The sequence below is a fragment of the Arachis ipaensis genome, chromosome B3 (assembly GCF_059453495.1).
Source record: "Arachis ipaensis isolate K30076 ecotype BB chromosome B3, ASM5945349v1, whole genome shotgun sequence".
NCBI lineage: Eukaryota > Viridiplantae > Streptophyta > Magnoliopsida > Fabales > Fabaceae > Arachis > Arachis ipaensis.
In genome coordinates, this window is record NC_142438.1 from 58,449,611 (window position 1) to 58,521,699 (window position 72,089).

The following is a 72,089-nucleotide window of genomic DNA, read 5'->3' on the forward strand; positions in this document are numbered from 1 at the left end:
AGAAAAAAAATATTTTTATTTATTTATTTATATATTTATTTCAAAAACGAAATAAATTAAAATAAATAAAAATTGAGTGAAGATTTTCGAAAAACTGAGGAGAGAGAAAGTGGTTAGGAAGTTTTGAAAAGGATATGATGATTTTGAAAAAAAAAATTTTAATTTTGAAATAAAAATCTGAATTTTTAGAAATATATTTCGAAAAATTATTTTTTAAAATAGAGAGAAAAGATATTTTTGATTTTTAAGAGGAAAGAGAAAAACAATAAGATAGCATAAGATTTAAAATTTTTAGATCTAATGCTCCTTATTTTCGAAAATTTTGGAGGGAAAACACCAAGGAACACCAAACTTAAAAATTTTTTAGAAAACCAAAATAAATTTTCGAAAATTTTAAGAAAAATCAACAAGAAAACACCAAACTTAAAGTTTGGCATAGAATTTAGTAGAAAAATTATTTTATTTTATTTTTTTTTTGAAAAAAAAAATTTAAAAAGAAAATAAGGATTCTAAAATTTTAACACGACAATGATAAGAGACTCTAAACAAAAAAGGAGAAATTTTTCCTAATCTAAGCAACAAAATAAACCGTTAGTTGTCCAAACACGAACAATCCCCGGCAACGGCGCCAAAAACTTGGTGCACGAATTGTGAATCACAATTTTCACAACTCGTACCACTGACCAGCAAGTGCACTGGGTCGTCCAAGTAATACCTCACGTGAGTAAGGATCGAATCCCACGGAGATTGTTGGTTTGAAGCAATCTATGGTTATCTTGTAAATCTTAGTCAGGAAGTCAATTATGTTTATCAGTTGAATTGCAAATAAACAAGAGAGCATGGATTAAAGGTTACTTGTTATGCAGTAATGGAGAATATGTTGGAGTTTTGGAGATGCTTTGTCTTCTGAATCTCTGCTTTCCTCTGTCTTCTTGTTCACGCACGCACGTCCTCCTATGGCAAGCTGTGTGTTGGTGGATCACCATTGTCAATGGCTACCTTCCATCCTTCTAGTGAAAACTATGCTCACGCGCTCTGTCACAGCACGGCTAATCACCGGTTGGTTCTCGATCCGGTTGGAATAGAATCCCTTGATTCCTTTGCGTTTGTCACTAACGCCCAGCCTTCAGGAGTTTGAAGCTCGTCACAGTCATTCAATCCTTGAATCCTACTCGGAATACCACAGACAAGGTTTAGACTTTCCGGATTCTCATGAATGCCGCCATCAATTCTAGCTTATACCACGAAGATTCTATTTAAGAGATCTAAGAGATACTCATTCAATCTGATATAGAACGGAGGTGGTTGTCAAGCACACGTTCATAGGTTGAGAATGGTGATGAGTGTCACGGATCATCACCTTCATCACAGTTAAGCGCGAATGAACATCTTAGATAGGAACAAGCGTGTTTGAATAGAAAACAGAAATACTTGCATTAATTCATCGAGACACAGCAGAGCTCCTCACCCCCAACAATGGAGTTTAGAGACTCATGCCGTCAAAGGGTACAAAGTTCAGATCTAAAATGTCATGAGATACAAAATAAGTCTCTAAAAGTTGTTTAAATACTAAACTAGTAGCCTAGGTTTACAAAAAATGAGTAGACTATGATGGATGGTGCAGAGATCCACTTCTGGGGCCCACTTGGTGTGTGCTGGGGCTGAGGCTTAAGCAATTCACGTGCATAAGGCTATTTTGGGCGCTCAACGCCAGGTTTGGATCCATTTCTGGCGTTGAACTCCAACTTTTAATCCTTTTCTGGCGCTGGACGCCAGAATTGGGCAGAGAACTGGTGTTGAACGCCAGTTTACGTCGTTTATCCTTGAGCAAAGTATGAACTATTATATATTGCTGGAAAGCCCTGGATGTCTACTTTCCAACGCAATTGGAAGCACGCCATTTCAAGTTCTGCATCTCCAGAAAATCCACTTTGAGTGCAGGGAGGTCAGAATCCAACAGCATCAGCAGTCCTTTTTCAGCCTGAATCAGATTTTTGCTCAGCTCCCTCAATTTCAGCCAGAAAAATACCTGAAATTATAGAAAAACACACAACTCATAGTAAAGTCCAGAAATATGAATTTTTCCTAAAAAATAATGAAAATAAACTAAAAACTAACTAAAACATACTAAAAACTATATGAAATTAACCCCAAAAAGCGTATAAAATATCCGCTCATCAGTAGGCCAGTAAAAACCAGCTCGGAGTACCTCTTTGGAAAGAGCTCGCGCCCCGAGGTGGTTGCCGCACATGCCACTGTGGACTTCCTCAAGGACTCCCCTCGTAGCGGAGGTCGGGACGCATTTTAGGAGGGGTGTAGAGATTCCTCTCCTATATAGGATGTCATGCACTATGGTGTAGTACTGCGCTTCTCGTACTAGCTTTTTAGCCTCCGTTTTGTCTGCGGGAATTGTTTCAGACTTGAGATAACTGACTATGGGAGTCATTCAGCCTTGGTTCTGGTCTGATATGCTTAAGACCTGTTTTTCTTCCGAGGTTAACGGATTTTGTAGTGTTTCTTGGATGAGGCTTCTATTGTTGCCCCCAGGTTTGGTGCTGGCTAGTTTTGAAAGTGCATCAGCTCGAGCATTTTGTTCCCGAGGTATATGTCGGATCTTATATCCCATGAATTTTTTGAGCTATTCTCTGGCCTTGTCTAGGTATTTCTTCATGGTGGGATCCTTAGCCTGATAGCTCCCTTCTATTTGCGAGGTAACTACTTGTGATTCGTTGAAAATGGTAAGCTTTTGAGCACCGACCTCCCTAGCCAACTTCAAACCTGCCAATAGAGCTTCGTACTCGGCTTGGTTATTTGAGGTGGGAAACTCGAACTTTAAGGAGAGCTCAAGTTGAGTTCCTTGATTACTTTCTAGGATTACTCCGGCTCCACTTTCAGCTTTGTTTAATGAATGGTCAACGTAGAGGTTCCAGCCAGTGGGGGTGTCTGGGGTGTCGGTGTATTCTGCAACGAAGTCGGCCAGATATTGGGACTTGATGGCTGTCCGAGCTTCATACTTGAGATCGAACTCAGAAAACTTGGCTGCCCATTGTAGAATTCCTCCAGCTAAGTCTGTTTTCTGTAGAATACTTTTATAGGTTGATTGGTCCGTACTCTGATAGTGTGAGCTTGAAAGTATGGCTGGAGTTATCAAGAAGTGAGTATAAGGGCGTAGGCGAACTTTTCTATCTTTTGATAGTTTAGTTCATCCCCTTGTAGCGCCTTATTGATAAAGTAGATGGGTTGTTGCCCATTTTCGTCTTCTCTAACTAGTGTTGAAGCTATTGCCCGACTTCCTACGGCGAAGTATTGGATTAGTTCTTCACCTTCCCTGGGTCGGGTTAGGATGGGTGGTCGCCCCAGGAATGTCTTAAAGTCTTGGAAGGCTTGTTCGCATTCTGGGGTCCACTCAAACCTTTCCCTTCCTTAATCTTGCATAGAAGGGGAGAGATCTTAAGGCTGATCCAGCTAGAAACCTAGACAGAGCCGCTAGTCTTCCATTGAGATGCTGGACCTCTTTGACATAGGTCAGATTTTTCATGCGATGTGGCCTGGCACTTATCTGGGTTTGCTTCGATTCCTCTTTGGGTGAGCATGAAGCCCAAGAATTTGCTATCTTCTACTGCGAAGGTGCACTTTGTGGGGTTAAGTCTCATCCCATGTTTTCTTATGGTGTTGAACACTTCAGTGAGGTCGTGTAACAACGTTTCCTCTCTTTGTGTCTTTACCAGCATGTCATCTACATAAACCTCCATCAGCTTTCCGATGTGATTGGCAAACACTTTGTTCATCAATCTTTGATATGTAGCCCCTGTGTTCTTGAGTCTGAAGGGCATGACTACGTAGCAGTAGTTTGCTCTTGGGGTTAGGAATGAGGTTTTCTCCTGGTCCGGTTGATACATCGGGATTTGGTTGTATCCCAAGTAAGCGAACATGAAGGAGAGGTACTTGTATCCTGATGAAGCGTCGACTAGTGTGTCTATATTTGGGAGTGGGTAAGGATCTTTTGGGCAAGCTTTGTTGAGGTCGGTGTAATCAGTGCACATCCGCCATTTCCCATTTGATTTTTTAACCAATACTACATTGGCTAGCCACAATGTATATTTTACCTCCCTTATGAATCCTGCCTCCAGCAAGGCCTGTACCTGCTCCTCTACAGCTTGCGACCTCTCTGGACCAAGTTTCCTATATTTCTGCTGTACTGGCCGAGACCCTGGATATATAGCTAACTTATGGCACATTAGTCCGGGATCAATACCGGGTATGTCGGTGGCCTTCCATGCAAAGAGGTCGGAATTATCCTTTAGGAGCTTTATTAGCAGTTCCTTTAGGTCTTCTTTCAGATTCACCCCTATACTTGTTGTTTTGTCTTGAGTGTCTCCAATTTGAACTTCTTTGGTTTCACCTTCTGGCTGAGGGCGGAGTTCTTCGTGAGCTCGAATTCTCCCAAGTTCTATAGTATTGGTTTCCTTTCCTCTGGGGTCACCTTTAAGGTTTAGACTTTCGTTATAATAGTGTCGCACAAGTTTTTGGTCTCCCTTTATGGTAGCGATCCCTTCCGGAGTTGGGAACTTCATGCATAGGTGTGGAGTGGAGACCACAGTGGCGAGCTGGTTCAGTATTGTCCAAACTATTAGAGCGTTGTAGGCTGAGCTCACGTCGACTACAATGTAGTCTATGCTTAATGTCCTAGACCAAGTTCCTTTCCCAAAGGTTGTGTGAAGTGGGGAGGTCGACCGACCTGTCCCCTCCTCCAACATGGTACACCTCCTTAAGGTGTCTTTTGCGCGATGACTTAGAGATCTCTCCTCCTGCGAATCCTCCATTTATCATGTGAACATGCCTCTTAGGGGTGTGACGGGACGTTCAGCTCGTCCGATCTCTTCATCCCTTCTTCTCTTCTTTGGTTCATCTGTTTTGTTGGCCAGGAACCTATCTAGTCTTCCTTCCCGAGCTAGCTTTTCTATAACATTCTTTAGGTCGTAGCACTCGTTGGTAGGGTGTCCGTAGACTCGGTGGTATTCGTAATACTCTGTCCGACTTCCTCCTCTTTTATGTTTAATCAGACAAGGGGGCGGGATCTTCTCAGTGTTGCATATCTCTCTGTAGACATCCACAAGGGACACCCTGAGGGGAGTGTAGCTGTGGTATTTTCTAGGTTTTTCAGTATGCTGGTCTTTTTTTTTCCTGGACTCTTTATCCTTGTCCCGAGGTGTGTAGGAGAATCCGGATTTTAAGGTTTCTCCTAATCAAGAGTTTTCTTCCATATTAATGTACTTTTCTGCCCGCTCTTATACCTCGTTTAGAGATGTTGGGCGCTTTTTGGATATGGAGTGGCTAAAGGGTCCTTCTCACAGGCCATTGATGAGACCTATGATGGCTGCTTCTGTCGGCAGACTTTGTATGTTCAGACATGCTTTGTTGAATCTTTCCATATAGTTGCGGAGGCTTTCCCGATCTCCTTGCTTAATCCCTAGCAGGCTTGGGGCATTCTTGGCTTTGTCTTTTTGGATGGATAATCTAGCTAGGAATTTCTTGGCGAGGTCATCGAAGCTTGCTATTGACCTTGGCGGCAAACTGTCGAACCACTTTATTGCCGTCTTGGTCAAAGTGGTTGGGAAAGCTTTACAACGGATTGCATCTGAGGCATTCGTAAGATACATTCGACTTCTGAAATTGCTGACATGATGGCTTGGATCAGACGTACCGTCGTACAGGGTCATGTCGGGGGCTTTGAAGTCCTTCGGAACTTTAGCTTTCATGATCTCTTTTGTGAATGGGTCTTGGTCCTTGTGGGGGCTATCTGATGAGGGAAAAATGATTCCACACAAACTTACCGGCAAGTGCACCGGGTCGCATCAAGTAGTAATAACTCACAAGAGTGAGGTCAATCCCACAGGGATTGATGGATTGAGCAGCTTTAGTATGGTGATGAACTTAGTTAAGCGAATATTTGATGATTTGAGTGAAACTTGATTAACAAAAGTAAAATTGCAAGAAAATAAAAGGGAGAAGGTAAATTGACAAAATCTTAAAGTGCAGAAGAAGTAAATTGCAGAAACTTAAAGTGCAAGAAAGTAAACAAGCTGAAACTTAAAGTGCAAGAAAGGTATATAACTGAAACTTAAAGTGCAAGAAATTTAAATTGCTAAATTTAAATTGACATGAAACTTAAATTTCATCAAGAATAAAGGGATTTGGGTACTCGGATTCAAAATTGAGCTGGGGAATGTAAATTGAAGTAAATCAGAGAACTATGAGATGAAGAGATTCAGATCAGGATCTCAATAGCAAAACAGAAATAGCAAATTACAGATGAATTCGAAACAGCAAAGAAACTTAGATCAATTCTAAAATCCTAAAGAAAAATTAACAAATTCAGTGAAGTAACGAAAACAGAAAGAAAGCCTAGAGTTCAATTGCTCTCTTGTCAAAACCGAAAAGATTAGATTGAAGAAGAAAGAAAATGAAATTCCAAAGAAAAGGAAACCCAGATTTGATCTCAAGCTTTCAAATTCTAAAAAGAAAATTATAAGGAAAAAAAGTAAAAGAAAAGTGTGAAGTAAAAGGTCCTATTCAAATCAAATTTGATCCTATTTATACACTTTCTATTTTTAGTCATTGAGCAATTAGAATGGGCTTTTGGGTTGACCTTGAATGAAAGTGGGTGGGGTACATTGTAGCTCCTTCCAGTGGAGCGCTCCGTGCATGAAATGAGCACTACGCTCACTTCCTTAGCATGCCCCCCTCACATACGCATGTTTGCTTCTCTAGCGCTCCCTTAGTTAACGCTACGTTCACTCACCAAGTGCTGCACCATTTGGTGCACGAGTTTTCTTGCCCAGCGCTCTCCTAGTGAACGCTATGTTGGTTCCTTGAGCGCTACCTATGCGTACAGATAGCACGAGCTTCCTCCCCCAAGTTCGAAAATCACGAAAAAGGCGACAAAGTGAGCATGGTGCTCACTTTGGAAGTGAACGCTACTCCAAAATGTTGTTGAGCATGGCGTTCTCTTTGTGAACATAACGCTTCCCTGATTTGCCTCCTCCTTTCTTCATTTCTTCACCTACAAGCCCCCAAACAAGCAATCAAAGTCTCACCAAAATAACAAGTCCTTGCATTATTCATAAGATCAATTAATTCTAGCATAAACCTTATGATTTTGTGTAAAATAAATGATGTTTGATTGATTCAAAATGATCATGAAATTCCACTCCAATCACTTACTAATTGTTCAAGAAAATACATAAAACCTAATGAAACAAGTGAAAAATACTTGTAAAACTAGCATAAGATAACTTGTCATCACTATCTTCGTGGCTGGATCGAGTGGTCTTAGTTTTGAGATCAGCTTCGAGCTTTAGAAGCTTATCCTCCAACTCTCGACGCCGTCTTGTTTCTCTTCGAAGGTCTCGCTCGGCCTCTCACTGCCGGTCGGCTTCTTGTTCAAGCTGTTTAAGGCGATGCTATTGTTCATGGATAGCTTCCAAGATTTCTATGTTTGGGGGTTGTTTATCTCCCTTATTTTGACGCGTATCTTTTGGTGTGGTATCTGTATTCTTATACAGCATTCTGTCCTCCAAGCCAGAGTTGTGATCGTTGTTAAGGTTGTCCTCCATTATGATGGGATGACTTTCAGGTTCTCCGGCAACGGCGCCGATGTTCCGAGGGTTACCTGAAACTGAAGGTCGATCTCGGAGGAGATCTGCTATTGTGGTTGGAGCTATCGTGTCCGACTTGCTGAGCCTTGAGATGTTGTTGATCCTTGATCACCGAAGGGTGGTGTGTACCTGCAAGAGACTCCGATGCTTAAGTTAGCACGGGCTTTGAGCAGGTTTTTTGTGTAGAATCCGAGTATGAGTTATACCTGGGTGCTCCAGTATATTTATAGTAGTGTTGAGTGACCTCCCTTAAGATAAGTTAGTTATCTTATCTTATCTTTTGTGGGTGAGTCCCCTTATCTTTGGCCAGCCGCCTTTAGGTGGGCTGTGATCTTCTGCTTTGGGCCTTTGATGATTGGATTTCTGCTAGTAAAGAATTTTATAAAAATAATCACGTTGTAAGTATAGTTTCTAAACCAACAGAGAATCCTTTCGTACAAAAGTTTGGTTGTCACAAGTAACAACCCAATAAAATTTATAACCGTAGTATTTAAACCTCGGGTCGTCTCTCAAGGAATTGCAGGGAGGTATGATTTATTATTGGTTATGGAAAAGGTAAAATTTTGGGTTTTTGAAATAATGAACAAGTAATTTAAATGGCAGGAAAATTAATTAATAATTAGAAAACCTCTTGGCAAGATATGAGAACTGGACGTCCTATCCTAGTTATCCTTATCAATTGTGATGAGAATTGGATTTTTCTCCCACTTTGTTAACCTCTAACTATGAATGTAAGTTAAGTGGATAAATCAATTTGATCCCTCAGGTCCCAATCAATTCCTAAGAAAATACTAGATTTATTGGAATAGAAATCAACTAGCAAAGATAACAATCATCAATCACAAGGAGTTTTATAACTCAAGTGTCTCCAATTAATCAATTCAAGCTAAGAATGTAAAAAGATAAATAAAAATCATAAATCTGAAATACCTCAAATTACATTAATAAAAGAAATTAAATCTAACATGGAAATTCATAAATTAAATTGGGAAAATAAATAAAAGGGATATTGAACCTGGAAATTGAGAAGAAATCCTAAATCCTAACCTAAGAGAGAGGAGAGAGCCTCTCCCTCTAAAAACTACATCTAAAACCTAAAATTATGAATTATGAAAGTTGTACGAATGGTTGTGTTCATGAATGGATGCATTCCCCCCACTTTATAGCCTCTAATATGTGTTTTCTGGGCCGAGAACTGGCTCAGAAACAGCCCAGAATTCGCTGGTTGCAAATTCAAACACGCTGATTTTTGCAGATGCGACATGTCCGCGTGATGCACGCATTGGTGTCACTTATCATCAGAGCAACTATAAAAAATTATATATCATTTCGAAGCCCCGGACATTAGCTTTCCAACGCAACTGGAACTGCATCATTTGGACCTCTGTAGCTCAAGTTATGATCGATTTAGTGTGAGAGGGTCAGGCTGACAGCGTTGCAGTTCCTTCAACTTCTTGCATTCCTTCCACTTTTGCATGCTTCCTTTCCATCCTCTAAGCCATTCCTGCCCTATAAACTCTGAAATCACTTAACACACATATCAAGGCATCGAATGGTAATAAGAGAGGATTAAAATTAGCTAAATTAAGAACAAAGAAACATGTTTTTAATCATAGCACAAAATTAGGAAGGAAAATGTAAAACCATGCAATTAGTATGAATAAGTGGGCAAGGACTTGATAAAAACCACTCAATTGAGCACAAGATAAACCATAAAATAGTGGTTTATCAACCTCCCCACACTTAAACATTAGCATGTCCTCATGCTAAGCTCAAGAGAAGCTATAAAGGAGTGAAGATGAATGGTAGAATGTATGAAATGCACCCTATCTATATGAATGCAACTACATGCAAAATGTTTCTACCTACTTGGTTAAAAGTAAATAAATCTTCCAAGAACATACATGAACTGGATTTCACTAATTCAAATCATAAAATAAAGTACAAGTAAACTTGCAAGAGAAAATAGCTCGTGAAAGCCGGGAACAAAGAATCGAGCATCGAACCCTCACTGGAAGTGTATGCACTCTAATCGCTCAGGTGTTTAAGGTTCGATTCTCTCAATTCTCTACTAACCTTGCTTTCTAAGGCTTGTTCTTCTTCTACCAATCAACAAAAATTTAATGCATAAATACACATATCAAGAGGTCTTTTAAGGGTTGTAATGGGGTTAGGGTCAAGGTAGGATTGTATTTGGCCAAGTGGACTAAAATCTGAATCATTAATTAACTTAAACTTTCCACCTAACTTTAGACAATCCATGTAATCATAATACCACATCTAACTATCCATTAACCATGTTTTCCACATATTCATGCATTCTAATTTCAAGTACAGTTCATATGCATTGCTTTCACCACTTACTTTGGGGCATTTTGTCCCCTTTTATTTATTTGCTATTTTTCTTTTCTTTTTTTTCTCCTTTATTTTTCTCTTTTTTTTTTGTTTCTTTTTTTTCATAATTTTTATTTCTTTTGCTTTTCTCAAGGCATATGATTAAGGTATTGAATGCATGAACATATTCTCAACATTCTTTTACATTTTCAGAAAATTCTAACATACTCAATTCTCAAACCAAACGTTTCCAAACCCACTTTTCCCACACTTAATTCATGAGCACTCTCACTAGTCTAAGCTAACCAAGGTTTCAAATTAAGGATATTATTGTTTTTCGCTTAGAGTTAATGATGTGCTAAATTAAAGAACAAAGGGGTATAATAGGCTCAAATTGGTTTGCAAAGGATTATGAAAGGTTAAGGCCATATGGGTATGTAAGCTCAGTGAAACAAAGGCCTCAATCATATAAGTGTATGCATACATTAAACAATGGAAATATAGAATCAAGCAAGACAAATATTACAATTTTAGAGAGAAAAACACACACCAAAAATAAACTATTGGTTGATAAAATGCAACCAATCAAATAGGCTCAAAATCTTACTGGTTTTGTGTGTTCGAGCTCTAAACCATGTTCCAATATAATATTCCTTCAAACAAGTTTATAAAAAATTTTTATTCAAATTAGTGAAGTACTCTAAAAAGTTTCTTGAAAAAGAAAATATTACTTCAACCAAGTGGTGGTAAGATGTGCACAAATATACAATCAAACATGCAAATGCAACAATGAACAAACAAAGAAAATAAAACATTGGTGTTGAGAAGGAAATAACTAACCCATGGAGATCGGTATCGACCTCCCCAAACTTAAAGATTGCACCATCCTCGGTGCATGCTGAGATGTGCAAGTGGATGGGTGGCTCCAACTGACACTTTTCTCCAAGGATTGTGCAAATTGACTTGTCTGTTGCCCCATGTAAACATTTTCTGTTTTCCTTCCTCGGTGGTCATCCTGAAAGAAGAGGAAAAAGAAGAAAAGTAACCCAAAAATAAAGATAGAAAACAAATAAAATATGGTTGGGTTAATGCCAAATAATGAGGGTCTCAATTACATGGTAGCTACAACATGCAAGTGAGAAAACAATAGAAGCACATGGCATACCAGTGGTGCAAAAGTTGCAACAATGGGGGAGAGAGTGTGGGTAATGCAAGATAGTGTAAGTTCATGTCAATACAAGATAATATAAGTATCATGAAGGAGTAGCATTGACTTTTGAAGAATAATACCCAGTCAGATTAAAATAAGTCATGAAGCACCAGAATAATTCAAGAAAAGAAGCAACAGTTGAATAAGAAAATTTTAACACCAACATAAAAATAATAAATTTAGAAAAGAAAATAAAAATATGCAAAAAATTAAAATGCAATGAATGAAAATATGCAGATAAATTAAGTAAAATAGAATGAAAGAAAAGAAGGATGAGAAGTTAAAGAGATGAAGAAGAAGTAAGTTAGAAAGAAAGAAGAAAAAATAAGAAAAGATAGAAGAAAGAAGAAAGAATAATAATAGAAAGATAAGTAGGAAGGAGAAGAAAAGATAGGGATTCTGGCGCTGATATGGATAAGCTGTGCGGCGCAGGCGACGCGGACGCGTGGGGCACGCGGTCACGTGATGTGTGATATTTTCCAGGTGATGCAGACGCGAGGGTCAAACGATCGCGTGGAATGATTTGTGCTATTGGCGCGAGTGCAGCCGTGCGTTCGTGCAATTCTCTGTTTCATACTCCCATTGCCAAAAATTTGGGGGACGCGTTCGCGTGGGTCACGCGATCGCGTGAATGGCCATATTTTAAAAACAATGCGGACGCGTGGGGCACGCGTTCGCGTGATAGGGCTTGTGCTTCCAACCTCATTCCAGCCCCACTCTATCATAACTTTCTGCCATACACCCTTTTACGTCAATTTTGCAGGGCCACGCGGTCGTGTGGGAGGCTCTTTTCAGAATGAAGCGGACGCGTCATTGACGCAGTCGCGTGGGCATGCTTGTGCCTAAGGCATGCCTCCAGCCACGCTTTTGCGTGACTCTCTGCTTCCTTTCTTCTCGTGTCCAAGGCACATATAACGCGGACGCGTCAGCGACGCTTACGCGTCGCGTGCCTTTTTTTTTATGTAGTATACAAATGCAAATGCAGGCTATATGCAGCTATATGCAGAGAATATGAGAAGAGTCATTAACAAAAATTAAATAGAATAAAGTAAAATAAAGCTAATACTGAAACAGAACGATCATACCATGGTGGGTTGTCTCCCACCTAGCACTTTTAGTTAAAGTCTTTAAGTTGGATATTTGGTGAGCTTCTTGTCATGGTGGCTTGTGCTTGAACTCATCTTGAAACTTCCACCAATGCTTGGACTTCCAATAAGCTCTGTCATTACCAGGTAGATTCTTCAAGCTTTGATGGAGTTCTTCACAAGCTTTGAGCTCCCAAATTTGATCCTCATGTATGCCTGGATCCCATATCTTGTTTCTACACCCGTCTTCAAGTGGAACATGATGATTCCATCCGGGGTGGTAAGCAATCCGAATTCTCTACGAATTACCAAACTCTTCTTTTAGATCTAACCAAATTATCATCAGTTGAGCCCTTACATCTAGCTCTTGAAATATCAACTTTGATGAGCCTTGAATTGCAACTCCAACCACTAAACATTCTTCTCTTACGCTCAATGCCACAAAGATTCCTAAGTTGACCATCCGTTTCAAGAATACCATACTCAAGTGGGACAGTAAAGCGAATAGAGATAAGCTTTACCCACTCAAGTGAATGAGTAGATGGCATCCTAGGTAGAGAAGTCTCCGACATACTTGACAAAGCGTACTCAACTCCCGTCCATCCTTTTCGAAGGGCTTCTACTTCCACATCATTTGCAGACTCAATCAGAGAAGAGTCTTCATATTCAAGGAGCTCATTTACAGATGCAGATTCTTCACTAGAAGGGCTTGATTCGTGATCCTCATTACCAAGGGAACTTTCTTCTTGATCTATCCCATCCAAGTCTTCATAGAAAATATGCCATGGAGGTTGTGCACTAGCCTTCTTGACATCAATTTTAATCTTATTGGAGGGGTACTCTACAACTCTAGATTCCCATGGAGGTTCAGCATCTCCTAAATCTTCAAACATTTCTTCCTCTGTAACTATTATGGCTTCCTCCACTTGTTCCAACACAAAGCCATGTTCCTCATTGTCCACTGAAGTTTCTAGTGTCTCCTTCATGCTACGTTCTTCTTTTGATTCTCCACATGTAGCCATGGGAGTACTTTGAGTGCTCAGATGTTGGGAAGCTAATTGATTTACTACCTCAGTTAAGGCAGTCGCGAATTCTAGTACTCCTCATTTCATCTCTCTTTTCCCTTGAAGAAGAACACTAAGAGTGTCATGCATTGAAGGTTGAGGTGGATATGAGGGCTCATTACTTGGGAGGAAAGGTTCATGATAAGAGGGTGGTTCATCACTCTCCATCTTTTCCACTTGTTGCACAGCTGATAAACCAATATTTTATGATTTAAATTGTGTTTAATTGAGTGGTTTTATCAAGCCTTTACCTACTTATTCATACGATTTGTATGTATTTACAATTCCTTCCCAAAAATTGTTCATGGTTGAAAATTTGCTTCCTAGAGATCTTTTAATTATGTATTTTTATTCTCCTTTATACAATTCGATGCCGTGATACATGTGTTAAGTGTTTCAGGCCTCATAGGGCAGGAATGGCTTAGAAAATGGAGAGGAAACTTTCAAAAATGGAAGGAACACAAGAAACCAAGGAGATGACCAGCGAACACTGATAAAACCTAGGGAACATGCAGAGACTCAACACGCATCCACACACATTCAGATTCATCACATTAGGATTACTTCAGTTTTAGATCTGAATCTAGATTAGTGTTACATGGATAGTTTATAATTTTGCTTTTGATTGTGGATTTGAAGAGCCATTACCTCCGTGAAGACACTACTTTATTTTGTTTCCTTATTTCTTTACTCTTTTCAGTTGATCATTGACTCTATTCAAATAAGTATGTTACATTTTGAGTTTATTAATATATAAAGTTACTTTTATTTTTAATTAATTTTAAGTTTCTATTTTATTTCATTTAATTATGTCTTCTTATATTTTTATGAGTATTAATTCCATGTCAATGGAGTAGATTTTCTACTTGACATGGGGGTTGATTAAGAGGAGACACTTGAGTTGGAATGCTCAAGTGCCTAGCTAAATTGGACGTTGTTGGCTAATTCTGTACCTACTAACGCTAGACCTTCCCAAGGGAGAGGACTAGGATTTGCGGGTAAGAGTTAGCTCAATCACTTGACTTTTCTTTATTTAGTAAGGGTTAACTAAGTGAAAACAAGAACCTCTTTACACTACATTTGAGAAGATTCCAACAAGGATAGAAGTTCCAATTAATCATTCCCCCAGTCAAGGCCTTTTTTATTTAGAATATTAAAAATTACTCTTAATATATTTTTTTATTGCTCTGATTTATAATTAATCAATTGCTCATTATTATCCAACTTTCAAAACCTTCGGAAAAATTCTAGTTAATAAAATAGCACTCTTTCCTGCAACTCGTTGGGAGACGACCTAGGACTCATACTCCCAGTATTTTTATTTCTAAAATTTGTGACAACCCTTCTAAATTGATAAGCAGATTTTTGCTGGTTAAGAACTGTACTCACAACGTTATTTCTATATTAATTTCTTAATCGGCTAATTTCCGCCTCGTCAATTTTTGGCGCCGTTGCCGGGGAGTTGCAATAGTGTGCTAAATTATTAATTAGTGTATATATTTTATTTTTATTTGCATATTTTATTTTTATTTCTGTTACTATGAGCTATTTGTTTTTCTTATTGAATGATGCGTTCATTGCCTGATCCGAGTTTAGTCCCATTTGATCCTGAAATTGAAAGAACTCTTTCACATATTAGACGAACTCGACGTCGGTTAGCCTCAGAGTGTGGTGAAGTGATTATTATCGATTCACCAGTCTCATCTGAAGGCGAATCTGAACCGCCATCTGAGAGCAAAACAAGCTCCTTTACTACTGATTCAGTTGATTCACGTGCAGATACCGTGGCAGCACCTAGGAGAATTACCCTCCAGGAAGCTAGAGCCCCAGATTTTACACTGCAGCCGTATCAAGTACATCACCCGACCGTAGCTGCAGATTTTGAACTAAAGACCGCACTGATCAACTTGATGCCCAAGTTTCATGGCTTACCTGCTCAAGAGCCTATCAAGCACCTTAGGGATTTCCAGACAGCCTGTTCTACTGTTAGGCATCATGGTGCAGATGAAACTTCTATTCTGTTAACCGCTTTCCCGTTTTCTCTTTAGGGAAAGGCAAGGGAGTGGTACTACACTCAGCCTGAAGCGACCGTTACTAACTGGGATACACTTAGAAGAGAACTTTTGGAAAAATACTTTCCATCTGAAGTTACTGATAGATTAAGGAAGGAGATTTCAATGATTATTCAGGGCGAATCTGAGACTCCCTACGAATATTGGGAGCGCTTCAATAATCTCCTGGATGCATGTCCCCTTCACATGATTGATAGACTAGTATTGATCAGCTACTTCACTCAAGGCATGAACCCCCAAGATAAGACTACACTGGAAGGTTCCAGTAATGGTTCTTTGAAAAAGTACAAAACCACAGATGAAGCATGGCAGCTGATTAGCGACTTAGCTGAGTCCACTAGGAATCACAGACAGAGGTGCAACCATCCCAAAGCTATTGCAGAAATTTCCTCTAGCAAAGAAACCACTGGTCTGACCCAGAGTATATGTGAAATGACCAACCTACTAAAACAGATGCAGTTAAATCAACAACAGGCACAACAAGCTCAGCCTTCACCACAACAAAGCCAACAGTTAGTTCCACAAAGAGTATGCGGGATCTGTGTTGATTACAGTCATTACACTGATGAATGTCCGCAGCTCCAGAAAGACAACACTATGGCAGCCACTCACAACTTCTATGACCGCCCGAATTAAGGATACAATCAACAAGGTGGTAACTGCAACCAAGGTGGCAACTATAACCATAGATGGTAGGACAACTCCAACTAAGGTTAGAGAGATAATTCGAACCATGGCTGGAGGGATAACTTTAATAGAGGAGGTAGAGACAATAATGGAAACCAGAGGTGGAATAATAATAACAACAATAGACAGCAGAATCAGAATCAACCTTACAGAGCACCTCACCTAAGACAATTACAAGGAACCCAGCACAACCAACAACAAGCTCCTCAGATCACTTATTCTAATTCCTCATCAAATGACGAGATGCTCCGTTCTTTTGCGCAAGGAAAACAAGACATGTAGGCTCAACTGAACTCTAGTCTGCATGGCTTGACTGCCACTTTACAAGCTCTCGTCTCCCGGATGGATTCCTCACTTAATTCCACACATCAACCTTCAAGCTCCAGTGGAATTCCTTCTCAACCACTGCCCAATTCCAAGGGTGGCATCAATGTCACATCACTCTAAGGTCTGGAACCACACTGCAGGAAAGGAACCATGAGGAGCCAAGCCCACCAGAAAACGTGCCAGCAGAGGATGTGGTGGAAGTGGAAGATGCTGAAAAGGAAGAGGACATACAAGACATATTTGAAGAAAAAGCAGTTCAACCATAGAATGAAAAACCAAAGGATGCAGAAGCTGCACAGGGCACCATTCCTATTCCATTTCCACAACTTACAAGGAAGCCCAGAAAGCAGATGGAACTTGACCCCAAAATGGTAGAAATATTCAAAAAGGTTGAGGTAACTGTTCCCCTTTTTGATGTTATTCATCAGGTACCTAAATACGCAAAGTTTTTAAAGGATTTGTGCATACATAAAGATAAGATCAATGAATTAGAAACTATTCCTTTAGGTAGTTCTATATCTGCTTTAATGGGAAATATACCTGAAAAATATAGTGATCCAGGTCCATGTATGGTTAATTGTACCATTGGAGGTGTAAATTTTTCTAACTGTATGTGTGATTTAGGAGTGTGTGTTAGTATAATGCCATTGTCTATATATGATACTTTGAGGCTTCCTCCTTTAAAAAGGTCGGCAGCTCATTTTGTGTTAGCAGATAAAAGCATTATTTCAGTAGTTGGAATTGCTGAAGATGTATTAGTGAGCATTAAGGGGCTCACATTCCCCATTGATTTCTACATTCTGGAAATGCCCCCTAATGACTCAGGAAGACCATCATCAATCTTGCTTGGAAGACCATTTTTGAAGACTTCAAAGTTCAAGCTGGATGCATTCTCAGGAACTTACTCATTTGAAATAGATGGCAGAACAGTGAGTTTCAGTTTAAATGAAGCTATGAAGCATCCTCCGGAAGATCATTCTATCTTCCAATGTGACATTATTGATGAAACTGTAGCTGAAGTTCACCAGGAAGAAATGGAAGAGAAGTACATGGAGCAAGGTCCAAGTGTGGGGACACTTTCTGAAAACAATGAGAACACTTTACCATTATCACCAGCCCCGGATGATCCAGAGCCTAGCTATGAGGAAAAATTAGAATTAAAGCCCCTTCCTCCACACCTCAAGTATGCTTACCTTGAGGACAAGCAGAAGTTTCCAGTCATCATTGCAAAGGAACTCACTTCTCAACAAGAATATAGCTATTCAGTGTGCTGCGAAAACATAAGAAAGCAATTGGATGGAGCTTGGCAGATATAGTAGGCATTAGCCCTCAAGTTTGTGAACACAGAATATTCTTAGAAGTGGGAGCAAAGCCTGTCCGTCAACCTTAAAGAAGATTGAATCCCACCATCTTAGAAGTTGTCAAGAAAGAAGTAACCAGACTACTTGAAGCAGATATCATTTACCCCATCTCAGACAGTGAATGGGTCAGTCCAGTACAAGTGGTACCCAAGACGTCTAGAGTCACAAGAGTAAGAAATGAGCACAGAGAGCTCCTAAAAACTAGAGTGCAGAATTCATGGAGAGTTTGCATTGACTATAGGCGTCTCAACCAAGCCACTCGCAAGGATCATTACCCATTGCCATTCATTGATCAAATGTTTGATCGCCTATCAGGTAAATCCTATTATTGCTTTTTAGATGGTTATACAGGCTATTTCCAGATTCACAAAGCTCCTGGAGATCAGGAGAAGACCACTTTTACTTGTCCCTTTGGAACGTATGCTTATAAAAGAATGCCTTTTGGCTTATGTAATGCGCCTGCTACTTTCCAAAGATGCATGATGAGTCTTTTCTCTGATCTGATTGAGAACTGTATAGAAGTTTTTATGGATGATTTTAGCGTATATGGTGATTCATTTAGCCTTTGCATGGATAGTTTATCTCGAGTATTAGACAGGTGTGTTAGTACAAATCTCGTATTAAATTTTGAAAAATGTCACTTTATGGTGAAACAAGGAATTGTACTAGGACATGTTGTGTCTAATACTGGCATTTCTGTAGATCCAGCAAAGATAGATGTTATTTCTAGTTTACGTTACCCCTCCTCCGTGAGGGAAGTCCGTTCGTTCCTTGGCCACGCAGGTTTTTACAGGAGATTCATTAAGGACTTCAGTAAGGTAGCATTGCCTTTATCCAGATTACTGCAGAAGGAAATTGAGTTCGAGTTCGGTGAGGATTGTATGCAGGCATTTGATAAACTGAAAATTGCCTTGACTCAAGCCCCAATAGTGAGAGGACCAGACTGGAGCCAGCCATTTGAAATTATGTGCGATGCTTCCAACCATGCAGTAGGAGCGGCGCTGGCTCAGCGTGAAGGTAAGGACCCTTTTGTAATCGCTTATGCATGTAAGACTTTAGATGCTGCTCAATCTAACTATACTACTACTGAAAAAGAGCTTCTTGCTATTGTTTTTGCTCTGGATAAATTCCGAGCCTATTTACTTGGTACTAAGGTAGTAGTATACTCAGATCATGTAGCTCTAAAATATTCACTAGCTAAAAAGGAGTCCAAACCCAGGATAATACGTTGGATACTGCCGCTGCAAGAATTCGATTTAGAAATTAAAGATAGGAATGGTAACCAGAATTTAGTGGCAGACCACTTGAGTCGCCTTGAGCACATTAAGGATGACTCCACTCCTATAAATGATAATTTCCCATTTGATAGTTTACATGCAGTATCTGAAGTAGTTCCTTGATATGCACCTGTAGCTAATTATCTAGTTAGCCACACTTTCGCTCCAAATTTTACTAAGTATCAAAGAGACAAGCTGAAAAGCGAGTCCAAATATTATATATGGGATGATCTATATTTATGGAGATGTGGTGCTGACCAGGTAATTAGACAGTGTGTGCTTCAATCAGAATTCCAGTCTATTTTAGAGGCCTGCCACTCATCTGAGAGTGGAGGACATTTTGGCCTTCAAAGAACAGCTAGAAAAATCCTAGACTGTGGATTCTGGTGGCCTACTCTTTTTAAAGATGCTGCTCAATTTTGTAAATCTTGTTCCCCATGCCAAAGGTTTGGTAATATATCCAAGAGGGATGAAATGCCTCAACAGATTATGCTTTTCTGTGAAATTTTTTATGTTTGGGGCATTGACTTCATGGGTCCATTTCCAAATTCTAATGGTTACTTTTATATACTGTTAGCTGTAGATTATGTTTCTAAATGGGTGGAAGCAATTTCTACCCGTACTGATGATGCTAACACTGTTGTTTCCTTTGTTAGAAACCATATTATTTGTCGCTTTGGATCACCACGAGCAATCGTGAGCGATCAAGGCACCCACTTTGTAACAGGAGACTAACAGGATTATTGAAGAAACATGGGATAATTCACAAAGTAGCAACAACTTACCATCCCCAAACCAATGGGCAGGCAGAAGTCTCTAACAGAGAGAATAAACGTATTCTGGAAAAGATAATAAAACCTCATAGGAAGGACTGGAGTGCCAGGCTACAAGATGTACTCTGGGCATATAGAACAGCATAAAAGACACCCATTGGGATGATCCCCTTCTGCCTGGTATACGGAAAGGCTTGCCACCTTTCAGTAGAGGTGGAACACAAGGCTTTCTGGGTTGTGAGGGAGTGCAACATGAATTTTGAGGAAGCTGGTGCTGAAAGAAAGCTGCAACTAGCAGAGCTGGAAAACCTTCGCCTAGAAGCATATGATAACTCTAGGAGATACAAAGAAAAGATGAAGGCTGTCCATGACAAGCATATAAAAAGGAGAGAATTCAGACCAGGGGAGCTAGTTCTTCTATATAAACTGAGATCAAGATGGGAAGGTCCCTACAGGGTAGAAAAGGCAGAGCCATACGGAGTTTTCCACCTGCGTCATCCATCTAGCTCCAAATTTCTAAAGGTTAATGGACATCGCCTGAAGCTTTATCATGGTGAGAAGATGAGGGATCACAAGGAACTAGAGGTCTTTCTCTTGGAAGACCCACCAACAGAGGCAGAATGAGCCTGAAGAGCATCCAACGTAAGGACGTAAAAACAAAGTGCTAGGTGGGAGACAACCCAGCATGGTATGTTCGTTCCATTTCAGTCTTAGCTTTATTTTCACTTTATTTTATTTTTCCGATGTTAATGACACTTCTCATCATCCCTGCATATAGCTGCATATAGTTTACATTAGCATTCTGCATATTCAAAAAAAATCCGCTTAAAAAAAAATACACGCGACGTGGCAGCGTTGTTGACGCGTCCGCATCACAAGTGCATTAGGAAGAAAAGAAAACTGAATAGAAGAGTCACGCGAAAGCGTGGCTGGAGGCGTGCCTTAGGCACAAACAGGCCCAAGCGACCGCATCACCGACGCGACCGCGTCATTTGGAAAATAAGACTCTCACGCGTCCGCGTCACCCACGCGAACGCGTGACCCTAAAAATCGACGTAAAAGAGGTATATGGTAGAAAGTTATGATGGAGTGAGGCTGGAATGGTGCTGGAAGCACCAGCCTTACCACGCGGCCGCATCGTCCTCCAAATATGGCCATTCACGCAATTGCGTCACCCAAAAAAAGAATTTTTGGCAAAATAAGTTTGAGATAGAGAGTTGCGCGAACGCGTCGCTGCCTCGCACCATTCGCACAAATCAAGTCACGCGACCGCGTGACCCACGCATTTGCATCACTTGAAAAACATCACACCCCACGCAACCGCGTGACTCACGCGTCCGCGTCCCATGCGGTGCTCAGAATATCCAGATCAGCCAAAATATCTTATCTTTTCTTTTCAAATCCTAATTTTTTTCCCTTATTATTCTTTTCTTACCTCTTCTTCCTTCTCTACTCATTCTCACTTTTTACTTTCTCCTCCCTTATTTTTCATATCCATTATCAAGGTTCTTTTCTTTCTTTCTTTAACTTTTACTTTTCTTTTATTTATGTTTTATTTTTCTTTTCACGTTCATGATCTATATTTTTCCTTTTCTTTCTTTTCTTTCCTTTTATTACTTTAGTTGGTGTTTGATATTTCACTAGGTGATTATTATCTTTTATATTTTGCTTGTGAATTATTGTGGAATTATTTGACAATTATATATCACTTTTCATAAGGGTTGTTTGCATGTTCAAATTTACTACTCTCCATGACATATTCAACATGCATGCCAAGTGTTTATGAAAAAGCCCGTATGGCATTGTGCATTTTTTAATTTATTCCATTTTACTACCTTTGCCTGTTTTTCACAAAAACCCTTGTATATTTTATTAATTAAATATAATTATCAATACAAACAGGTTGTTAGTTTGAATGACTTGGTAATCTAACTTGGACATTGAATGCTTGATCTATGCTACTCATGCCTTTGCCGGTATGCCAATAAACATCTTGCATTTAATTGCCATTACATGCACTTACTATATTACCTTTGATGAACTTTTCACATGTAGTTTAGACCATGTGTTAACGATATACTTATTTATCGTGCATGGATTACCACCCATATTGTTCGCTCCCTTGCTCGAACCCTTAGGTTTACATATTACGTTCTTTTTCCTTTTTCAGGATGGCCACCAAGAAAGGTAAAGAGAAAGCTACTCCCAAACCACCAGCACGGAGAGGAACAAAAAGAGCATTAGTGGCATAACCATCTTCCACAACGGTGAAATCCTCAACAAAAAGAATCAAGAGGATCGTTAAGGTCGATGAAAAAGAAAAAGCTTTCCCAGTAAAGGATACTGCACGGTTTCCTAACCGCTACTGTGAGCAGATGTTCCCCATCCTGGCAGCAAGGAACTATAACAATGAGCACCTTCTCATCCTCCCAACCCACATTACCAACTTTGTTGAGCCCCGCATCGAACGAAGACAATGGGGATTCCTACGGAGACAGCCACGGCAGGTTAATCTTTCACGGGTAGTAGAATTCTACTCTAACTTTCACATGCCAACCATGCAGTCTGTCGATGTCCATCATAAGCAAGTCCCCATAACTGAAGAGGCCATGCAACAAGCTTTAGATCTCCCCCCTGCTCCAGAAGGATCCCAAGAAGCCTCACTCAAGCGCCAGACATACCAATTTGACTGGGACGCCGTTCTCAGAGTTATAGCACAACCTGGCAGCAGATGGATCTACAGATACCATCGTTCCCGACCTAAAGGCATATCGGCTTCAGCACTTTCCTTGGAGGCTCGAGTATGGGCACAGATTATGTATCATTATGTCTTTTCGAGCACTCACGAGTCCTCCTTTACTACAGACATGGCAGTCTTACTCTGGTGTATCCTTACAGACCAGCCTCTAAACTTACCAAGACACATTCAGGATACTATGGGACACGTACAAATTGTGGGCAACTTACCTTTTCCCGCCTTGGTTTTAGATCTCATCTCAGCAGCCGGAGTCTCCTACAGGGCTGGGGACACCAAAGGCATGCTTCCACGGGATGATCAACACATCCCTAACGGAAAATATATCAGACCTCCAGTAGCCAGTATCAACCGAAGCACAGAACCAGCAGAGGACATTGATGAGCAGATAATTTATACGCTTTTTGGCATTATTTTTACAGAGTTTTCAGTATGATTTAGTTTGTTTTTAGTATATTTTTATTAGTTTTTAATTAAAATTCATATTTCTGGACTTTACTATAAGTTTGTGTGTTTTTCTGTGATTTCAGGTATTTTCTGGCTGAAATTGAGGGACATGAGCAAAAATCAGATTCAGAGGTTGAAGAAGGACTGCAGATACTGTTGGATTCGGACCTCCCTTCACTCAAAGTGAATTTTCTGGAGCTACAAAACTCCAAATGGCGCGCTTCCAATTGCGTTTGAAAGTAGACATCCAAGGCTTTCCAGCAATATATAATAGTCCATACTTTGCCCGAGTTTAGACGACGTAAACTGGCGTTGAACGCCAGTTCCATGTTGCAGTCTGGCGTTCAGCGCCAGAAACAAGTTGCAAAGTGGAGTTCAACGCCAGAAACACGTCACAAACTGGCGTTCAACTCCAAGAATGACCTCTCCACGTGTAAACTTCAAACTCAGCCCAAGCACACACCAAGTGGGCCCCAGAAGTGGATTTCTGCATCATTTACTCATTTCTGTAAACCCTAGTAACTAGTTTAGTATAAATAGGACTTTTTACTATTGTGTTTACATCTTTAGTTTCATCTTTAGATCACGTTTGGGGGCTGGCCATTCGGCCATGCCTGAACCTCATCACTTATGTATTTTCAACGGTAGAGTTTCTACACACCATAGATTAAGGTGTGGAGCTCTGCTGTTCCTCACGAATTAATACAAAGTACTACTGTTTTTCTATTCAATTCAACTTATTCCGCTTCTAAGATATTCAGTCGCACTTCAACATGAATGTGATGATCATGACACTCATTATTATTCCCTATGAACGTGTGCCTGACAACCACTTTCGTTCTACTTTCGATTGAATGAGTATCTCTTGGATTTCTTAATCAGAATCTTCGTGGTATAAGTTAGAACCCATGGATGGCCATTCTTGAGATCCGGAAAGTCTAAACCTTGTCTGTGGTATTCCGAGTAGGATCCGGGAAGGGATGGCTGTGACGAGCTTCAAACTCGCGAGTGCTGGGCGTAGTGACAGACGCAAAAGGATGGTGAATCCTATTCCAGTATGATCGAGAACCTCCAGATAATTAGCCATGCAGTGATAGCGCATCAGACCATTTTCACAGAGAGGACGGGATGTAGCCACTGACAACGGTGATGCCCAATATACAGCTTGCCATGGAAAGGAGTAGGATTGATTGGATGAAGACAGCAGGAAAGCAGAGGTTCAGAAGAACGAAAGCATCTCTATACGCTTATCTGAAATTCTCACCAATGAATTACATAAGTACCACTATCCTATTTTATATTTTATTTATCTTTTACTTATCAATTTATAAAATCAGTTGAATCCGCCTGACTGAGATTTACAAGGTGACCATAGCTTGCTTCATACCGACAATCTCCGTAGGATCGACCCTTACTCACGTAAGGTTTATTACTTGGACGACCCAGTGTACTTGCTGGTTAGTTGTACGAAGTTGTGAAACAAAATTAAGAATATGAACATTGGTGCACGAAATTGTGATCACATTAATGTAGTACTCTTTGTTATTGTATGGAATCATTATTATGGCTCTTTACTATGTGTGGACACAACTCCGTTCAACTAACCAGCAAGTGTACTGGGTCGTCCAAGTAATAAACCTTACGTGAGTAAGGGTCGATCCCACAGAGATTGTTGGCTTGAAGCAAGCTATGGTCACCTTGCAAATCTCAGTCAGGCGGATTTAAACATGATATTTTATTAGATTAAAATAAACAATAAAAGGGATAGAGATACTTATGTAGATTCATTGGCAGGGATTTCAGATAAGCGAATGGAGATGCTTTTCGTTCCTCTGAACCTCTGCTTTCTTGCTATCTTCATCCAATCAGTCTTACTCCTTTCCATGGCTGGCTTTATGTGATACATCACCACTGTCAATGGCTACTTTCGGTCATCTCTCGGGAAAATGATCCAATGCCCTGTCACGGCACGGCTAATCGTCTGGAGGCGTCACCGTTGTCAATGGCTTCATCTTATCCTCTCAGTGAATAATATGCTCACGCACCCTGTCACGGCACGGCTATTCATCTGTCGGTTCTCGATCATGCTGGAATAGGATTTACTATCCTTTTGCGTCTGTCACTAACGCCCTGCAATCGCGAGTTAGGAGCTCGTCACAGTCATTCAATCATTGAATCCTACTCGGAATACCACGGACAAGGTTTAGACTTTCCGGATTCTCTTGAATACCGCCATCATTCTAGCTTACGCCACGAAGATTCTGGTTAGGAGATCTAAGAGATACTCATTCTAGCTTAATTCATGTAGAACGGAAGTGTTTGTCAGGCACGCGTTCATAAGGGAGAAGGATGATGAGCGTCACACATAATCATCACCTTCATCACGTTCTTGGGTGCGAATGGATATCTTAGAAGCGAAATAAGAAGAATTGAATAGAAAACAGTAGTACTTTGCATTAATCTTTGAGGAACAGCAGAGCTCTACACCTTAATCTATGGAGTGTAGAAACTCTACCGTTGAAAATACATAAGTGAAAGGTCCAGGCATGGCCGTGTGGCCAGCCCCCATGGTCTAAGAACAATGCGTTCAAAGATGATCCTAAGATCCTAAGATGATCAAAAGATGCCTAATACAATAGTAAGAGGTCCTATTTATAATAAACTAGCTACTAGGGTTTACATGAGTAAGTAATTGATGCATAAATCCACTTCCGGGTCCCACTTGGTGTGTGCTTGGGCTTGGGCTTGAGTGTTACACGTGCAGAGGCCATTTGTGGAGTTGAACGCCAGTTTTTGTGCCAGTTTGGGCGTTCAACTCTGGTTTTGGATCCTTTTCTGGCGCTGGACGCCAGATTTGGGCAGAAGGCTGGCGTTGAACGCCAGTTTACGTCGTCAATTCTTGGCCAAAGTATGCACTATTATATATTTCTGGAAAGCCCTGGATGTCTACTTTCCAACGCAATTGGAAGCGCGCCATTTCGAGTTCTGTAGCTCCAGAAAATCCACTTTGAGTGCAGGGAGGTCAGAATCCAACAGCATCAGCAGTCCTTTTTCAACCTCTGAATCTGATTTCTGCTCAAGTCCCTCAATTTCAGCCAGAAAATACCTGAAATCACAGAAAAACACACAAACTCATAGTAAAGTCCAGAAATGTGAATTTAACACAAAATCTATTAAAAACATCCCTAAAAGTAACTAGATCCTACTAAAAACATACTAAAAACAATGCCAAAAAGCGTATAAATTATCCGCTCATCACAACACCAAACTTAAATTGTTGCTTGTCCCCAAGCAACTGAAAATCAAAATAGGATAAAAAGAATAGAATATACTATAAATTCCAAACTATCAATGAAACAGAGCTTCAATCATATGAGCGGGACTTATAGCTTTTTGCCTCTTGAATAGTTTTGGCATCTCACTTTATCCATTGAGGTTTAGAATGATTGGCATCTATAGGAACTTCAGAATTCGAATAGTGTTATTGACTCTCCTAGTTCAGTATGATGATTCTTGAACACAGCTTCTTTATGAGTCTTGGCCGTGGCCCTAAGCACTTTGTTTTCTAGTATTACCACCGGATACATAAATGCCACAGACACATAATTGGGTGAACCTTTTCAGATTGTGACTCAGCTTTGCTAAAGTCCCCAATTAGAGGTGTCCAGGGTTCTTAAGCACACTCTTTGTTTTTGCTTTGGACCTTGACTTTAACCGCTCAGTCTCAAGTTTTCACTTGACACCTACACGCCACAAGCACATGGTTAGGGACAGCTTGGTTTAGCCGCTTAGACCGGGATTTTATTCCTTTAGGCCCTCCTATCCACTGATGCTCAAAGCCTTGGGATCCTTTTTATTGCCCTTGCCTTTTGGTTTTAAGGGTTATTGGCTTTTTCTGCTTGCTTTTTCTTTTTTCTTCCTATTTTTTTTTTAAATTTTTTTTTTCTGCAAGCTTTGTTCTTTGCTGCTTTTTCTTGCTTCAAGAATCATTTTTATGATTTTTCAGATTATCAAATAACATGTCTCCTAGTCATCATTCTTTCAAGAGCCAACATATTTAACATTCTTAAACAACAACTTCAAAAGACATATGCACTGTTCAAGCATACATTCAGAAAACAAGAAGCATTGTCACCACATCAATATAATTAAACTAAGTTCAAGGATAAATTTGAAACTCATGTACTTCTTGTTCTTTTGAATTAAAACAGTTTTCATTTAAGAGAGGTGATGGATTCATAGGACATTCATATCTTTAAGACAGAGTTACTAACTACTAATGATCATGTAATGAAGACACAAACACAGATAAGCACATAGAAAACGAAAAAACAGAGAAAGTAAGAACAAGGATTGAGTCCACCTTGGTGATGTCCTTGAGCTCTTCTATGTCTCTTCCTTGTCTTTGCTGCTCCTCCTTCATTGCTTTTAGATCTTCTCTGATTTCATGAAGGATGATGGAGTGCTCTTGATGTTCCACCCTTAGTTGCTTCCAATAATTGTGTGGAAGAAAATGTATCCCCTGAGGTATCTCAGGGATCTCTTGATTTGCAGTCAAATGTTCTACCACTGAGCTATAGACCCTTGATGGAAGCTTTTGTCTTCCCTTTCCTTCTTTCTATAGGCTTCTCTGGCCTTAGGTGCCATCAATGGTTATGGAAAAAAAACAAAAAAGCTATGCTTTTTACCACACCAAACTTAGAATGTTGCTCGCCCTCGAGCAAAAGAAGAAAGACTGAAGAAAAAGAAGAAGATATGGAGGAGATGGATGGGAGTGTGTGTTCGGCCATATGGGTGGGATTGGGTGGGAGAGAGATGTTGAATTTTGAAGGTAGTGGGTGTATGGATGTGAGTGGTAATTGGAAAGTAGAAGGGATGATCATGAATGGGAAGAGAGATGATGAGGTAGGTGGGGATACTGTGGGGTCCACAGTTCCTGAGGTGTCAAGGCATTTACATCCCTGCACCAATTTAGGCATGTAAAATGCCCTTGCACACAACTCTGGGCGTTCAGCGCCAGGTTGGTGCCCATTTTGGGCGTTCAACGCCCCTTTGCTGCCATTTCTGGCGTTGAACGCCAGAACCATGCTTGTTCTGGGCGTTCAGCGCCAGGATGCTCCCATTCTGGGCGTTCAGCGCCAGAACTATGCTCTGTTCTGGCGTTTGAACGCCAGACAGATGCTCCTCCAGGGTGTGATTTTTCTTCTGCTGTTTTTGATTCCGTTTATGATTTTTTTGTTTATTTTGTGACTCCACATGATCATGAACCTAAGAAAACATGAAAAACAATAAAAATAAGAATTAGATAAACATTGGGTTGCCTCCCAACAAGCGCTTCTTTAATGTCAATAGCTTGACAGTGAGCTCTCATGGAGCCTCACAGATGTGCAGAGCTTTGTTGAGACTCTCCAACACCAAACTTAGAGTTTGGATATGGGAGTTCAACACCAAACTTAGAGTTTGGTTGTGGCCTCCCAACACCAAACTTAGAGTTTGACTGTGGGGGCTCTGGTTGACTCTGCTTGGAGAGAAGCTTTTTCTGCTTCCTCTCCATGGTTGCAGAGGGAGATCCTTGAGTTTTAAACACAAGGGAGTCCTCATTCCATTGAAGGACTATTTCACCTCTGTCAACATCAATCACAGCTCTTGCTGTGGCTAGGAAAGGTCTTCCTAGGATGATGGATTCATCCTCTTTCTTTCCAGTATCCAGGACTATGAAATCAGCAGGGATGTAAAGGCCCTCAACTTTTACCAATACATCTTCTACGTGTCCATAAGCCTGTCTTCTTGAGCTGTCTGCCATCTCTAGTGAGATTTTAGCAGCTTGCACCCCATAGATTCCCAGTTTCTCTATTACAGAGAGGGGCATGAGGTTTATACCTGAACCAAGGTCACACAGAGCTTTGAAGATCATGGTGCCTATGGTACAAGGTAGTATGAACTTTCCAGGATCCTGTCTCTTCTGAGGTAATGTCAGTTGATCCAGATCACTTAGTTCATTGATGAACAAGGGAGGTTCAACTTCCCAAGCATCAATGCCAAACAATTTGGCATTTAGCTTCATGATTGCACCAAGAAACTTGGCAGTTTGCTCTTCAGTAACATCCTCATTCTCTTCAGAAGAGGAATACTCATCAGAGCTCATGAAGGGCATAAGGAGGTTCAATGGGATCTCTATGGTCTCTAGATGAGCCTCAGAGTCCTTTGGTTCCCCAGAGGGAAGCTCCTTATTGATCACTGGACGTCCCAGGAGGTCTTCCTCCTTGGGATTCACGTCCTCTCCTCTCCTTACAGGTTCGGCCATGGCGCTTATGTCAATGGCCTTGCACTCTCCTTTTGGGTTCTCTTCTGTATTGCTTGGGAGAGTACTAGGAGGGATTTCAGTGATCCTTTTACTCAGCTGGCCCACTTGTGCTTCCAGATTTCTAATGGAAGACCTTGTTTCATTCATGAAACGTACAGTGGCCTTAGATAGATCAGAGACTAGATTTGCTAAATTAGAAGCATTTTGTTCAGAGTTCTCTGTCTGTTGCTGAGTTGATGATGGAAAAGGTTTGCTATTGCTAAACCTGTTTCTTCCACCATTATTAAAGCCTTGTTGGGGCTTTTGATCCTTCCATGAGAAATTTGGATGATTTCTCCATGTTGAGTTATAGGTGTTTCCATAAGGTTTACCTAAGTAATTTACCTCTGCTATTGCAGGGTTCTCAGGATCATAGGCTTCTTCTTCAGAAGATGCCTCTTGAGTACTGTTGGATGCAGCTGGCATTCCATGCAGACTCTGAGAAATCATATTGACTTGCTGAGTCAATATTTTATTCTGAGCCAATATGGCATTCAGAGTATCAACCTCAAGAACTCCCTTCTTCATAGGCGTCCCATTACTCACAGGATTCCTTTCAGAAGTGTACATGAACTGGTTATTAGCAACCATGTCAATGAGTTCTTGAGCTTCTGCAGGCGTTTTCTTTAGGTGAATGGATCCACCTGCAGAGGTGTCCAATGACATCTTAGATAACTCAGACAGACCATCATAGAATATATCCAGGATGGTCCATTCTGAAAGCATGTCAGAAGGATACTTTTTGGTCAACTGTTTGTATCTTTCCCAAGCTTCATAGAGAGATTCACCTTCTTTCTGTCTGAAGGTTTGAACATCCGCTCTAAGCTTGCTCAGCTTTTGAGGAGGAAAGTACTTGGCTAAGAAAGCCGTGACCAGCTTATCCCAAGAGTTCAGGCTGTCTTTGGGTTGAGAATCCAACCATAATCTAGCTCTGTCTCTTACAGCAAAAGGGAAAAGCATGAGCCTGTAGACTTCAGGATCTACTCCATTAGTCTTAACAGTATCACATATCTGCAAGAATTCAGTTAAGAACTGAAAAGGATCTTCGGATGGAAGTCCATGAAACTTGCAGTTCTGCTGCATTAGAGAAACTAATTGAGGTTTAAGCTCAAAGTTGTTTTCTCCAATGGCAGGAATGGAGATGCTTCTTCCATGTAAATTGGAATTAGGTGCAGTAAAGTCACCAAGCATCTTCCTTACATTATTATTATTTTCGCCTGCCATCTCCTCTGCCTGTTCGAAAATTTCTGAAAAGTTATCTCTGGATTGTTGTATTTTAGCTTCTCTTAATTTTCTCTTCAGAGTCCTTTCGGGTTCTGGATCTGCTTCCACAAGAATGTTCTTATCCTTGCTCCTGCTCATATGACAAGGAAGAATAGCCAGAAAAATGATAATAATAATAGAGATCCTTTATACCACAGTATAGGGATCCCTTTGTAAGTAGAAGAAGAGGGGGAGATGAAGGATGTGATGTAAAGGAAGAAACACAACTGTGAGGATTGGAATGTGAGATGAGATGTTAGGATATGAATGAATAAATAGAATGAGATGGGGGAGGAATAATTTTCGAAAATTATTTTGAAAAAGAGTTAGTGATTTTTGAAAATTGGTTTTTGAAAATTAGTTAGTATTTTTCGAAAATTTTTGAATTCAAAAATAAAAAATAAAATTAATTAGTTAATTAAAAAGAAATTTTTGAAAAAGGGAGAGATATTTTCGAAAATTAGAGAGAGAGAGAGTTAGTTAGGTAGTTTTGAAAAAGTTAAGAAACAAACAAAAAGTTAGTTAGTTAGTTGAAACAACTTTTGAAAAGATAAGAAGTTAGGAAGTTAGAAAAGATATTTTGAAAAGATATTTTTTTTTTTTTAAAAAAAGATAAGATAAGAAGATATTTTTGAAAAGATATGATAGAAATTAGTTTTGAAAAAGATTTGATTTTTAAAATCTCAATTAATGACTTGATTCATAAGAAATCACAAGATATGATTCTAGAACTCAAAGTTTGAATCTTTCTTAACAAGCAAGTAACAAACTTCAAATTTTTGAACCAAAACATTAATTGTTTAAGTTATTTTCGAAAATTATGATTTAAAATGAGAAAAAGATTTTTGAAAAATATTTTTGGAATTTTCGAAAATAGCTAATAATTTTGAAAAAGATTTGATTTTTGAAAAAGATTTTGAAAAAGATAAGATTTTCAAATTGAAAATTTGATTTGACTTATTGGCAACAACTTTGATTTTTAAAAATTTTTGAAAAAGTCAATCCAAATTTTCGAATTTGATGAGAGAAAAAGGGAAAGATATTTTTTTTTTTTATTTTTGAAATTTTTATGATGCAAGAGAAAAACACAAAAAAAATGCAATGCATGAAATTTTTAGATCAAAACATGTGATGCATGCAAGAATGCTATGAATGTCAAGATGAACACCAAGAACACTTTGAATGTCATGATGAACATCAAGAACATATTTTTGAAAAATTTTTAATGCAAAGAAAACATGCAAGACACCAAACTTAGAATTCTTTAATGCTTAGACACTAAGAATTCAAGAATGCATATGAAAAACACTATACAACACAAAACAAACAAATCATCAAGATCAAACAAGAAGACTTACCAAGAACAACTTGAAGATCATGAAGAACACCATGAATGCATGATATTTTCGAAAAAATGCAAGATGCATATGCAAGTGACACCAAACTTATGATATGACTCAAGACTCAAACAAGAAACACAAAAATATTTTTGATTTTTATGATTTTCTATTTTTTTGGATTTTTATTTTATGTTTTTCGAAAAATAATTTTGAAAAAGAAAATAAGGATTCCAAAATTTTTAATATGAATTCCAGGAATCTTATGCTCTAAAGCTCCAATCAAAGGGTCAGGCATGGCTTAATAGCCAGCCAAGCTTTAGTATGTAACTCAGACATGACACGCCTGACATTCATTATATTTAACAGCCAATTGGCTAAGAAAGATAAAGAAGCTCTTTTCTTGAGTATAAGAATTGAGACATGGCTTTACAGCCAGCCAGGCTTCAACATGCTCCATGAAACACTAGAATTCTTTCTTAAAAATTCTGAAAGGAAAATATATTTTTGAAAACATTTTTATTTTTTTTAAAATTTTTTTTTTTCGAAAACAAAGGAAGAATTTTTGAAAGATTTTTGAAAAATTTTTTGAAAACAAGACAAAAAGAAAATTACCTAATCTGAGCAACAAGATGAACCGTCAGTTGTCCAAACTCGAACAATCCCCGGCAACGGCGCCAAAAACTTGGTGCACGAAATTGTGATCACATTAATGTAGTACTCTTTGTTATTGTATGGAATCATTATTATGGCTCTTTACTATGTGTGGACACAACTCCGTTCAACTAACCAGCAAGTGTACTGGGTCGTCCAAGTAATAAACCTTACGTGAGTAAGGGTCGATCCCACAGAGATTGTTGGCTTGAAGCAAGCTATGGTCACCTTGCAAATCTCAGTCAGGCGGATTTAAACATGATATTTTATTAGATTAAAATAAACAATAAAAGGGATAGAGATACTTATGTAGATTCATTGGCAGGGATTTCAGATAAGCGAATGGAGATGCTTTTCGTTCCTCTGAACCTCTGCTTTCTTGCTATCTTCATCCAATCAGTCTTACTCCTTTCCATGGCTGGCTTTATGTGATACATCACCACTGTCAATGGCTACTTTCGGTCATCTCTCGGGAAAATGATCCAATGCCCTGTCACGGCACGGCTAATCGTCTGGAGGCGTCACCGTTGTCAATGGCTTCATCTTATCCTCTCAGTGAATAATATGCTCACGCACCCTGTCACGGCACGGCTATTCATCTGTCGGTTCTCGATCATGCTGGAATAGGATTTACTATCCTTTTGCGTCTGTCACTAACGCCCTGCAATCGCGAGTTAGGAGCTCGTCACAGTCATTCAATCATTGAATCCTACTCGGAATACCACGGACAAGGTTTAGACTTTCCGGATTCTCTTGAATGCCGCCATCATTCTAGCTTACGCCACGAAGATTCTAGTTAGGAGATCTAAGAGATACTCATTCTAGCTTAATTCATGTAGAACGGAAGTGTTTGTCAGGCACGCGTTCATAAGGGAGAAGGATGATGAGCGTCACACATAATCATCACCTTCATCACGTTCTTGGGTGCGAATGGATATCTTAGAAGCGAAATAAGAAGAATTGAATAGAAAACAGTAGTACTTTGCATTAATCTTTGAAGAACAGCAGAGCTCTACACCTTAATCTATGGAGTGTAGAAACTCTACCGTTGAAAATACATAAGTGAAAGGTCCAGGCATGGCCGTGTGGCCAGCCCCCATGGTCTAAGAACAATGCGTTCAAAGATGATCCTAAGATCCTAAGATGATCAAAAGATGCCTAATACAATAGTAAGAGGTCCTATTTATAATAAACTAGCTACTAGGGTTTACATGAGTAAGTAATTGATGCATAAATCCACTTCCGGGGCCCACTTGGTGTGTGCTTGGGCTTGGGCTTGAGTGTTACACGTGCAGAGGCTATTTGTGGAGTTGAACGCCAGTTTCTGTGCCAGTTTGGGCGTTCAACTCTGGTTTTGGATCCTTTTCTGGCGCTGGACGCCAGATTTGGGCAGAAGGCTGGCGTTGAACGCCAGTTTACGTCATCAATTCTTGCCCAAAGTATGGACTATTATATATTGCTGGAAAACCCTGGATGTCTACTTTTCAACGCAATTGGAAGCGCGCCATTTCGAGTTCTGTAGCTCCAGAAAATCCACTTTGAGTGCAGGGAGGTCAGAATCCAACAGCATCAGCAGTCCTTTTTCAACCTCTGAATCTGATTTCTGCTCAAGTCCCTCAATTTCAGCCAGAAAATACCTGAAATCACAGAAAAACACAAAAACTCATAGTAAAGTCCAGAAATGTGAATTTAACACAAAATCTATTAAAAACATCCCTAAAAGTAACTAGATCCTACTAAAAACATACTAAAAACAATGCCAAAAAGCGTATAAATTATCCGCTCATCAAACATGCGTATGAAGTTTTTAGCGCCGTTACCAAGGAAGTAAAGATCACGATTTCGCACACCAGACATCCCCTCTAATTCCACACCACAAGCACCTACAACAAACCAATTGCTCCATCAAATACTTGAAAGGTTGGATCGGCAGGAACACAAAGCAAAGTTAAGAGAGCGCCATAACCAGCGCCGATTCACGTACCTTAAGGAGCTACTTCTGGGATACTACAAACCTGACAAAGACCCAGACACCCCGGACTCTACCTCATTTACCAGTACAGGGAGCCATGACGGTCCCGATGGTGGAGATACTGCTACCAGCCCCCCATTGTTCCTGACAGATGGCACCGAGGACGGTGCAAACCCTTAAGTATGGGGAGGTCGGTTAGTACCTGACTTTCGGAGGTAATTTCTTTTCCTTAAAACACCAATAAATTAGAATATTTAGTTAGTTTTTCTTTTGTAGAATAGGATAGATTGCATTGAAATAGGCTATTTGCATGCATGTTCTACTTGATTGAAAATAATAAGTTTCTTCTAAGACACTACTTTTTGAAAAATTTCACTAATTTAAAACAAAACTTTTGTGTTAAATTTGTTTGAAGTTGTATTTGGAACATAGTTTAAAAAGCTAAAAACACACAACTTGTGAGATTTGAGCTTAAGTACATGGTTGCATTATTTAACCATAAAAATTTTATTCTTGTGTGTTTATTTCTCTATGATTGTGATCTTTACTTTGTTTTATCCTATATGTCCAATGTTTAATATGTTATATGCTTGCATATGACTGAGGCCATTATTTGCTTAGCTCACTTATCCCAAATAAGCCTACCCCTTAAATTACCTTTGTTAGCCACTTTGAGCCTTTTAATCCCATTTGTTCTATGTTTTACCACATTACTAGCCTTAAGCGGAAAAATAATTAAATATCCCAATTGAATCTTTGGTTAGCTTAAGATAGAGATTGTGTGTTAATTGAGTATGGAAAGATTGTGGGAACATGGGTTAATAAGGGAATGTGTCATGATAAAATAATGGGAATTTGGGTACCTACTCATGTGAAAATAAAAAAAAATCCATGTGCATTCATAAGCTGTGTTTATTTTAAAAAAAAAATCAATAAATATTTAAATAAATAAGGGGACAAAATTACCTCGATTCTAAGTTAAGTTAAGTTCAAAGATCAATGCATATGTGATAAAAATTAAAAGAAAGTTGATGCATGAGTATGTAATGCAAAAAGTGAGAATTATGGGCAGCTAGGCATGATTCTAAAGAATATATGTATGTTAGGTGAAAGCTTAGGTTAATTAAAGATTCAATTTATAGCTCACTTAGCCATATATATATACCCTTACCCTTACCTTAGCCCCATTACAACCTTAAAAAGACCTCATGATGTTTGCATTGGTATATTAAATGTTGTTGATTGATTAGGTTAAGAACAAAATTTAGAAAGCATAATTAGCGAAGAGTAGAGTGATTACCCTATACACTTGAGAGACTAGAGTGCACATACACCATCAGTGAGAGTTCAACGCTTAAAATCTATGTTCCCTGCTTTCATGAGCTATCTTTTTGCATTTTTATCTGTTCTTACTGTATAAACTGAATTAGTGGAATTTGATTTATGTTTGTCTTGTAGAGCTTATTTACTTTTAACCAAGTGAACAAGAATCATATAGTTTCATTCATATATATATATATATATATATAGGTTGCATTACTTTGCATGAGTTTTACATGTCCCTACTCATTTACTTTATCTCCTTCAACTAAGCATGAGGACATGCTAATGTTTAAGTGTAGGGAGGTTGATAAACCATTATTTTATGATTTAAATTGTTTAATTGAGTGGTTTTATCAAGCCTTTACCTACTTATTCATACGATTTGCATGTATTTACAATTCCTTCCCAAAAATTGTCCATGGTTGAAAACTTGCTTCCTAGAGATCTTTTAATTATGTATTTTTATTCTCCTTCATACCATTCGATGCCGTGATCCGTGTGTTAAGTGTTTCAGGCCTCATAGGGCAGGAATGGCTTAGAAAATGGAGAGGAAGCTTTCAAAAATAGAAGGACCACAAGAAACCAAGGAGATGACCAGAGAACACTGACGCGAGCGCATGGCTCACGCGAGCGCGTGAAATGAAGAAATCACAGCGACTCGAACGCGTGCCTGACGCAAACGCGTGGATTGAAGTCTGCACGCCTGACGCGAACGCGTGGACGACGCGAACGCGTGACAAGGAAAATCGTTGAAAGACACGAACGCGTGGACGACGCGTACGCGTGACCTGCGCAATCTGCAGAAATAACAGAATACGCTAGGGGCGATTACGGGCCGCATTTTAACCTAGTTTTCGGCCCAGAAACACGAACAAAACCTAGGGAACATGCAGAGACTCAACACGCATCCACACACATTCAGATTCATCACATTAGGATTACTTCAGTTTTAAATCTGAATCTAGATTAGTGTTACATGGATAGTTTATACTTTTGCTTTTGATTGTGGATGTTGAGAGCCATTACCTCCATGAAGACACTACTTTAGTTTGTTTCCTTATTCCTTTACTCTTTTCAGTTGATCATTGACTCTATTCAAATAAGTATGTTACATTTTGAATTTATTAATATATAAAGTTACTTTTATTTTTAATTAATTTTAAGTTTCTATTTTATTTTGTTTAATTATGTCTTCTTATATTTTTATGAGTATTAATTCCATGTCAATGGAGTAGATTTTCTACTTGACATGGGGGTTGATTAAGAGGAGACAATTGAGTTGGAATACTCAAGTGCCTAGCTAAATTGGACGTTGTTGGCTAATTCTGTACCTACTAACGCTAGACCTTCCCAAGGGAGAGGACTAGGATTTGCGGGTAAGAGTTAGCTCAATCACTTGACTTTCCTTTATTTAGTAAAGGTTAACTAAGTTAAAACAAAAACCTCTTTACACTACATTTGAGAAGATTCCAACAAGGATAGAACTTCCAATTAATCATTCCCCCAGTCAAGGCCTTTTTTATTTAGAATATCAAAAATTACTCTTAATATATATTTTTATTGCTCTGATTTATAATTAATCAATTGCTCATTATTATCCAACTTTCAAAACCTTCGGAAAAATTCTAGTTAATAAAATAGCACTCTTTCCTGCAACTTGTTGGGAGACGACCTGGGATTCATACTCCTAGTATTTTTATTTCTAAAATTTGTGAAAACCCTTCTAAATTGATAATCGAATTTTTGCTGGTTAAAAACTGTACTCGCAACATTATTTCTATATTAATTTCTTAATCGGCTAATTTCTGCCTCGTCAACAGCACACTTCAATTCCTTGTTCTCAAGTTGAGATTCTTTAGCTATGAAAGCTTCGGGTGCTATTCGGTTTACTGCTCAGTGCAATTGATGCAGGGTTGCTTGAAATTAATCCATTGTTTTCTTGAGGCGATTCCTTGACTCTTGTTCTGCTCGAATATCATAAGTAGGATCATAAGGCTCTTGGATTGATGGATATGGATGTGGTGTATATGGAGGTGGTGGTCCTTGGGAGTAACTGGGTTGGAATTGGGGTGGATCTATGTATGACTCATATGGCTCATAAGGTGGTTTATATGGTAGATAAGGGTTAGAATCATGTGATGGTGTTTAGTAGTAGGGGGCTTGTGAGTATGGTGGTCCAGAGTTGTGTTGGGGAGGTGGTTCATAAGCATATGGTGGGACTTATTGGTAAGGGGGTCCACCATATTCATCATCTTGGTACGCTCCCTGGAATGGCTCTTGACCATAGTAATTTGGTGGAGGTTGGTTGTCACGAAGAGGTCCACCATAACTATTGTCTTGGTATGCATCACAGAATGGTTGTTGGTTATAGCGCATTGGAGGGGGTTGTTGCCAAGAGGGTTGATCAAATCCTTGTGGCTCCTCCCATCTTTGATTCTTTCAACCTTGATGCCTATTTTCATTATAGTTTCCATTCCTTACAATAACATTGGAACCAAACTTGAAACCAGAGGGGTGAGAATTCATAGTAGCTAAAGAAAATAAAAACAAAAACTAATAAAAAAAATTAATGAAAATAAACTCCTAAAACTAGAAATACTGACAACAATATAAGATAAAAATTTTGAAGAGGTTTGATTTTTAAAATTTTAAATTTTAATTTTGAAATTTGAATTTTGAATTTTGGAATTTAAATATTAAAATTTGAAATTTGATTTTAAAATAAGATAAGATAAGATTTTGAAAAATATATGATTTTTGAAAAAGATTTGAATTTTTGAAATTTAAAACTAAGATAAGATAAGATAAAAATTTTAAAATAAAAAATCTGAATTTTTTTGTCATTTTCGAAAAAAAATCAATTAAAATAAAGAGAAAAGATATTTTTGAATTTAATGAGGAAAGAGAAAAACAATAAAATGACACCAAACTTAAAATTTTTAGATCAAAACGAAGAAAATAACCAAGAACAACTTGAAGGTCAAGGTGAACACGAAGAATAACTTGAAGATCAAGAAAGAACAAGGAACATTATTTTCGAAAATTTTAATAACTAAATAAAAAACTAATAACCTTTTAATTTACGAAAAAGCAAAAATAAAAGCAAAAATAAAAACAAATAAACAAGCAAAAAGCAAATATTTACAATAACCAATAATAAGGCACACGTTTGCAATTCCCCGGCAACGGCAGCATTTTGACGATTGGATTTCTGCCAGTAAAGAATTTTATAAAAATAATCACGTTGTAAGTATAGTTTCTAAACCAACAGAGAATCTTTTCGTACAAAAGTTTGGTTGTCACAAGTAACAAAACCCAATAAAATTTATAACCGAAGTATTTAAACCTCGGATCGTCTCTCAAGGAATTACAGGGAAGTATGATTTATTATTGGTTATGGAAAAGGTAGAATTTTGGGCTTTTGAAATAATTAACAAGTAATTTAAATGGCAAAAAAATAAATTAATAATTAGAAAATCTCTTGGTAAGATATGAGAACTGGACTTCCTATCCTAGTTATCCTTATCAATTGTGATGAGAATTGGATTTTGCTCCCACTTTGTTAACCTCTAACTATGATGGTAAGTTAAGTGGATAAATCAATTTGATCCCTCAGGTCCCAATCAATTCCTAAGAAAATACTAGAGTTATTGGAATAGAAATCAACTAGCAAAGATAACAATCATCAGTCACAAGGAGTTTTATAACTCAAGTGTCTCCAATTAATCAATTCAAGCTAAGAATGTAAAAAGCTAAATAAAAATCATAAATCTGAAATACCTCAAATTGCATTAATAAAAGAAATCAAATCTAACATGGGAATTCATAAATTAAATTGAGAAAATAAATAAAAGGGACATTGAACCTGGAAATTGAGAAGAAGAAATCCTAAATCCTAACCTAAGAGAGAGGAGAGAGCCTCTCCTTCTAAAAACTACATCTAAAACCTAAAATTATGAATTATGAAAGTTGTATGAATGGTTGTGTTCATGAATGGATGCATTTTCCCACTTTATAGCCTCTAATATGTGTTTTCTGAGCCGAGAACTGGGTCAGAAACAGCCCAGAATTCGCTGGTTGCGAATTCAAACACGCTGATTTTTGCAGATGCGACGCGTCTGCGTGATGCACGCATTTGCGTCACTTATCGTCAGGGAAACTATGGCATATTATATATCATTTCGAAGCCCCGGACGTTAGCTTTCCAACGCAACTAAAACCGCATCATTTAGACCTCTGTAGCTCAGGTTATGATTGATTTAGTGCGAGAGGGTCAGGCTGACAGCTTTGCAGTTCCTTCAACTTCTTGCATTCCTTCCACTTTTGCATGCTTCCTTTCCATCCTCTAAGCCATTCCTGCCCTATAAACTCTAAAATCACTTAACACACATATCAAGGCATCGAATGGTAATAAGAGGGGATTAAAATTAGCTACATTAAGAATAAAGAAACATGTTTTCAATCATAGCACAAAATTAGGAAGGAAAATGTAAAACTTTGCAATTAGTATGAATAAGTGGGTAAGGACTTGATAAAAACCACTCAATTGAGCACAAGATAAACCATAAAATAGTGGTTTATCAGCCTACTTGGGCCCTTCTAGCAATTTGGTCGAGCTCTTTGGGAAGAGGTCGGTGTCGACCAACCTTTATAAGAGGTCTGTCGTTTTTGTCTTCATCCAACCCGGCTCGCCTACCTCGAGCTGTAACGACCCAACTCCCAGTATGCCATGGTCATACAAGAAGCAAAGTGTTACTAACTTGTCCTTCCTAACTATTATCTATTATTTAATATATGAGCCTGTTCCTTGTTAGAACATTGCCAATTTTACGAGTAACTTTTTTTTATTCGCTGCGGATGATAATGTAAAAATAAACAAGCATACATTGAGAGAAATAAAAGCAAGCATAGAGAAATATAGAAATATAGCAGATAATATACATCATGTACACTATAACAAAACATGTAGCTTTTACACAAGATCAAGTCAGTTTACATCCTCGTCAACCTACGTAGTTAATATATACACGACACTCACAGGGCCTGGCCTATACAAAAAGGCGCTAAACTGGCGCCCAGGCTAGCCTAACCACTATATAGCTCCTAGCTCTCGGGTGTACTAAGACAAGTGAGAGACTAACTAATAGATAATGTCAGACTAGAGTGTCAGCAAAAGAATACCCCTACGGCTGTCAAACTATATCTACATGTGGCCGTTCAGAAGATCGTCGTGAGGCTCGCCCATCTCCTCATTCTACTCTATCTCTATCTCAGGGATCCTCCTCCTCCTCATCGTCTGCGGCTACAGCTATACGCTTAGATCCACCAGAAACACTGCTGTCACTATGTACAAAACCATTTGCGAGCATAGGTCCGTTTGCGTATATCGGAGCTACCCCGTCATCCGGTAGTACCGACTCAGTAGGCTGTGGAAAGTCTAAGATTGGCTCAGGGGGAAGGTCCCACTCTGGTAGAATCACATGTATGTACTCTCCAGCTATCTCGGGCTCATCAGGAATGATAGGCTCAGGTGCCACCTCATTCAAGGGTTGAGCTGGTATAGAGTGTCCGTGATCATCGGGAAAAGGATGTCCAGGTGCATCAGGGTGTAACCAGGATAAGGGAAAGTCGTAGGGATCATCAGGATCAAAAAGCGAACTATACAAAGGATGTTGGAAGGGAAGGTTTTGTAACGTATAACGTCTCATACGAAGCTCCGCACTCAGAATGTAGTAAGCATAGTACACTGGATCCTCGTAAATGTATAGGTCTTCGACTTCATAGAATATCACGCCCGATTCCATTTGAAGCGGAGGAAGGGAGAGAAGGGGGTAAGAACTGGGGAGTTCTTAGTAGTGTCGGGGTTATTAGTTACGTTCATTTACACGGTGTCGATTAGTAGACGAATAACAGAATATAGCGAAGCAGTAAATAGAAGATAAAGATAGAAAGAGAAAGTAGAGACAACAGAAAGCAGAACACAAACAAAAGAATACAAGAAAATGTAACACAGAAATAGCATACAAGCAAACAAACATAAGGAAATAGATCACACACAGAAAGGAATACAACAGAGCATGATGCGCAGACAAGAATGATGCTTGTCTACCCTTGCACGGGCCATGAGCTCATGTGTCGGTTGGCTGCCCGCAATCCCGACATTTATCCGGTTACGAGTAATCCCGATTTCCCAGATACGATTTTCCGTTCCTAAAGGATAGTAATAGCCGATCATTCGAGACGGCCTCTGCTTAACGCAGGAAACTCTGCTCTGCTCTGGGAAATTGGAAAATGGCTGTAGGTAACTTAGTATCCCTACAAAAACTCTAGGTTGCATCAAGCAACTAATATATATATATATATATATATATAAATATCTCTTTATTATATTACTCTTCTCTTTATATCTCTTTACTCTGTTCTGGTTTCTCTTTTCTTTGTATCTCTTTACTCTGCTTTGGTTACTCTGTTCTCTGTATCTCTTTACTTTTCTCTGATTACTCATTCCTTTATATCTATGTTACCCTTCTTCTCTTTATCTCTTTACTCTACTCTGATTACTCTGTTCTCTGTATTTCTCTATTCTGCTCTGATTTCTCTATTTAACATATATATTTAAAGCTTATGTAAATTTCGGTATGAATAGTTATCTTGTCCCAAGTATAGGTTCATTAAGTCTATACTGAAACAGTTTAACTATTCATATAATACCTAACCCTAGTCGCAACTCAAGAACTAACTATGTTGCCCTAGTTCGTTCACTAATCTCTGTCTATTTTTCTGTCATTAAAACTTTACAGACTTTTCTTTGACTTTTATCTTTTCTTCAACTTTTTATCTTTCTTTTATCTTTGCCTCACTAATATGTTCTTACCACTCCCTAAATGTTTTATGAAGGTAATTATGAGATTCTGCGCTTAAAATTGTCATTCTAAAGCTTTTACAAAAAACTGCCTTTTTCGCATTATTTTATTATTTTTATTAAAATATTATTTTTAATTAAATATTATTATTTAATATTTTATTATTATTTATTATTTTATCATTAAATTTTCTAAAATTACCTTATCTTTACCTTTAACCTTTAAAATTCACTTTTTACCACCCGTAACTTTAATATTTCTACATTAACCACCCTAACTTTCAGAAATTACAAAATAACCCCTCAAACACCAAAATATTTACTTCCTTGTCCTTTCTAAGATCTAAAAGGTGTTCTTCAATGTTCTTCATCACACTCAAAGTGTTCTTCATGTTCTTCATAAATTCTTCAGATTCTTTCTCTGTTTTTTACCCGTTTTTCAGTCTTTTCAGCAACCGATTTTTACCACAATTCATAATAAATTAGCAGCCACTAAAATCCCATATTTTCCACATGATTTTAACACAAATTGAACCTAAATTTAGGCCTAGGGTTTTGTTTTTCCAGCTGCTCCAAGAACATGAACTTAAAGCTTAAATTTCATCAAATTTCATCAAAATTTCACCAAATTTTCACCAAGAATCAATCATATATGCAACCAATTTTTAGCACAGCCAAATCATACAACATTAACACAACTCAAACACAAATAATCAAGATTAATTTCGTTATACCCTACCTGGTTTTGCTGCTCCTAATTCAGTTAGACTTTCAGGTGGTCCTTTAGCACTTTTTCCTCCTAAATCACATCAAGAACAACTTTAAATCCAAAAACCCTCAACTAACCAAATCTCCCTCAGCACGTTAGAAGGTGATTTCTAACCTTAGACTTGCTTGAAAGTCACGTTACTTGGCCCTCAAGTCAAGTTAAGCATGATTCCTAAGGAAGAACATCAAGAAAACACATATTTAAGCATGTTTCCTTGAAACCGAATCAAAAGGGAGATGGTGCAGCCAACTCACCTTGATTCCAGCCTTGATAAGCCATATGATCATGTATCGAAAGAAGAGAGGATCATTTTGGTCAGATTGGAATTTTGATTTGAGTTTTAGTTCAGCAGAAATCAAGCTTTGAAGATTTGGAACTAAGAACTTTTCTCTCTTTTTCTCTCTTCCTATTTTCGGCCACAAAGTGAAAATGAGCCAGCCTTGGGGGTTTTGGGGGGTGTAGGGTGAGTTGTGATTGGTTGGCTTGGAGGTGGATTAAAATAATATTAAAATATCTCAGGTGTATAACTACTAAAACTAGATGTATCGGAACACTTGTAAAAACATCTCTAAAAATTATTTTCTGAGTTACTAGCATAAATGACACTAGTAACATATTTATTATGAGAATAAAATATGTATAATGAGGCCTTAGCATTGCTAAAGTCATCAGAGAGTGCTGGTGCTAAGCTGCACCAGTAAACTGTGAACCCGGTTAAACCGATTTTCTATTTTTAACTAAAACTAACTAGGTAACCTTATAATATCATTCAAGAAGCCTCTAATACTCATATAATGATGACATTATCCTATTATCTCTCTTCTCTCATAAATCGAGTCCGGTTCATCAAATTGAGATTATTTACGAAAAACTGAATCAAAACTCCTAACCGATACGGTTCAAAAACTAGGTTCTTCGTGACTGTGTTATCGAGCTTGCCTCATAAAAGGTTCTAACTTAAAGATGACATAATGACAATGAGGATTGAGATACTTGATGATATATTAGAGGTTCTCCCCTTACTGATCCTCCGGAGAAATCTGTACTTTCAGAAAAGATCTCGCGTACTTGAAAATCAGGGTTGTTACATTCTACCCTCCTAAAAGAAAATTTTGCCCTCAAAATTTCAGTTACCTGAGAATAGATGCAGGTAATCAGCTTTCATCCTATCTTCTAGTTCCCAAGTGTGCTCTTCTTCTTCTCTTGGTCCCCATGCTACTTTGACTAAGAGAACAGTCTTGTCTCTTAGCTGCTTATCACTTCTTTCTACGATCTGAACTGGTGATGCTTGATATGTCAAATCGTTTTGTAACTGTACTATCTCTGGTTGTAAAATGTGACTCTCATCGGGGATATATTTCTTCAGTTGCGAGATATGAAAAACATCACGAAGGTTTAATAAGTAACACTACAAGAAAATAAGCCTTCTACCACGCTTTAAAAGCGTGCTGAAAAGTGCAAAAAAGCGTGCCGATAGCTTTTCGCCACGCTTTTTGAACTATCGGCACACTTTTGAAAGGGTCACTGATACGCAAAAAATTAAAATTTCACGTATTTACTACCGAAAAGTTTACCGGATCGTATCAAGTAGTAAAACTCACAGGAGTGAGGTCGATCCCACGGAGATTGGTGGATTAAGCAAATTTAGTTAAATGGTATTCTAGTTAAGCAGACATCGTTTTGATTTCATGAGATTTTAATTCTTGAATGTAATTGCAAAAAAATTAAATGACAAGAAATTTAAAGAACTAAAGTAATGAAGAAAAATTAAATGATTAAAAGTAAATGATGGAAACTTAGATTGCAAGAAACTTAAATGACATTAAAGATAAATTGCAAGGGAGTAGAGTGTAGGAACATAAAGTGCAGAAATTAAATTGCAAGTAATTTAGAGTAGAATGTAAATGGTAAGAATGCTAAATTACTTTGATATAAAAGGGAATTGGCTAGTGGGCAATCAAATAATTAGAGAACAAAAGAAATGAGAATTAATGATGGAAGAGATCATTAGGGATCAGAGATGCAAATTTTCATGAATTGATGTTGATCAATTCCTTCTCAATCATCGGTATAGATCCATGGCAGATTGTAGGTAATTGAGTTCCAATCTCTTGGTAACTCAATTTCTCTCAACACAACCAATTGCCACTCTCGTGATCTAATTGTTCATGAGAAGAGATGAAGCTCATTAACTAATCCTTCAAGCCACACAATTCCCAGGATCTCAACCAAGGGTGGTTACATCTCACATACCAACCCAAAGTGTATTAATCAAGGAAATTATGAAAGGATGAACTCTAAACTGAAATATATGGCTCCTTTCTCAAGTTCACCACACAGTTCATATAGATTCAAACCCTCTCTCGATGGTGATTGAATCTTTGAAGAACAAGAGTTTCCTCATGGATGAACCACTTGAAGTGAGAAGGAAAAGAAGAGTTATCAACCCATTCAAATAAACAGAGCTCCTTCCCCTAATGAAAATGGGGTTTAGTGAATCATAGCTCCAATTTCAACAACAATTGCAAAGATCAAAATTAAACTAAGTGTAGGGAAGAATGAAGAAGAAGAAGAAGAAATTCTTAAAACTAAAATTCAAAGCCCCGAGAAAAACAAAATAGTTCACCGGTATGCCTCTAAAAATGCAGTAAAAAGTAAAGAGAAAAAGTGCAAGAAAAGGGTAATGTAAAAAGTAAAAGTGTGTAAAAAAAAATTTTCCCGTAAGTACAAAGCTCCTCTCTATTTATACTACTCCTAAACCCCTTTAGAGATCCTCAATTGGGCTAGCAATGTGGGCTTTATCCTTGTTGAATTCTTGGCTCAATGGAAGAAGTGTTGCTAAACAGAGGGAGTAGAGCTCATTCTCATTGCTTCTGGTCCAATGGCCTGGCGTTACTGGCAAATACGCCAGTTCAAGGCACGTTGGCAACGTGCCAATACACTTCCTGGGCTGGGAGCTTGGTGCTTGGGTGTTGTTAGCCCAAGTTGTCGCCAATAACTTGGCTTTTCTTCCTTTTGGCTCCATTTTTCATGCCTAATGTTGCCCCTGGTTTGAGCTTTAATTTTGTGCTTCACTATCAACTATTATACATGGTTGGAAAGCTTTGAATGTCAGCTTTCTAACACAACTAGAAGCACTCAAATTGAATCTTTGTAGCTCAAGTTATTCTTGTTTGAAGGAGACAGGGTCAGGCTGCCAAAATTGCACACATTTTTGGTGAAAACGCCCTTGTTTCCAGCGTTGCCAATGTGCTCAAATTCTGAAGCACTAAATGAAGACAGCCTTTGAAGCTTCAAATGAATGCCAACCTCATACTATGATATATGGTTGGAAATCTCTTGATGTCTACTTTCCAATGCCACTAGAATCACCTCCTTTGAAGCTTTGTAGCTCAAGATATACTCCATTGAAGGTGACAAGGTCAAGCTGGCTTTACTACAGGTTGATACCATGTTCATCTATGCACTTTCGGGCCAAGTTTCTCCCTCAAATTTAGTGTTCACCATGTAGTGCTATATATTCTTGGAAAGCTCTTGATCCCTACTTTCCAATGCCATTAGAATCACCTCATTTGGAGCTTTGTAGCTCAAGATATACTCCATTGAAGAAGATAAGGTCAGGCTGCCAAGTTTGTTGGAGTTGTTGCTGGACACGCCTTCATTCCTTCCAAGTTGGCAACGTGCCAAACTTTCCAGGGCTGAGACATGGAGCTGGCGTTGTTGATGAACACGCCCCTTGACAACCAAGAAAAGAACTATGCAAAAAGATTTCTTTCAATTGGAACGGGTTGAGGAGTAGCTTGTAATGCCTTAGTGAGTGAAGTAATTAGTTGACAGTGGAGTGAGCTCTGAATTATATGCTCATACAAGGATTCCAGTGCTTATTAGTCCCTACATTTTGGAAGTCTTAGGTCTTAGGACTTTCATTCAAATGATATCATGGAAATCTCTCTGTAGGTAATCACCTTGAAGCAGCTTATAGTTTTTGTGTCTTGGCCTTGACTCTAAGTGTCATGTCTCAAAGCGGCTCTTTAGATAAGCTTTCAATCAATACTCCCAAACCAGTTGGTTTTAAGGTATTAGGTGTTGAAGCACCCCTTAGGATTTACTTGCTCAAGCCTCTCTCTTTGAAACAATTCTACCACAAGCATTTAACTAGGATAATAACTCTTTAAGTTCTTATTTCTTTCTTTTTCTTCCTAGTAATTGATGCTCAAAGCCTTTTGCCATGTTCTTTTTTTTGCTGCTTCTTAGATCAAAAGATATTTGAGAATCTCCACAATACTTCTTTGAACTCTATTTCCTACCTATGAGCTCCCATGCAGGTTTTCACAAACATGCAACCTCAATACACAATCATACAACTAGAACCACCACTTCTCTTAATCTTTTGCTTGCCTCAAAACAAATTTTTGACTCCTCAATCATTCTTTTCAAAGAAATCTTCTCTGTTTGCAATTTATAGATCTTGAGTGTAAGAAAATTCTCAAGTGTATGGTGCTATGATGTATTTAGCATCTTAGTTATTGAACTTTTAAGGAGATTATGCTAAGCAGACAAGCAGGGGTGCAATATTGCTCTCAATCGTAACAGTTTTGAATATAAGACAATCACTTAACAATACAACCTTTTGGAGTTTACTTGCTTTACTCCTTATCATCATCATTGTTGGTCTTTACATCCCTCTTTGTCTCTTTGGTTGATGATGCTTAATCCTTCCCAAGATTGAAGTGACTGCTACAATAAACTTTGAAAGTTGCTTGTCCCCCAAGCACTTGAGAGATGGTTAGCATGCAGGTATGCTTGTGAGTTCTTGACCTTAAGTTGGTGTGGGAACACCAAACTTAGTTCCTTGCCTACTTCTATATGCCAACACAGAATGCTTCTTTCATGCATGCATACTACATCATGTGCTTTAAGTCTATGAGTAAATAAAATGCAGGACTAAAAGGTAAACAAATGAAATTGCAGGCTTAGTCAAATTCTATGATTGTTTGGGATTTGTGATTATCCATAATTGTCTCAAGGGTTACTTTGTTTTCCATGAATGTTGGTGGAACACCAAACTTAGTACCATGCATTCACCCTTAATTTTTTCTTTGTTGATACAATCACATTGGTGTGGAACACCAAACTTAATTCCTTGCAATACATAAAAGTTGAACTAACCATTTATTCTGAGAAGAGTATGAAAAAGTAGTTACCTAAGGTTGGGTTGCCTCCCAACAAGCGCTCTCACCGTGAGCTTCCTTCCAGTATCCTTCATGATGATTTCCACATGTTCAAGTGAGAGGATTTTGTTCACTGTGTAATATCCAGAAAAGTGTGGAGATGTTTCCATTGGTTGGTAAGTTAGCATCACTTTATCCCCTGGTGAGAAGCCTTCAGTGGGGATTTTCTTGTTTCTCCATCCTCTTGGCACTTTCTTCTTGGGACTCTTTTCTTTTTCAGGAGGTAGTTCAGGTTTTGAAGCCTCAATTTTTGGAATGTCCTTGCTGAGAATCTCAAATGCAGGCTTTGGTTGTAGCTTCTCCTCTATTCTTTGAGCTTGTTGCACCACTTCTACCTCTTCCTTTCTTTTCCAACATGAACTTAGGTGCATTGGAAGTGTTTCATCAGGTGCCTCTTTCAAGTTTGGATCTATGGAATCAATCTTCATACACTCTTCCTCTTGGGTGGAATCTTGCAAATTCTTGAAGACATGGAACACTATACGCTCTTCATGCACCCTTAGCATCAATTCTCCTTTTTCAACATCTATCAATACCCTGGCAGTAGCTAAAAAGGGCCTCCCTAGGATGATGGGAGTGTTGTCATCTTCCTCTATGTCTAGGATGACAAAGTCAGCTGGGAAGAAAAATTTGTCCACCTTTACCAATACATTCTCCACTACTCCAGGAGCTTGCTGAATGGATTTGTCCGCCATTTGAAGGGCTATTTTTGTGGGTCTTAATTCATGAATCTGAAGCTTCTTCATCAAGGATAGAGGCATTAGGTTGATGCTTGCACTAAGATCACAAAATGCTTTCTCAATTGTCGTGTTGCCTATGGTGCAGGGGATATGAAAGCTCCCTGGGTCCTTCCTCTTCCTTGGTAATCCTTTCTGGATGATGGCACTACACTCTGTAGTCATTACAACCATTTGTCCCTCCTTCAAGGATCTTTTCTTTGTCAACAATTCCTTCATGAACTTTGCATACAATGGCATTTGTTCAAGTGCTTCTATGAAGGGGATGATGATGTGCAGTATCTTGAATATCTCCAGGAATTTGGAGTATTGCTTCTCTTTGTTCTCTCCCTTGAATCTTTGAGAATATGGTAGCATTGGTTGATATGCTCTCACTGCCTCTTTCTTAGTTGACTTATCACTTTGTGTAGAGATTTCTTGCTCCTGTTTTTGCTCCTTCACCTCTTCTTTTAAGCCTTCTTTGTTTTGCTCTTTCTGAGTGATGGCTTCTGTTTCCACCTTCTTACCACTTCTCAGGGTGATTGCTTTACATTCTTCCCATTTTATGGCTTTTCCTATGTCCCTTGGGTTGTCTTCAGTGGTACTAGGGAATGCTCGCTTCTCACCTATCTCTGTGATATGTTTAGCCATTTGTGCCATTTGTCTTTTAAGGTTCCTCATGGTAGCTTCATGTCTCTCTTGTCCTTTAAGCAAACTCTCTTGTCCTTTTGCTAAACTTTGAGTAGTCTGAGCAAGTGATTGTGTATTTTGGGTAAGGGCTTGCAAGGCTGCTTCAAGACTTGAGATCCTAGTTTCATGATGGTCAACGGGTGGTATGATAGGGTATGATTGTTGTTGCTGGAAGTTGTTTGGGGTATTGAAGTGGGCATGTTGCGAGTTAAATGGTGGTGTGGAAAAGTTATTTTGGTAAATTTGTGAATTGTTGTGGGGTGATTGGTATGTGTTTTGTGGTTTCTTGTATTGGTTAGTGTTGTTAGATGAATGATTTTGGCTGTTTGTGTTGCGGGAATAATTGGAGTTGTTGTTCTTCTACCAATAGTTTTGATTATCACCCCATCTCAGGTTGGGGTGATTCCTCCAGGATGAGTTGTATGTGTCACCATGGAATTCATTCTGAGAAGAATTTGAAGCATTATGCATGTATTGAACTTGTTTTTGTTGCTTCTCAACATTGCCTACTTCACCTTGGCCCTATTCAATTGAAGGTTGATTTGTTGTGCTCACTGAAGCTAGTTGGAGGCCATCTATTCTTTTAGCCATCATTTTCATTTGTTGCTGGATTTGTTGGTGCATCAACTTGTTCTGTGCCAAGATGGTGTCCACTCCTTCTAATTCCAACACACCATTCTTTTGAATGGGTTGGAGTTGCCTCTGATAAGCATAGAAATATTGATTGTTTGCTACCATGTCTATGAGATTCTGGGCTTCCTCGGCTGTCTTCATCAATTGTAGCGAGCCTCCTGCAGAGTGATCCAAGGACTCTTGAGATTTTAGAGTTAACCCCTCATAGAAATTTTGAAGTCTATCCCATTCACTGAACATCTCAGGTAGACATTTCCTAATCAGAGCTTTGTATCTTTCCCATGCATCATACAATGATTCCCCATCTATTTGAGTGAATGTTTGCACCTTCGTCTTCAATCTGATGATCCTCTGAGGTGGGTAGAACTTAGATAGGAATTTATTCACCAAATCATCCCAAGTGTTGATGCTTTCTTTGGGGAATGTCTCAAGCCATTGAGATGCCTTGTCCCTCAAAGAAAATGGAAACAACAGCAGCTTGTAAATATCTGGATGCACACCATTTGTCTTGACAGTTTCACATATTCTTAGGAAGACATATAGGTGTTGATTTGGATCCTCAAAGGGACCTCCTCCATAGGAACAATTATTTTGCACGAGAGTAATAAGTTGAGGTTTCAATTCAAAGTTATTTACGTGAACATTGGGAGTGAGTATGCTGCTCCCACAGTTTCTGGGATTGGGGAAAGTGTAAGAAGCTAGAAGTCTCCTTTGTGGTGGGCCGTTATTGTTGGCAACTCCCTCAGGATGGTTATGCAGATTGCCCTCCATGGCTTGATCTTCTCCTTCTGAGTCTTCTTCACCGATTACTCTTTTCCCTCTTACTTCTCTTCTCAATCTTCGAAGAGTTCTCTCGTCACTCTCACAAAAGGTGACCTCTCTCCTTGCTTCTGACATACAAGCAAACCAACAACACAAGTAAAATACTCTATTGCTAGAGTGAAGTTAAAGTTAATGAAACAAAATATCAAACAGTTAGTGGGTCTTAACAAAGAAAAGAAAAATGCTTAATCTAAACTACCATTCACTTAATCATTGTTAATCTTTGCCAATCCCCGGCAATGGCGCCAAAAAAATTAATGAGATTTTAATTCTTGAATGTGATTGCAAAAAAATTAAATGACAAGAAATTTAAAGAACTAAAGTAATGAAGGAAAATTAAATGATTAAAAGTAAATGATGGAAACTTAGATTGCAAGAAACTTAAATGACATTAAAGATAAATTGTAAGGGAGTAGAGTGCAGGAACATAAAGTGCAGAAATTAAATTGCAAGTAATTTAGAGCAGAATGTAAATGGTAGGAATGCTAAATTACTTTGATATAAAAGGGAATTGGGTAGTGGGCAATCAAATAACTAGAGAACAAAAGAAATGAGAATTAATGATGGAAGAGATTATTAGGGATCAGAGATGCAAATTCTCATGAACTGATGTTGATCAATTCCTTCTCAATCATGGGTATAGATCCATGGCAGATTGTAGGTAATTGAGTTCCAATCTCTTGGTAACTCAATTTCTCTCAACACAACCAATTGCCACTCTCGTGATCTAATTGTTCATGAGAAGAGATGAAGCTCATTAACTAATCCTTCAAGCCACACAATTCCCAGGATCTCAACCAAGGGTAGTTACATCTCACATACCAATCAAAATTGTATTAATCAAGGAAATTATGAAAGGATGAACTCTAAACTGAAATATATGGCTCCTTTCTCAAGTTCACCATACAGTTCATATAGATTCAACCCCTCTCTCGATGGTGATTGAATCTTTGAAGAACAAGAGTTTCCTCATGGATGAACCACTTGAAGTGAGAAGGAAAAGAAGAGTTATCAACCCATTCAAATAAAAAGAGCTCCTCCCCCTAATGAAAATGGGGTTTAGTGAATCATAGCTCCAATTTCAACAACAATTGCAAAGATCAAAATTAAACTAAGTGTAGGAAAGAATGAAGAAGAAAAAGAAAAAATTCTTAAAACTGAAATTCAAAGCCCCGAGAAAAACAAAATAGTTCACCGGTATGCCTCTAAAAATGCAGTAAAAAGTAAAGAGAAAAAGTGCAAGAAAAGTGTAATGTAAAAAGTAAAAGTATGTAAAAAAAATCCTCCCGTAAGTACAAAGCTCCTCTCTATTTATACTACTCCTAAACCCCTTTAGAGATCCTCAATTGGGCAAGCAATGTGGGCTTTATCCTTGTTTAATTCTTGGCTCAATGGAAGAAGTGTTGCTAAACAGAGGGAGCATAACTCATTCTCATTACTTCTGGTCCAATGGCCTGGCGTTACTGGCAAACACGCCAGTTCAAGGCATGTTGGCAACGTGCCAATGCACTTCCTGGGCTGGGAGCTTGGTGCTTGGGCGTTGTTAGCCCAAGTTGTCGTCAATAACTTGGCTTTTCTTCCTCTTGGCTCCACTTTTCATGCCTAATGTTGCCTCTGGTTTGAGCTTTAATTTTGTGCTTCACTATCGACTATTATACATTTTTGGAAAGCTCTAAATGTCAGCTTTCCAATACAACTGGAAGCACTCAAATTGGATCTCTGTAGCTCAAGTTATTCTTGTTTGAAGGAGACAGGGTCAGGCTGCCAAAATCGCACACGTTTTTGGTGAAAACGCCCTTGTTTCCAGCGTTGCCAACGTGCTCAGATTCTGAAGCTCTAAATGAAGCTAGCTTTTGAAGCTTCAAATGAATGCCAACCTCATACTATGATATATGGTTGGAAAGCGCTTGATGTCTACTTTCCAATACCACTGGAATCACCTCCTTTGAAGCTTTGTAGCTCAAGATATACTCCATTGAAGGTGACAAGGTCAAGCTGGCTTTACTACAGGTTGATACCATATTCATCTATGCACTTTTGGGCCACGTTTCTTCCTCAAATTTAGTGTTCACCATGTAGTGCCATATATGCTTGGAAAGCTCTTGATCCCTACTTTCCAATGCCATTGGAATCACCTCATTTGGAGCTTTGTAGCTCAAGATATACTCCATTGAAGAAGGTAAGGTCATGCTGCCAAGTTTGTTGGAGTTGTTGCTGGACACGCCTTCATTCCTTCCAAGTTGGCAACGTGCAAACTTTCCAGGGCTGAGACATAGAGCTGGCATTGTTGATGAACACGCCCCTTGCTAGGAAGTTGGCAACGTGCTCGATGCCTTCTTTAGGCTCATTCATGCCTCCTTGAATTTCAACTTCATATTCTTGTTTTTGGGGCCTAAAGATGACTCTGATTTGAGCTTCCATTTCATGTTTTACTATAGACTATTATATATCGTTGGAAAACTATGGATTTCAGCTTTCCAACACAACTAGAAGCATGTCAATTGGATTTCTGTAGCTCAAGTTATGCTCCATTGAAGAAGGTAAGGTCAGACTGTCTAGCTCACCAGCATTTTTGGCAAACACTCCTTTGTTCTTTCAAGTTGCTAACGTGGGTTGCTTTATTCCAAGGTTGCTTAGCTGCTGGCGTTGTTGATGAACACGCCTTTATAACTCCAAGTTAGCAACGTGCTAACTTCATCCTCCTTGTCAAGCTTCCTAGCGTTGTCATTGAACACGCCTTCGGAACTCAACGTTGGCAATGCCCAGATTCACTCTCCAGTGCTGCCATGTATTGTTGCGCGTTGTTGATGGACACTCTAGTTCATACCTAAGGTGGACAACGTGCTCGAGCTCTTGGTTGGCTCAAGATCTTGCTCTTGGCGTTGTTGCTGCCGTTGCCTTCAAACACGTCCTTGTTACCAAGGGTGAACAACGTGCTCGAGGCTAGAGGTTGCCCTCCAAGGTTGCTTGCTGCGTTGCCAAGGAACATGCCTTCAGAACTTGGCGTTGGCAATGTGCTTCACACCCTTCCTATCCAAGCCTTCTTGCTGCTGGCGTTGTCATCAAACACGCCATTGTAAATTCAAGTTGGCAACTTGCTTGAGGCTTCAAATTCACCTTCCAGGGTTACTTGGCGTTATTGCCAAACACTCAAGTGATAATGCACGTTGGCAACACCCAAGTCTCTTCCTCCTTGCCAAGCTTGCTATGTCCCCAATCTTTCTTGCTCCAATTCTTGCTCCATTGCCTTCTTGCTTCATTACCTATCATTAACCCAAGAAATTGTCTCAAAGTATTGCCATTCCATGCAATCAATTTCAAGAGATTCATTCATACTCATTCATTTGTAAACTACTTGAATCATTTGCATGGATTATACCAAATTTCACCTAGTTCTTGGTTCATAAATGCATGGAGATGAAAATCATTAAAATGCTTGTTTATTCCAAAGAAAATGAATGAAACTAAACTAAAATTACTTAAACTAACTAGTTAATATAGCAAAGATGCAAATGCATCAGTCACATATGCACGCGTGCCTGTTGCTCTATCACCACGCTTTTGTGGATCTATCGGCACACTTTTCTTGTTGGCACGCTTTCATCTCTTACCACGCTTAAAAAGCGTGGCCATAGGTCTTAACCTATAGATACGCTTAAAAGCGTACCAAAAAGTGTACATGTCGCCACGCTTTTAAAGTGTGCCCAAAAGGTTGGTTTTGGGTACACTTCAAAAGCGTGCCAATAGGGAGCAATAAGGCTACGCTTTTTTAAACGTACCTAGAAATGAACCTATTGCCACGCTTTAAAAGCGTGGCTGTATCATTATCAATTTAAAAAAAACTAATACCACGTTTTAAAAGCGTGGCTATATCCTTATCAAATTAAAAAAATTAGCATATGCTTTTTTACATGCACTCTAATACACTCCAAAAAAAAACATTAACAAAAATATGTAAACAGGGCACTACAAGATAATATTATCATCATAAGAGAATTGAAAAATGAGAAGGATTCATGTTCTAAAAATAGAAAAAAAAGGAGACACTCAATCCTAAAGGATGAACATACGATGATACAAAACATGAGCTGAATAACACAGCTTGGAATTTATTTCCTATGTTACCTAGACAAGTTATTAGTAATTGCCTCTCAGAAAACGCCAAGGTCCTGTTCCGGTTCCCATCCTGCATATAAGGCATTTGACATATTGGTAAACAAAATTTGGAACATGGAATCATAAAATCTTTAAAGCAAAATTTGAGAAAGTATAGAATTTGTGTATAATTTAAAATTTGATTATTGTTTTTAAAATAGAAATGAGAAAGTATAAAGAATAAACTTTTAATTAGTAAATATTAGTTAATTATAGAATTTGTGTATAATTTAAAATTTAGGATTTATAATCTAAAATTTAAGATAAATAAAATAATTAAAAAAATTATTTAATATTAGCCGAAAAAAATTGGTTTCTTAGCGTTACTCTTTTATTAATTAGTAAGAAAAAGTTTGTTACCTCCAAATACCGGCAAACATGCGTATTCCTTAATCAAATAGTCACCAAATTCATACTTAATTAACAAACAAGAAAACAAGTGGATTCTTATCAAGTGAGGATGATAAAGTTAATGATAATTCCTTATATTTTCCAAACACTTTGATAAAAGAAAAAATTCTTTCACTACAAATAAAACTCACTTTTAATTTTTCTCAAATGACTGTAGAAAGAGCAAATAAAATATAATAACCAAGTTATAAATCAGAAATTGCACAATGAAATAACAAAAAACATAGAAGGGCAACAAAAGAAATCAAACCATCTAGCTCAAATTGAAAAAAAAAAAAAAAAACTTAAGTGAAGCAGTTGCAAATTTTGACCAAATATCTGAGCTCAAGATCCACTAGGAAATTTTATAACCTTTTTTTTGGGATTTTTTCAAAACCAAACATAGTAAAATCCTTCTCATATATTCCCATGAGCAACTCTCACTTCATAGTCAGCAACCAATACATACAAGTTCGCTACCTAAAATCGTGGTGCTAAGCATTTTTAACCACTATATTAATGTTTCTTGTGATGGCACATTAATCAAGCTCTCTTAATGTTACTATAGTTTTAAAGGAAAATTTCACTACCACAATAAGTTTGCCTTTGTTCTCAGGAATACTAGCCAATCTTAGAGCTGCAACTGTATTAGCTTCGGATGAAATACCAACCTAAAAATAAAAAATAGGAACAATAAAAAAAAGTTGGAAAGTCAGTTACAGTTATTTAAAGAAAAGATGCATGTCTTAGAGTTGAAACTTGTCATTGATTCTAAACATGTTGTATGCAAAAATGATTATTTGAAAAAGTTATCATGAATCCTTCCTTCAAGGCCAGCACCCTGGCCATGTTGACTGCATCTTTACTGCTAACCTACCACACATGTTTGAAATGACAATTAGGAGAAGCATAATATTTTCAAGTTAGGTGAGCAAATTAAAGTAGTGTTTTCCATGTACCTCAAGAACTTTCTCCATTACATCCATGTCCAATATGTTTGGTTTGAATCCAACCCCATTGCCGGTAATATGATGTGGACCTATATAGAAGAACAATATCAAAGTTTGTAATTCCATAGATTTGAAAAAAGAAACAATAGATAAAGATTTCCCAACCTAATTCAGTAAATATCATAATCTTTTTAGACCCTAATTTTGATTACTTTTTACATTTACATTAGTTCATCACTACAACAATGCTAGAAATCACAATTAAGTATTGAGTATTGACATTGAACTCAAGTCCTTATGAGGAAAGATGACTACTCACACAAATGGTTTGATATGTTTGCCTAAACTACTTAATATAGTATCTATGAACATCTTAGCTATCATCGTCACATGAAAACATCTTCATGTAAGCAATCACCACGAAAAAAATAGGTAGGAAATCGTCACTAAGAAAAAGAATATTAATGAAAAAAGAGCATGATCTTTACCAGGTTTACCACCATTTAGGATATTGCTTTCAGCTGGCTCCACTCCATATATCTATGCAGTGGAAAACATTTCCAGAATTTAATGAGCTTATCTAACAAACAGAACAATGTTCAGTTTGTAGTGTGAACTGTGAACAGAGAACATCAGCTTAACATTAGGATTTTTTTATTTGAGATATTGTCCAACACCAGAGACAGTGCCTCCACTACCTATTCCTATAACAAATATGAGTGATTCTTACAGGAAGCAATTCTTTGATGATAAATTTGAGTTGTTGCCTCACTTGGATTTTTCTGCAGCAAACAGGTTTTCGACAACCAAATTTCAAAAATCCAGCATAAATCATATACTTAACGAATCGCCTTCCAACTTTCCAGCCTAGTCCTAAACATTTCTATGTACACCCCAAACTTTATCCCATGCGATTTCGATCAGTGTGAAATTAGTTATAACCCTTCAAAGTTTCTGCCCTCTTTTAAAGTGATGCAGAAAAACAGATTTAGTAGTCCAACTTAAAAAATTTACAACTAATTTCACAAATTATAGAATCCTTTTTAAAATTAAATTCTAGCAACTAGACTTACTCTAGTTTACGCAGCATTTAACTCATTACAATTTCGTTGACTGTAGAATTATTTATTCAGTTATAAAATTACTGCATCATTTTAGAAAATCAGATTTTCAAGAAAAGGATTTGGCATTTAAATTTTAATCCCTCAACAACTCTCAAGTTCAATTCTAGTTAATCCCTTATCAATCAATTTAAATTTATAATTAAATGCTTATAATTTAAAAGCTTTTAATCTGGTCCCTACTATTTTGAACAGAACATTTATCTTCAAATTGAATTACCACCCTAAATTATTGGAATTTAATTACAAATTTGATAAAACAATAAGGAGGAACAGTATAATAGTAGAAGGGATTCTAAGAGTAACATACATTTGAAGATGAAGTTTTCAAATTGAGGAACTCAACATGAAAAATGAATCTCCCTAGAAGTGGAACCTCAATTCCCCACACAAATCCTTCTCTACTACTCAGCAATTTGTCTCTTACCTCTGCATCAAAATAAGAAACCATTGAAATGTTAAAGCAAGAACAAAGGCTAAGCTATATCTTGTTGTATTTCAAAATAGAATTAAGAAAACCTAATTGAGCCAAGGCCTTGCGATCTTTGGCAGAGCTACGCAGGCGAATGACAAAAGATGAAACTGGAAGAAGATTGTTCCTTGCTTCTGGAAACAACTTAACACAAGAAACTCTGTTCCTCTCCACAGATAAATGCCTGAAAAGATAAGATAAAGTGAGTGATAATTATATTATTATCAGGAAAGAAAGAAAGAAAAAAATGGAGGAAACTGCTAACTTGTTTAATTATAAAGCTGCCCTATATTACTTATCGCCACTTTGCTTCTTCTATTCATACTCAACGGCAGAAAGCTACATCTAGAAATCCATAATCAACTAGTTTAATAAGGCCCTGCAGTAATAATATGTTTCATCATTTTACTTATTGCCACTTTGCTTCATCGGAATATTCATAATCAATGGCAGAAAGCTACATCTAGAAATCCATAATTAACTTCTGTACTGCTTTGTTTTAGATACCTGGTCATTAAGCACTCTGCACATGTTTGAGAATTCCAAGATTCTTGCTGGGGGAATCAATGATGATTTGCATAACTCAGAGTATGATTTATATAGCTGCAAGATTATTAGAACCATAAGAATCAATATATATTTTAAAAAAAAAAGAGGAATCATTTTTGCAAATTCAAAAGCTGTAAAGAGCACCTTTCTAAGGATTGTATCTTTCTTAGATCCACGGAAATGTTTCATGGATGAGCAAAGTATAATCTGCAAAAGGTACAAATTCATAGGTCAAAGAGCTATTTTCTTGATTACAAATTAAAACAGCAGCACAGCAAGAGCTATTTTCTTGATTGATTCAAAATGGAGCATTTTAAAATAAATGAAGATGGAGCACAATTGAGCACTAACCTTTGAGCATCACAGCGAGTAGAACCACGAGACCTGGCAAGCAGAACCGCGAGACAGCGGCGAGCAGAACCACGAGACAGAGGCGAGCAGCTTTCCGAGCAGAATGACGAGAGGGACGACAAGCAAAACAGCAAGAGGAATGGCATTCAAGGACGAACCTGGTTGCGATCTTCAACGCTAAGGGAGGCGCGGTGAGATAGATGGTGGCGTGATGGAGGTTAGGGTTTTCTGAACCTTTCAAGGAAAAGCCATTCAAAGCAGCATCGAGGAAGACAACCACTGCTCGACAAAGATGATGGTGACGGCAAGCTCGAGGAAGGCCACGGTGGTGGCGACGGCAAGCTCAAGACAACGAATGCTCGACGAAGATGACTGGTGCGACGAAGGTGATGAAGGCCGGGTGAGATGAAGGGTAGTGATGAAGGCTGCTGGGTGCGATGAAGCTGAACGATGAATACCGAAGGAAGCTGCTGGGTTCGAGAGTGAAGATGAAGTGACGGTGCTGCAGTATGCTTAGGGTTTGAAAGTGAATTTTAGGGTTAAAGGGATTTCGGAAACTAGTGTATTGTTACTATTAATTTTAGGGTTAAAATTTGAAAACTTGGAAAAAGAAAAGTTAAGTGTGGAAAAAATTAAGTGGGAAACTAAATTTTAGGGAAGGGACTCTATTGGCACATTTTTGTATGGTGCCAGATTAAACCTAGGATAGCCACGCTTTTTCAAGCGTGCCAGTTTCTCTTTGTGGCCACGCTTTTTAAGCGTGGCAAAAAAAGCGTGGCCAAATATCAAATCAGTTGTCACTCTCGTAAAGTGTGTCGATTTCTCTCTATGGGTACACTTTTCAAGCGTGGCGTTGAGAAAGAATGGCCAAATTTCAAATAAGTGGCCACCCTAATAAAAGCGTGCCGATTTCCTTCTATGGCCACGCTTTTCAAACGTGGCAAAAGAAAGCGTGGCCAAATCACAAATCAGTGGCCACCCTCGCAAAAGCGTGCCCATAGACCACTTTTGGACACGCTTTAAAGCGTGGCAAAAAAAAGGGTGCCGACAGGCCTTTTTTCTTGTAGTATAAGGAGGAAGGGCTATTTGATAAGCTACTAGACCGACTCTTTTAAGTATTTGGAAAGGTCCTATATATCGAGGGTTAAGCTTTTTAGTCTTAAGGGCTCTACCTATTCCAGTAGTCGAGGTTACTTTTAGAAAAACATGGTCTCCCTCACTAAACTCTAAGGGTCTACATCTATTATCGGCATAGCTCTTTTGACGGCTTTGTACTGTCTGGATCTTCTGACGAATCCCCTTTATCTTCTTAGTAGTTTCTTGCACTAAGTCTGGACCCAAGATACTAGCTTCTCCGTCATCATTCCAACACAATGGTGTCTGACATCTTCTTCCTTAGAGAGCTTCATAAGGTGCCATCCCGGTACTTTGTTGGAAACTGTTGCTGTAGACGAACTCGATCAACGGAAAATATTTATCCCAACTGCCTTGGTTATCCATCACACAAGATCTTAGCATGTCTTCTAATATCTGAATTGTCCGCTCTGATTGTCCGTCTATCTGAGGATGGTATGCTGTACTCATGTGCAATTCTGTTCCCAACGCTTTCTGGAAAGCTCCCCAGAATCTGGAAGTAAACCTCGGATCTCGATCTGAAACAATTGACAAAGGTATCCCGTGCAATCGTACGATTTCTTGAATATATATATATATATATATATATATATGCCATCCTTTCTAAAGTATAGTCAACTCAAATCGGATGGTAGTGCGCTGACTTTGTCAACCAGTCCACAATTACCCAGATGGCATCGTGTCCTGTTGAGGTCCTTGGCAATCTCGTGATAAAATCCATAGTGATCAGCTCCTATTTTCATTGTGGTATTTCAAAGGGTTGCAGGGTTCCTGATGGCTTTTGATGTTCCACCTTCACCTTCTGACATGTTAAACATTTTGAGACACAATCAGCTACCTTTTTTTTCAAGCCCGGCCACCAGAACATTTGTTTCAAATTTTGATACATCTTTGTTACTCCAGATGCATAGAGAATCTACTTTGATGAGCTTCTTCAAGAATCCTTTGTCGCAATTCCCCAGAGTTAGGCACACAAATTCTGTTCTTGTACCTCCATACACCACTATGATCCTGTCTCACAGCTTATGGTCCTTCTGCTCCCATACATCTCAACATTGTCATCATTTCTGAATCCTAAACACAATTTTTGGTATATCTGGCTCGCTTACTTGAATTTGGTGATGACCCGATCGCAAGTCAATCTTAGAGAACACAGTTGCACCTTTCAACTGATCCATCAAATCATCAATCCGTGGAAGTGGATACTCGTTCTTAATAGTGACCTTATTTATCTGTCGGTAATCTACGCAAAGTCTCATTCCACCGTCCTTCCTCTTTACTAGCAATACTGGAGCTTCCCAACGTGATGCACTGGGACGAATAAATTTCTTTCCAGGTAGCTCATCCAGCTGCTTCTTCAACTCTGTAAGTTCCAATAGTGACATCCGATACAGTGCTATGGAAATTGGTCCGGTTCCAGGTACTAGTTCAATGCTGAATTCTATCTCTCACTGAGGAGGAAATTCGAGGATATCGTCCAAGAAAACATCAGGAAATTCTTTCACCATTCGGATTTGTTCTAGGCTTAATTCACTATCATTCGAGCTAGCCGCTAACAGAATGTACCCCTCACAATCACTCCCGTCTAAGGTAAGTCTTACATAATTTAGATATAAGGTATGAAATAGAAATGGTTTAGTATGTGGACTATCAGATGGAATAACAACAATTCTTTCAAAGCAATCATGGAAAACATGATATTTAGATAACCAATCTAGCCCTAGAATAACTTCTAGACTACATGGAGGCAAACAAATTAAATCATGTATGAAAGTCCTGTTCCTAATAGTAAATAGTACTTGTAGGCACACTAAACTGGTCAAAGCATTTTGAGATGCAGGTGTATGGACAATTAAATCAAAATTTAACTCAAAGAAATCTAGTCCCAACTCACGAGCAACAGTTAAAGAAATAAAGGAATGCGATGCATCTGAGTAATACAGTACAATTAGAAATTGATTTCTAACATAACACTGACCTTGGATCAGGGCGTCTGATTGCATAGCATCGTCAGCAGTCATAGCAAACACTCGACCTTATTGCTGGGTTCGTACTGGATTTCGAGCAAATTTTCTTAGGTAGATCGTAGCTTTGTGTCCAGATTCCTCACAAGTAAAATAAGCGTTCGTTCCTTACAGCATCCAAATCTGACATAACCATAACCATGGAGATCATAACAACTATGAGAATAGCTGTGCCTCACATCGATTCATCATTCGGAACTCGATTAAACCATGCATATTCGCAGTCATTATGGTTCTATCCGCACCAAACAATCAACATTAAGGTGATCAGTCTTAATATTTCAAGTAAGGCACGAACATTTCCATAATGAGTGCTCATAGACATTCATGCCAAATGTATCTTAAAGATACCCTAACAGCATGAGACACACAAGCAGAGTATGTAATGAAGCATAGTCAGTCCACTCCCCAGGCTCTATTGGAAATGAACTGCTCTAATACCAAATTGTAACGACCCAACTCCCAGTATGCCATGGTCATACAAGAAGCAAAGTGTTACTAACTTGTCCTTCCTAACTATTATCTATTATTTAATATATGAGCCTGTGCCTTGTTAGAACGTTGCCAATTTTACGAGTAACTTTTTTTTATTCGCTGTGGATGATAATGTAAAAATAAACAAGCATACATTGAGAGCAATAAAAGGAGGCATAGAGAAATATAGAAATATAGCAGATAATATACATCATGTACACTATAACAAAATATGTAGCTTTTACACAAGATCAAGTCAGTTTACATCCTCGTCAACCTACGTAGCTAATATATACACGACACTCCCAGGGCCTGGCCTATACAAAAAGGCGCTAAACTGGCGCCCAGGCTAGCCTAACCACTATATAGCTCCTAGCTCTCGGGTGTACTAACACAAGTGAGAGACTAACTAATAGATAATGTCAGACTAGAGTGTCATCAAAAGAATACCCCTACGGCTGTCAAACTATATCTACATGTGGCCATTCAGAAGATCGTCATGAGGCTCACCCATCTCCTCATTCTGCTCTATCTCTATCTTAGGGATCCTCCTCCTCCTCATCGACTGCGGCTATAGCTATACGCTCAGATCCACCAGAAACACTGCTGTCACTATGTACAAAACCATTCGCGAGCACAGGTCCGTTTGCGTATATCGGAGATACCGCGTCATCCGGTAGTGCCGACTCAATAGGCTGTGGAAAGTCTAAGATTGGCTCAAGGGGAAGGTCCCACTCTGGTAGAATCACATGTACGTACTCTCCAGCTATCTCGGGCTCATCAGGAATGATAGGCCCAGGTGCCACCTCATTCAAGGGTTGAGCTGGTATAAAGTGTCTGTGATCATCGGGAAAAGGATATCCAGGTGCATCAGGGTGTAACCAGGATAAGGGAAAGTCGTAGAGATCATCAGGATCAAAAAGCGGACTACACAAAGGATGTTGGAAGGGACGGTTTTGTAACGTATAACGTCTCATACGAAGCTTCGCACTCAGAATGTAGTAACCATAGTACACTGGATCCTCGTAAATGTATAGGTCTTTGACTTCATAGAATATCACGCCCGATTCCATCTGAAGGGGAGGAAGGGAGAGAAGGGGGTATGAACCGAGGAGTTCTTAGTAGGGCTTACGTTTATTTACACGGTGTCGATGAGTAGACGAATAACAAAATATAGCGAAGCAGTAAAAAGAAGATAAAGATAGAAAGAGAAAGTAGAGACAACAGAAAGCAGAACACAAACAAAGAATACAAGAAAATGTAACACAGAAATAGCATACAAGCAAACAAACATAAGGAAATAGATCACACACAGAAAGGAATGCAACAGAGAATGATGCACAGACAAGAATGATGGATGTCTAGCCCTAGTGCAGGCCATGAGCTCACGTGTCGGTTGGCTGCCCGCAATCCCGACATTTATCCAGTAAAGAGTAATCCTGATTTCCCAGATACGATTTTCCGTTCCTAGAGGATAGTAATAGCCGCTCATTCGAGACGGCCTCTGCTTAACGCAAGAAACTCTGCTTTGCTCTAGGGAATCGAAAAATGGCTGTAGGTAACTTAGTATCCCTACAGAAACTCTGGGTTGCATCAAGCAACTAATATGTATTAAATATAGCTCTGGGTTGCGTCAAGCAACTAATATATATATAAATATAGCTCTGGGTTGCATCAAGCAACTAATATATATATCAATATAGCTCTGGGTTGCATCAAGCAACTAATATATATAAATATCTCTTTATTATATTACTCTTCTCTTTATATCTCTTTACTCTGTTCTGATTTTTCTTTTCTCTGTATCTCTTTACTCTGCTTTGGTTACTCTGTTCTCTGTATCTCTTTACTTTTCTCTGATTACTCATTCCTTTATATCTATGTTACCCTTATTCTCTTTATCTCTTTACTCTACTCTAATTACTCTATTCTCTGTATTTCTCTATTTTGCTCTGATTTCTCTACTTAATGTATATATTTAAAGCTTATGTAAATTTCGGTATGAATAGTTAGCTTGTCCCAAGTATAGGTTCATTAAGTCTATACTGAAACAGTTTAACTTTTCATATAATACCTAACCCTAGTCTCAACTCAAGAACTAACTATGTTGCCCTAGTTCGTTCACTAATCTCTGTCTGTTTTTCTGTCATTAAAACTTTACAGACTTTTCTTCGACTTTTATCTTTTCTTCAACTTTTTATCTTTCTTTTACCTTTGCCTCACTAATATGTTCTTACCACACCCTAAGTGTTTAATAAAGGTAATTATGAGATTTTGCGCTTAAAGTTGTCTTTCTAAAGCTTTTACAGAAAACTGCCTTTTTCGTATTATTTTATTATTTTTATTAAAATATTATTTTTAATTAAATATTATTATTTAATATTTTATTATTATTTATTATTTTATCATTAAATTTTCTAAAATTACCTTATCTTTACCTTTAACCTTTAAAATTCACTTTTTACCACCCATAACTTTTAATATTTCTACTTTAACCACCCTAACTTTCAGAAATTACAAAATAACCCTTCAAACACCAAAATATTTACTTCCTTGTCCTTTCTAAGATCTAAAAGGTGTTCTTCAATGTTCTTCACCACACTCAAAGTGTTCTTTGTGTTCTTCGTAAATTCTTCAGATTCTTTATCTGTTTTTACCCGTTTTTCAGTCTTTTCAGCAACCGATTTTTGCCATAATACATAATAAATTAGCAGCCACTAAAACCCCATCTTTTCCACATGATTTTAACACAAATTGAACCTCAATTTAGGCCTAGGGTTTCGTTTTTCCAGCTGCTCCAAGAACATGAACTTAAAGCTTAAATTTCTTCAAATTTTATCAAAATTTCACCAAATTTTCACCAAAAATCAATCATATATGCAACCAATTTTTAGCACAGCCAAATCATACAACATTCACACAACTCAAACACAAATAATCAAGATTAATTTTGTTACACCCTACCTGGTTTTGCTGCTCCTAATTCAGTTAGACTTTCAGGTGGTCCTTTAGCACTTTTTCCTCCTAAATCACATCAAGAACAACTTTAAATCCAAAAACCCTCAACTAACCAAATCTCCCTCCGCATGTTAGAAGGTAATTTATAACCTTAGACTTTCTGGAAAGTCACGTTTCTTGGCCCTCAAATCAAGTTAAGCATGATTCCTAAGGACGAACATCAAGAAAACACATATTTAAGCATGTTTCCTTGAAACCGAATCAAAAGGGAGATGGTGCAGCCAACTCACCTTGATTCCAGCCTTGATAAGTCATATGATTATGTAGAGAAAGAAGAGAGGATCATTTTGGTCAGATTGGAATTTTGATTTGAGTTTTAGTTCAGCAGAAATCAAGCTTTGAAGATTTGGAACTAAGAACTTTTCTCTCTTTTTCTCTCTTCCTATTTTCGGCCACAAAGTGAAAATGAGCCAGCCTTGGGGGTTTTGGGGGTGTAGGGTGAGTTGTGATTGGTTGGCTTGGAGGTGGATTAAAATAATATTAAAATATCTCAGGTGTATAACTACTAAAACTAGATGTATCGGAACACTTGTAAAAACATCTCTAAAAATTATTTTCTGAGTTACTAGCATAAATGATACTAGTAACATATTTATTATGAGAATAAAACATGTATAATGAGGCCTTAGCATTGCTAAAGTCATCAGAGAGTGCTGGTGCTAAGCTACACCAGTAAACTGTGAACCCGGTTAAACCGATTTTCTATTTTTAACTAAAACTAACCAGGTAACCTTATAATATCATTCAAGAAGCTTCTAATACTCATATAATGATGATATTATCCTATTATCTCTCTTCTCTCATGAATCGATTCCGGTTTATCAAATTGAGACTATTTACGAAAAATCGAATCAAAACTCCTAACCGATACGGTTCAAAAACTAGGTTCTTCGTGACTATGTTATCGAGCTTGCCTCATAAAAGGTTCTAACTTAAAGATGACATAATGACAATGAGGATTGAGATACTTGATGATATATCAGAGGTTCTCCCCTTACTGATCCTTCGGAGAAATTTGTACTTTCAGAAAAGATCTCGCGTACTTGAAAATCAGGGTTGTTACACGACCCAGGGTATGAACAGAAACCAAGATTCAAAGAAGAGGTCTAAAAACACATTAAAATAATTTTTGGGAAACCAGTGAACTGAATGTACAATATATACAGTGAACCAATTTACCTGGTGTTGCTCGCAGCATTTACAGAAGGTGTAGAGCTTCCTTGAGTCTGTAACAGTTACTCGCTATGCAGATTTACAGTTGGCACTCTAAGCAAGACAAATAAATATTAGTAATTCAATCTAGAGGAATTAGAAAAGGTTGTAGCAAAAGTAAGCAAAGAAAGAAAAAGAACTCGGGAATAATAAACTAAATCTTACATCTGAGAGAATTCATTTTGTGCCTCTGTTGAGTCAAAGTGATCCGGAGCAATGTTTGTTGACTGAGCTCCATCATTTCTTTTCTTTGATCTTTTTTCCCTTATCATCTCCAATGCTCGTTTTCTTCTTTCGGCAGCATTTTCTTTTGCTTTTTCAGTTTTGAAAGTTCATAAAATAAGTATCAAGGAACCAAAAATGTAAGTATCAATAAAAGAAAATATGATTCGAGAAACTTACTCCTTGTCAAATTGGGCTTGCATTTTTGACACCCTTTGCGGTTATTTTCTTTTTATTACGGGTATTTTCTCGATTTCATTTTCTCTAGAATACAAACAAACACATCGAATTTATACCGGCAACAAGACACTAACAATGAAGTCAACCAAATTGACAGACACCACCGAACCAAACTAAATTAAGTGCTAAAACAAAAATTAGAAGCTCACCGAACCGAAATTAATTCATTTGCTGAACAAAAATTGATACATATGCAATCAACAAAATGTCTCATAGAAATTACGCAATACTTATTGGCTTTTAGATTCACTCGTGCTCTCTGCGTCTATTGGCACAGGCTTTATTTTTTTGGTTAGTTTTTTAACCACCTTCGGTGGTTGTTTTCTTTTCTTTGTTTCGGTTTTTTTATTTCTTCTTCTCTGCAATACATATGAACAAGTGCAAAAGAACAAATTTAAGTAAATACAAGTTAAATGAAATCAATATCAAAATTAAACTTACTGACTTTCGGATTCAGATTCAAAAAATCTTTCCTCTTCCGAAGAAGAATCCATCTCGACAGTTTTCTTTTTTATTTTATTTCCTTTTTCCTTCTTGTCCAAGTTACTTGTTTTTGTTTTTTCTTTCTTTTTTTCCTTTCTGTAAAGAAGTCCCTACAACAGAAACAAGGGATCAATTATTTAATCATCAAGAAAACACATTAACAATCCGGTGAACTAAATGAAACAATCCCACCGAACCGAAAAATATTCATATGGTGAATAGTACATGACACTATTTAATCATCAAGAAAAATGTTTCTTAATGCAGAAACATTCAAATCAACAAACTAAGAATTTCAAGTAGGACAAATAAATTAATTATAACCTAAAATAGAAGATTATTTAGTTAGTAGAGTATTTTAAAAGCAAATGAAAGAAAATTTTTTGGAGAATGTTAGTAGAGTATTTACCAATGGTTCTGTTGCTTCGGATGAAATCTGTTCAATCATCATTTCCCTTGTCCAATGGGCCACTCATGGTGCAGGGAGAGCATCAGGTGCAAACGGGCGGGGGAACTTGGTTTCGTGGAAGTATATCAACATTAATACAAAAATAGAGCCACCAACAGACTGTTTCTTCCCCTTTCTCTTGTTTTCAACTCCTTTCATCAAGAAGTTGAGCACATGCTTTGCCCAATCCTATTTCCGAATGTTGTCCACATGAAAGATTGGTGGCTTATGGATTGGGAAGGCCACACTTACCGTTGTGGGGAGCAAGAAGCACTTTTGTATGAAGACAACAAAAGTCCTCTTAAAATTTTTCCGGTTCTCGTCCCCTTCTACACTCATGTCTAGCACATTCCTTGTCAAAGTCGCCAAGGAAATATTTTTTACGCTGTCAAATATTTCCTTGTCTGCTGGATTCAGGTTGTTGTAATCAACTTTTTCAGGAAAACGATTTCCTACAATATTTTAATAGCAAAAATTAGTCAAAAACAGGCAGTTTAATTTTCTGGACACCAATGAACTGAAAATAAGCAGTAAGTGAAAAATGTATTACCTCCGTTGGTTATGCCGAAGGCAACTGCTACTTTTCGAGGAGTTATGTATATTTTTGCCTGGAGAGTTTTCAGGCATCCTTTCTCTTCATCAAACTGATCAATCAATTCTTTCAACAGTGTATTATAGAAATTCATTTCTGGGACATTTTCCAGGGCACCAAATCCTATTTCTTCCAATATATCTTTCTTTTCTTGACTCATTTCCCTGTACATTGTTGCTATTGCCTTTGTTTGGCATCTGTAATATTGATTTTCTGCAAGTTTTGAAAAAAGATGTGAGGATATATTTATAATAAAAAATAGATATTATTCAAATGAAAGTGGATAAATATATTTAGTCTGCTTACGTTATAATGTGCCTTCTCCTTCATTGTTGCCATTTTCTTGTTGTGTTTTGCTGTAATGAAAAATTTTGGTCAATAATTCATTGAATACATCAACAAGCACAAGCATGTATATCTTAATCAAGTCAATTAAAATGCAACAACCCACCGAATCAAAAATCGTTCATGCACAGAACCAAAATCACAAAGGGTACCGAACCGAAAAACGTTCATGTGCTTAATAAATGATGATCAACTTTCAATCAACAAGAATACTATTCCTCCATGCAAAAGAAGTACTGAAGATAGTAACAATCATTTTCAAAGCTCTAGTTAAATTATCCACACAAATAAGAACAAGCATGTATATCTTAATCAAATCAACATCTTCCAGAAGAAAAGTTTTTCAAATTTCGTGAATTAGGTGTTCTTTTAAAATGACATTTGCAAATTGCCTTCTTTAAAATGCCAATTGTCCTAAACCAAACTCATTCAATACTCAACAAGCACAAGCATGTATATCTTAATCTAGTTAATTAAAATGCCACAACCCACCGAACCGAAAATCGTTCATGCACAGAACCAAAATCACAAAAGGGGGGGTGTTACCTGCAAGAGACTCCGATGCTTAAGTCAGTACGGGCTTTAGGTAGGTTTTTTGTAGAATTGGAATATGAGTTATACCTGGGTGTTCCAGTGTATTTATAACAGTGTTTGACGATCTTCCCTTGAGATAAGTTTTGTTATCTTATCTTATCTTTTGTGAGTGAGATCATATCTTTTGCCAACCGCCTTCTAGTAGTCGGTGGTCCTTTCATTTTGGTCCTTCTTGGGCCTCTGTGGTGGTTTACCGGAGCTCTTTATGAAGAGGTTGGTGGTGAGCCAACCTCTAAAGAGGTCGGTCGATTTGCTTTAGTCCAACCCGGACCTTCTAGCTCGATCCAGGGTAAGAAGAGTGCCCCTGCTTTGAGCTTCGACCTTTTCATGAGATCGTACTTTTTTGGCCTCGACCTCTTTGGGAAACTCGTGCTCAAGCATCTTTCTTTGGTTGTTCCTGACTAGCTCCTTCTCGTGCGAGTCTTGTGTTTTTAAATATTCTTTTAGTAATGCGAAGCATTTTTCCTTTCTCTCCTTAATTGCGGCATTACTTTCGAGGGCGTTAATTCCTTGGGAGTGTGCGAACGTCTTTAAGGCCTTATTGATTGGGCTTTTATTTTCTGCCATTTCTTTTTCCCTCTTTAAACTTTGTTTGAAATCAAAGAAGGGTTTTTTGCTCTTTCAGTTTCCTTTGTTCCCTTTTGCTTCATTTTACTTCTCGCTTCTCTGTGAAAAAGCCTTTTCCTCTGGTTCCTTTGACTTTGCCCCAGGCTTTCTTCTTCTCTGAAGCTTTTTGGTGTAGATCGCTCGTGTCTCGCTCGTCTGTTGCTGTCGCTTTTTCTTCATCGCAGGTTGGTATTTGTTTCATGCTTTTCATTCTTTTGGATTTGTTGATAGCTACGATCCTACCTTGCATTGGCTCCTAGTGATGTTGCATGTTTATTTCCTGAAAAGTTTTGATCTTTTATTTTGCTGTACCTTTGAAGAAATGTTGGCGCCTCGATTTCTGATTTTTTCTTTGAGTTTCTCTTGTTGAGAGAGTTAGGGTTTTGACTCGCAGCATTTCTTCCTTTCTGTATTAGCATTGTTGCCTCCAAAGGGTGCCCTTGGGTTTTGATTATTTTCTATGTTCTTGTGAACCTTAGGGCGTCCTTTTGTTTGGTGTTTACTTTTTGCTTTTGCCCGAATTACTTTGGTGGTGATGCTTCTTTCGTTTTCTTGCTGTAGGTGTAGTTTTCTATGTCTTCTCGTAAGAATATTTTTGAGATGTCTATGAAGGTCCCTCTCGGTATGGCTGACTGGTTAGATTCCATAGTGTTAATGTGTGTGACTATAGTAGACCCAGAGTATTGTGAGAAGTTTAAGAGTTTCCATAGGATATGTGAGAATGGGGAGGATGAAAAGAATTACGAGCTGTTATCGCTTGATCCCGAGGAGAGGATCAGTTTCCCCCCCTTAGGTCAGGCAGAGCGTCCCTTCTTTTATGCTTATGACTACTTTTTTACCAAATTAGGCATTACCTTTCCCTTTACTGCATTTGAGACCGATATCCTTTGGAACTGTAATGTGGCTCCTTCTCTTTTCGGGCTGCTCAGGCAAAGAAAGTCTTTCCTATTTTTGATAATTCCTTCCATGATTTCAAGAACTTTTATTTTAAAATTCGGGCTATTGAGGATGTCCACCCCTTTTTTTTAGATGAGAACAAAGAAC

General features: G+C 38.2%; 1 protein-coding gene across 6 annotated transcripts; it reads right to left on the reverse strand.

The window, feature by feature from the left end:
* Nucleotides 1–33,683: 33,683 nt before the first annotated feature.
* On the reverse strand, nucleotides 33,684–60,219 carry LOC107634481 (bifunctional L-3-cyanoalanine synthase/cysteine synthase C1, mitochondrial-like). 6 transcript variants are annotated; one of them, XR_015907444.1, is made up of 11 exons: nucleotides 59,654–60,218; nucleotides 59,447–59,509; nucleotides 59,261–59,356; nucleotides 58,801–58,937; nucleotides 58,592–58,710; nucleotides 57,649–57,700; nucleotides 57,170–57,249; nucleotides 56,801–56,881; nucleotides 55,791–55,851; nucleotides 54,230–54,928; nucleotides 33,684–34,284 (listed from the first exon to the last, which is right to left on the reverse strand). XR_015907444.1 is itself a non-coding variant. In XM_088509169.1 (10 exons), the coding sequence occupies exons 3-10, from the start codon at nucleotides 59,266–59,268 to the stop codon at nucleotides 50,733–50,735; spliced, it is 1,536 nt and encodes a 511-aa protein (XP_088365295.1). In that variant the 5' UTR covers nucleotides 59,269–59,356; nucleotides 59,447–59,509; nucleotides 59,654–60,219; the 3' UTR covers nucleotides 47,556–50,732. The 6 variants fall into 6 exon arrangements, 5 of the variants coding, with proteins under 5 accessions (XP_088365295.1, XP_088365294.1, XP_088365293.1 ...); XM_088509169.1 differs by lacking the exons at nucleotides 33,684–34,284; nucleotides 54,230–54,928 and adding an exon at nucleotides 47,556–51,733 and having other exon boundaries at nucleotides 56,804–56,881; nucleotides 59,654–60,219; XM_088509168.1 differs by lacking the exons at nucleotides 33,684–34,284; nucleotides 54,230–54,928 and adding an exon at nucleotides 47,556–51,730 and having other exon boundaries at nucleotides 59,654–60,219.
* Between the last annotated feature and the right edge of the window lie 11,870 nt (nucleotides 60,220–72,089).

Coding starts and splice junctions, on each gene's coding strand:
- LOC107634481 (XM_088509167.1), bottom strand. Junction 58,711..58,800: donor CAAGGCCTTGGCTCAATTAG/GTTTTCTTAATT, acceptor ATTTTGATGCAG/AGGTAAGAGACAAATTGCTG. Junction 51,734..55,790: donor ATTACTAATAACTTGTCTAG/GTAACATAGGAA, acceptor CTTGTATGTCAG/AAGCAAGGAGAGAGGTCACC.